The 70000-nt window shown below is 41.8% G+C and overlaps 7 protein-coding genes across 13 annotated transcripts in view; 5 read left to right on the plus strand and 2 right to left on the minus strand.

The window, feature by feature from the left end:
* The window catches only part of chkb (choline kinase beta), an 8885-nt gene extending 8730 nt beyond the window's left edge, over positions 1-155 (plus strand). Inside the window, exon 11 of the mRNA XM_076733850.1 lies at positions 1-155. This exon is cut by the window's left edge and continues 1197 nt beyond it. The gene's annotated coding sequence lies outside the window, so the exon portion shown is untranslated.
* An 849-nt stretch (positions 156-1004) lies between these two features.
* LOC143322707 (kelch repeat and BTB domain-containing protein 2) lies at positions 1005-3370 on the plus strand. Its single transcript, XM_076734077.1, is given in 8 exon segments — positions 1005-1040; positions 1117-1305; positions 1443-1627; positions 1726-2077; positions 2195-2340; positions 2499-2653; positions 2801-2958; positions 3188-3370. Coding segments are annotated over 8 exon segments (1404 nt in total).
* Positions 3371-4556: 1186 nt separating this feature from the next.
* cpt1b (carnitine palmitoyltransferase 1B (muscle)) lies at positions 4557-11867 on the plus strand. Its single transcript, XM_076732703.1, has 19 exons — positions 4557-4748; positions 5953-6105; positions 6225-6364; positions 6559-6730; positions 6880-6981; positions 7605-7742; positions 7907-7984; positions 8256-8363; positions 8550-8634; positions 9020-9215; positions 9310-9495; positions 9598-9703; positions 9789-9905; positions 10001-10165; positions 10300-10434; positions 10915-11067; positions 11199-11312; positions 11417-11509; positions 11620-11867. The coding sequence occupies exons 2-19, from the start codon at positions 5965-5967 to the stop codon at positions 11752-11754; spliced, it is 2364 nt and encodes a 787-aa protein (XP_076588818.1). The 5' UTR covers positions 4557-4748; positions 5953-5964; the 3' UTR covers positions 11755-11867.
* Positions 11868-12934: 1067 nt separating this feature from the next.
* On the minus strand, positions 12935-18662 carry sephs1 (selenophosphate synthetase 1). Of its 5 annotated transcripts, none has more exons than XM_076733526.1 (11): positions 18634-18662; positions 17308-17334; positions 16642-16764; positions 16408-16504; positions 16178-16281; positions 15933-16040; positions 15639-15793; positions 15435-15525; positions 15232-15331; positions 14764-14976; positions 12935-14057 (listed from the first exon to the last, which is right to left on the minus strand). In XM_076733526.1, the coding sequence occupies exons 3-11, from the start codon at positions 16735-16737 to the stop codon at positions 13843-13845; spliced, it is 1179 nt and encodes a 392-aa protein (XP_076589641.1). In that variant the 5' UTR covers positions 16738-16764; positions 17308-17334; positions 18634-18662; the 3' UTR covers positions 12935-13842. The 5 variants fall into 5 exon arrangements, with proteins under 5 accessions (XP_076589641.1, XP_076589644.1, XP_076589645.1 ...); XM_076733529.1 differs by having other exon boundaries at positions 17308-17349; positions 18634-18648; XM_076733530.1 differs by lacking the exon at positions 18634-18662 and adding an exon at positions 17874-17996.
* A 639-nt stretch (positions 18663-19301) lies between these two features.
* Positions 19302-24604, minus strand: bend7 (BEN domain containing 7). Of its 2 annotated transcripts, none has more exons than XM_076733462.1 (10): positions 24274-24604; positions 23616-23693; positions 23177-23530; positions 22750-22866; positions 22313-22665; positions 21492-21599; positions 21211-21328; positions 20992-21105; positions 20734-20775; positions 19302-20170 (listed from the first exon to the last, which is right to left on the minus strand). In XM_076733462.1, exons 1-10 carry the CDS (start codon positions 24335-24337, stop codon positions 20112-20114), a joined length of 1407 nt encoding a protein of 468 aa, XP_076589577.1. In that variant the 5' UTR covers positions 24338-24604; the 3' UTR covers positions 19302-20111. The 2 variants fall into 2 exon arrangements, with proteins under 2 accessions (XP_076589577.1, XP_076589576.1); XM_076733461.1 differs by having other exon boundaries at positions 19303-20170; positions 22750-22869; positions 24274-24469.
* A 1428-nt stretch (positions 24605-26032) lies between these two features.
* prpf18 (PRP18 pre-mRNA processing factor 18 homolog (yeast)) lies at positions 26033-32850 on the plus strand. 2 transcript variants are annotated; one of them, XM_076733062.1, is made up of 11 exons: positions 26033-26220; positions 27239-27316; positions 27595-27621; positions 29470-29571; positions 29665-29778; positions 30027-30173; positions 30436-30504; positions 30733-30873; positions 30965-31036; positions 31115-31270; positions 32132-32850. In XM_076733062.1, exons 1-11 carry the CDS (start codon positions 26155-26157, stop codon positions 32210-32212), a joined length of 1053 nt encoding a protein of 350 aa, XP_076589177.1. In that variant the 5' UTR covers positions 26033-26154; the 3' UTR covers positions 32213-32850. The 2 variants fall into 2 exon arrangements, with proteins under 2 accessions (XP_076589177.1, XP_076589178.1); XM_076733063.1 differs by lacking the exon at positions 27595-27621 and having other exon boundaries at positions 26043-26220.
* A 4213-nt stretch (positions 32851-37063) lies between these two features.
* Positions 37064-46756, plus strand: LOC143322383 (uncharacterized). The gene is made up of 5 exons (XM_076733548.1): positions 37064-37753; positions 40630-40806; positions 42422-42631; positions 44908-45121; positions 45630-46756. Exons 1-5 carry the CDS (start codon positions 37268-37270, stop codon positions 45806-45808), a joined length of 1266 nt encoding a protein of 421 aa, XP_076589663.1. The 5' UTR covers positions 37064-37267; the 3' UTR covers positions 45809-46756.
* Positions 46757-70000: the final 23244 nt, after the last annotated feature.

The following is a 70000-nucleotide window of genomic DNA, read 5'->3' on the forward strand; positions in this document are numbered from 1 at the left end:
AACTACCTACAGCTGTGTTTTTTTAATGCATCATTGTCCCAGCACAGTTTATTTATGTTAAAACTAAAACTCTGTATTATCTTCATCCTATTTGCACTAAATATGTAATTTACGATAATAAACATATGTGCTCGCAACACGTGTTAATGAACCTGATTTTCTTTGCATTAACTATCTGTCTTAAAGGACATTTTAACAATAAGTGACTCTGATATGACTGCTAAGTAACTTGAGTGCCCCATGATGACGTCTAGAGCGGGGCAGGGGGGGAGGAGACCCATGTTTCATCCCAGAGGGTTGACTGTTGTCCCACCTCCATGTGCCAAGAATAGACCCGCCAGAAACAAGTTCACTGCCAAGGATCGAGGGACACTTCTGAACTAAACTGGATCTTTTGCAGAACAAACAGGAATTCTGAAGTTGAGGATGCAGCCATGTGGTGCACTGTTTCCTTTAGCATGCCTCTTCTCCTGGTCTTAAATGTCTGTTTTCAGCTGTTTGGCTCTTTGTGCTGTCAAAGCGCACATGACTGAGAGCTGCTGCAGGGAAAAGGAGACGAGCCTGTGGTACGTGGAGTAAACTGACTGCTGTGTTCTCCATTGCAGTGGCTGCTTGGAATTCTTTAGGGGGCTTGTCTTCCCTAATTTGGAGGACTTACCGTGCAATTCTGAACTTGTGACTGGAGCAATGGTTGTGTGAGAGGTGCAGAGCATCTTTAGACCTTCAGAGTTTTAACAGTATGATAGACAGTTTTAATGTTATAATGTGCTCAACAAACAACTCTCACTGAGATGAATCCTCTCACGCAGTGTTTCATGACACTTGTCGAGTGGATAAGCTTCTGGCTGAAATGTGGTCTTACAAGACTTTGGGGAGCTCTTCCACTTGTCAACTGGACAGCATCCCCAGGTATCACAGATAGAAGATCATGCAAAGCAGACACACAGGAGTGGAAAACCAATGAGGCACTGCGCACATACGACCTTGGAGATGGAGATGAAACCATGGTGACAGTCCAAACCAGTACACATGCCTTCCATGTAAGTAAAAAACAAAACACAGTTCTTTGAAAACTAACTGGTGGCTGAAGTTGTGGTTTAATCATGAATTCTTCAGGTTGACCTCAGGAGACTCTCAGAGTGCAGTGAGTACTTTCGAGCCTTGTCCCAGTCCAGAATGAGAGAGACGTCAGAGAGCCTCATCCATCTGGACCACGTGTCCTCCTCCATCTTCTACAATCTCCTTGAGTTCTCCTTCCATAATAAGTTTAAAGTCCCTTGGGAGGAGTTGGACACACACATCCAGGTATGCAGACTTCACATAAACGTGTATTTATCTGTGTCCTCGTTGGACATCTTATGCTCTCCTTTGCAAATCCAACGCTGTGATTCACCCCCAAAACAACCTACTACCTCTTGCTTCATCCCTCTCTGATTCTGGAGGTCAGTAACTATCTCCTGACTGAGGCCTTCCTCTTGGAGTGCCTGTCAGTCCTGGCAGATAAACTCAGCCCAGGTAACTGTTTGTCCTACCTGAGTCTGGCTCGGGAGATCTGCTGTGTGGAGCTGAGGATGACAGTGTTCACCTACCTGAGTAGAAACCTACTGGAAATGTCTCACCTGATCAAGTATGTAGCACTTAATGGTATAATTACATGACATCCAGGGTTTGCTTGAAGGACTGAGTTTGCTACATGTTTTTATCTTGTCCCTAAAACTGACTCAGGTGTCTGAACGATGAAGAGAGGGATGAAGTTGTCCACCTGAGGATACAAGGAGACCGACAGCTCTGCAGCCTCAGGAAAGAGAACCTGACATCTTGGAACGACCCAGAAACAGAATGTGCCCGACATATCTTCACTCTGCAAGGGTCCGAAGACAGCGGAGATTGGTATCCAGTTACAGAGCTTCCTTTCATGGCTGATAAGTGGTGTTTCACTACAGTGGTCCTGTATAACTACCTGTACATTATAGGAGGCTACCGGCAGCGTGTGAAGAGAGGGTGGGAGTTCAAGATGGCTTCCTTTAGATATAATCCCTGTACTCATACTTGGGTCGCCACAGCTCCTCTGATTAAGGTGAGACTAGCTTGTGAATCAAGCTCATAACCAGCCTGTCAAATCTTCTGTTGCCTTGTCTCCCTCAGTCATTTATATGACACTAATGGAAACTATCACCATCTGTTGCATCCACAGCACAGAAGGCACTTCAGTGCAGTGGCCTGTGAAGGCTGCATATAAGCTGTGGGAGGCTGGTACTTGGACTCACTGGTGACTCCAGACTCCAGCACGGCTCTCTATACAGCTGTAGAACGCTATGACCCGTGGGACGACGCATGGAGGTTTGTGTCCTCTTTGTTACTGTCTTTCTACTGGTAGGTTTTTGGGATGATGCTGAGAAACTGTGCTGCTCTCATTTAGTTGATACTTTTCCCCTTCAGAAAATCATCCTTCAGTTATTTGTTGGTGTATTAGTGATTGAGTCTCGTCTCCGCTTTAGGTTTGTCTCCTCACTGCCGCTCACTGACTTCCAGTTCACCATGTCCTTGTCCCATGATGTGCCCCTTGTCACTAGCCTTGGACACTGTCTGTATGTGTTGGGGAGCATCCAGAGGACTGGAGAGAAACTGCTGCTGCAGTACAATACAAGACAAGGTAAGACAGAACAGCATAGACCTGACTGACAAAAGAATATGTTTCTTTTACAGTCCAGGAAGTTTGTACTTAAAGTTTAGACCCTTTCCTAACAGGCTAATCTGGACATACGAAAAATAGTGTTGGTGTTTTCTCTCTGTCTGTTAGACTCCTGGTCTGAGCTGCTTCCCACTCTTACCAGAGCAGATGCAGACCTCCCTGCTCTTTACTTCCTGGGTGCCACTGACAGACTGCTTGTGATTGGTGGAAACAACTCAGAGAATGTGGTGACATCATTCTGCTTGCAGTCCCAGAGATGGGGACAGGTATGAATCCACCAAGGGACTGAGGTTGACACAGAGGAATCATTCCTCGGATTGAGAAATAGCTGGATTATGTGTATCTGAACAACAGTTTCTCTGTGTTCACATCCTCACTGTAGGCTCACAGAAATGCATGATGCCAGCACTTTACTCTGTTGATCTGAAGCACAAAAGCATCTTTCATATTCAGGTCTAAAGAAAGTCAACATCTCTCATCCTTTTTTCTTTTAAGGTGCACAGGGCTGAGAAAGTGGCATTTGCAGGGCAGGGGACAGTTGTAGGTGACCAGGTCCTGATGCCAAGTATAGAGCACAACACTGTTGCAAGGATGGACCTGCAAACTCTCTCCCTCAGTGCTCTTCCTCCTCTACCCATCTCCACCCGCTATGAAGCTATCTTTTATCTTCACTTTTAATGTCGTACTCAGCTTCTTTGCCATACTGTACGTGTTTTGTGGTTATTTTCGTGGCTGAATGTCATATGGCTGAAGTCTTTCTCAAACATAAGGAGATAAACTTCCTAGGTGGATTAGCAATGGTGGATTATCACTGTCTCTGTTTACAATCCTTACTCCTTCACTTTAAAGTTTGTTTTGAAGGGCAGACTACAATTAGACTTCAACTTAAAACACTGAGTAACTCTTTGAGAAAAATGTTTGAGGAGTACAGAGAATTTGACTCTATTGTAAATTATTACTGCTTTTAAGCGTGGTTCTGTTTGACTTTGGTTCTTATTGAAGAATTGTGTACAGTTACTGCTGTTCAGGGATTTTTCTTGGTCATTTATGAATAAAGGTTATTTCCAAAACAGTTGGGATGATGTGTGAAATGTGAATGAAAACAGAATGCAATCATTTACAAATAAACTGTGTTTACTGATCATTTGCTTTACGAAGTGTTCCTGAGCCCATTTAGTAATATTCTTTATACAATCATGTGTTCACAAAGTGGTGAACCTCTCTCCATCCTCGCTTGTGAACGACTGAGCCTTTCCAGGATGCCCCTTTCATACCCAATCATGATACTATCACCTGTTGCCAATGAACCTGTTTACCTGTGGAATGTTCCAAACAGGTGTTTTTGGAGCATCCAACAACTTTCCCAGTCCAGCTTTTCTGGAATAGGGGTTGTGCATAGGATACGTAAGACCCAGACCCAAGACTGGAGTATGATGTCCCCCTTAGTTTGTTGTTGTTTTTGAAATATGTCATGCTATGTCCTAAACTCCCTGAGCCCCAAAACGACATACAATCAAGACAACGTATTTGTCTTCTTCTCTTGACAAACACCATTTAGGTCTCATTTTCTAACCCTGTACTGGGACAAAGTCATGACTCTTGATTCTGCTGATAATAATCTGAGAGCTGCATGCTGTTATTCTTATCACACACTCTTATGGTGGCAGTCAAATACTGCTTGCACTCTCAGTTGCTGAAAAGAAAATGCCACATTGCTCTCAGTTGCATCCTAACACAGCATTGCAGCAGATTCATTTACAGAGCGGAGCCCTCAAGGCTCACGAGGTTAGGCTCTGTCTATGTTTGGTGTCTTGTTACAAAACCAAGCATGTCATGGTGGAGAGAGGAAGGGGGGAGAGAGAGGGAGGGAGGGTTGGAAAGCACAGGGGAGGACAGCTCTGATCTCACTACCTGAGGAAAGCCACATCAAGGGCAAAGGAGTCACACAGAGCATACGAGCCTGACTACAGAGGAATTTCACTGCCGCACTGACACAAACCAAAGTCACAGCTTTGCTCTGCCTGAGTGGATTATCCTGATTCTGGTCTGACAAAAGGTAAAGAGTGGGTCTGCCTTTTATTTGTAATTCCTATTCACATCTGCATGCTGTTGTGTTGGCTGCAGAGGTTAATAGTTGTAGAGTATACTCCATGTTTTAATTACACAAGAGTATACAGTAACAGGTTGGGATGGAAATGCTAAATCAGTGAAATCTTTTAGTGTGCTGTTTTCACTGTGTTAAGCTGTGCATGTGCAAAATCAGGTTGAAATCCTGATGGGGAAGTTCAATGTCACAGTGGAGTGCTAAGTAATCTTTGTTCATTTGTTCAGTAAAAAATGACCATTCTAACCATCATCTTGTCTGCTGGATTCTTACAGTGTTCTTTAACACCAAAGGGTTTGGCTGCCATTTGTTGTACTCTGTGTTTATATTTTCATGCCCATCTGAGGTCTGTGCACATGCTCAGCCGGTGCACTGCTATATCTGGCCATTGAACTTTGTCCCACTTGGTGACTGTTCAGTCATATGACATGGAAAAAGAAATCCTAAACCAGTCACCCTGCCCATTACATGGAGTAGTTTAGTGGTTTGTAAACTCTGCATAATTTTGTTTAGATTCTCACAAATGCAAATTGCATTTAAAAGATAATGACTGAACCCTTCAGATTTACTATACCGTGTATATACATGAATGTTTTTTGATGCTGGCATCTGTAAATCCCATATCAGGGGTCTTCCCTATCACATTATGAGCAAACATTACATACAAACAGTGCAACTCTCCTTCAAATAATACCCCAACTGTGAGTCAGATCTGTGAAAATCTGCCTGTTTTTTGTTATTCTTTATGAAAATGTTGTAATTAGTAAATGTTGTAATTAGTAAAATTAAAAAAATTGATAAAGTGCCAAATGATTCTAAATCTGGGTATGACTCAGTGGACTTGATGGGAATAAGAGTGTGCTGCCTGATCTTTAACTACTACATGATATGGAATATGCACATCAAGAACTAGCATTCAAATCTGCCACAAAAGCGAGATTATTTTTACATTATGAAAAAAAGAATCTAAAATTTGGAAGTACTTCTTGATGATGCAAACTTTACATTGAAACATATGGATAAGGTAAACAGTCATTAACATTTCACAATATGCTTTGATCAGGACTCACATCTTCAGCTGAACTTTGTGTTCGTCATCATAACCATTAATTCCAGTCAGAAACCTGAAAAAGCTTCTCTTTGATTTCCATATTAGTGCTCTTCAGAGATGGCTGAGGCGCATCAGGCGGTGGGCTTCCAGTTCACCGTGCGCCCGGATGGTGTGGACCTTAAACTGAGTGAAGAGGTCATCAAAAACATCTACCTGTCAGGAGTGACAGCATGGAAGAAGCGAGCCATTCAATTCAAGGTACAGTGGCCAACACTTCAGATCTAACTTAGGTTATCATTCAAAGGTCACTCAATAAGATCACAGACAAGCTTTCTAATAGACATCTTCATCTGAATCTGCTTGCTTCTCATCCACAGAATGGCGTATTGGCTGGTGTCTATCCTGCCAGTCCGTCCAGCTGGCTGATAGTTGTGATTGCCATGATGAGTTCCTTGTATATCCGCATTGACCCCTCTCTAGGAATGATTGATGCAATCAAGGAAAACCTACCATGCAGGTGAGAAACCTTCTGCAGCCGGTGTAACCTCCTTCCTTGTGGTTCAGTTTTGGGTAGTCTACCAGACATTTAGGTTTGTTTAGACGAGCCTTGCAGTAAGTCAGCTATCTAAAAAATAAAGTCATTCTGCATTTTTTTCATGTCATATGTTACGCCATCATTGACAAAGGCAGTGTTGTGCCTTTTCTGAGCAGAGACTATATGTCAGTGCAGACCCGGGCTGTGCTGAGTGCCATCTTGTTCGCCACGGGACTATGGCTGTTCCTCATCTACCTCTTGAGATACACTCTCAAAGCTCTGCTCTCCTACCATGGATGGATTTTTGAATCTCATGGAAAAATGAGCACGTCAACCAAAGTGTGGCTGGTAGGATTGTCCTTCTATCTTTCATCTGGCTGCCATCACAACTGTCAGTTTAATCTTTGTGTGCCTCACTCAGTGTAGAGGGTGTGGTTTGTTATTAAGGGTTATGTCGTGTAACGTATAATGTTCTGGGTGTTGTTTGTTTGTTACAGAGCCTGGTGAAGATGTTCTCTGGCCGCAGACCACTGCTCTATAGTTTCCAGGCCTCCTTACCCCGGCTGCCTGTGCCCAGCGTGGATGATACAATTCACAGGGTGAGTTCAACGACCACAAACACACAATGCAAACTGATAGTTTCTTGAAATGAATGACATGGAAATACGTTAAAGACATCCTTTTTAACCATGTGTGTGATGGTGAGTATTTGAAAAAAATGTCTTTTGCATTTTGACAAGTTCATTTATTGTAATCAAATCCATCAAACATTTGAGGCTGTGGCTGGACTTTGACTAGCCAGACTGGTAGATGGTCTAAATATGTCTAAACACACTGCCAGAAACCAACTGTGACCATAAACCAAAACTACATTAAAATGTTAGTAAGTGTAACCTGATATCCAAACATCAACATTTGTCACATTATGTCTTGATCATTTCAAAGCAAAAACCAATTTTCTGAATTTTACACCTATATTTAAACCTATCCAGCACACAATCAAGGCTTGTGTACCCATTGAATGAATGTAGCTTGTTAGACCATTCAGAACTGTACCAACATCTACTGTTCTAGCTACTTTCCTACACCCTGTGAAGTTACAGCACTCATGTAATCATGTCCCGTAAGCTGCACATGTGCTCCATGTCTTCCAGGTTCTCTGTTTGTTCATCCTAGCTGCTCCGTTGTCCTGACGACATGCACCATGTTTGTTTTCCCACAGTACCTTGAGTCAGTCCGTCCTCTGCTGGACAGCAAACAGTACAACCAAATGGAGATTTTAGCCAGTGACTTTAAAGATTCCAAAGCAGCCCAGTTGCAAAGATACCTAATCCTAAAATCCTGGTGGGCAACAAATTATGTGAGTAGTGTTTACGAGTGACACAGCACTGGAGCTCAGTTGAAACATGACGTTATGCAATAATAATAATAATAATAATAATAATAATAATAATAATAATAATAATAATAATAATAATAATAATAATAATAATAATAATAATAATAATGTGTTATCTTCTTTAGGTAAGTGACTGGTGGGAGGAGTACATCTACCTCAGGGGCAGGAGTCCTATCATGGTGAACAGTAACTTCTATATAATGGTAAGCTAGACGGAGTGTAGTGGAGTGTATTAGAAATGTTCTTTTTTAAATTATAGCCATACAGAAATTTTACAGTAAAAGGTTGGAAAACATGAAATAGACATTTTAACAAATAAACAATCATTCCTTCATCTACCTAAATGCCAAAAACCAAAATAATATTTGGAATAATTGTCTCTGTTTGTGATTTGTATTTATGCTCTGCTTTCTGTATGTTTGTGCTGACTTCTCATGTCTGCTTTGCCTGCGTGGTGACTGTATGTATGTGAAGGACCTCTTGTACATGACCCCGACACATCGCCAGGCTGCACGGGCAGGGAATGTGGTCCATGCCATGCTGCAGTACAGACGCAAACTGGAACGTGGTGAACATGCTCCGGTAATGCCCTCTGTAAAACCACACATCCTTTATTCCCCTCTTCCTCTCCCTCATTCTTCTCATTTCCTACCTTCTGTCTTCTCTCTAGCCTGAATATACACATTCAACCTTCCTGCTTCTTTAAAACCATTCATTTTCTTTCCCAACTGCACGTTCTGATGATTTCTTTTTCTCTCTTCATCTCAGCTGAGGGCTTTGGGGACTGTTCCTATGTGTTCCACTCAGATGGAGAGGATGTTTAACACCACCCGCATCCCTGGGATTGACACAGGTAAGCAGCTGCATAGGTCAACACTCAAACACGTTGCGCAAACAGCACCTGCTGTCCTGGACTGAAACCTGATGTCACAGCACATCTTTTCCATCAGCTCTTAAATTCCTGCTTTGACATCACTAACTGAGATGTGCCAAATGCAACTAGCATGAAGGTTTTAGCACCCAGTCCACTATGTTCCAGTGCTGATTAGCCATCTAATAACTGTACTGCAGGCACTCAAGATTAGTTATGTGGGCTAAAAGGGAACGTTCATTGTACGAAAGAATTCTGCTGGTTCTTAATCGTAACAATATTCTACATTGTATCTTTGAAGTTAGCTGTCTGCACCTTTCCTCTTATCTCTAATGCCCTTCCTATTCTTGTCGGCCCTTCCCCGCAGATATTGTGCAGCATCTGACGGATCGTAAGCACCTGATTGTCTACCACAAGGGCCGTTTCTTCCAGTTGTGGCTGTACACTGGAGGGCGCCACCTCTTACCCAGTGAACTTGAGACACAGTTTCAAAGGATCCTCAGTGATACATCAGAACCTCAGCCAGGAGAACTCAAATTAGCTGCTCTTACTGCAGGAAATAGGTATAAGAACATACATATATGCACAGGACACGTCTGCACACACGCATGAAAAAGCAGATGGAAAATTGTCTCCTTCTGACACCCCCTTTTGTAGAGTTCCATGGGCTCGAGCTCGGATTAAATATTTCAGCCAGGGAGCAAACAAAGTATCCCTGGACGCTGTTGAGTCAGCTGCCTTCTTCCTGACACTGGATGATGAGGTGCAGGGTTATGACCCCGCGAAGACCGGCTCGATCGACAGTTATGCCAAATCCTTGCTTCATGGAAAATGTTATGACAGGTAGGCAGAGAAGTCAAGCAAAGGTCTCTGCTATTGGCTGCAGCACTGGTTGGACTTTTGTGGTTTGATACCATAAAAAAATTTGCCTTTCTTTTTTCACAGGTGGTTCGACAAGTCTTTCAGCTTGATCTCCTATCCAAATGGAAAAATGGGTATAAATGTTGAACATTCTTGGGCTGATGCACCAATTGTTGGACATATGTGGGAGGTATAAAATGTGTTCTACTGCTATACTTGAAAACAATGCTTCAGAGTTTGTGGATGTCTTCAGATGTCATGTTTTGCCTGTGTAGTATGTCCTTGCAACAGACTGCTTCCATCTCGGCTACACGGAGGAGGGGCACTGTAAAGGCGATGTGAACAAAGGCCTGCCTTATCCCACTCGACTACAGTGGCAGATTCCAAAGGAGGTGCAGTGGAGTCTTACATCACTTGCTGCAATTGATCTAATGGTATTTTAGCTGTGTTTCCATCACAAAATTAATTAATCATCTTTCTGTTTTAGTGCCAAGATGCCATTGAGACCTCATACCTATCAGCCAAGCAGATAGCTGATGACGTGGACTTCCATGGCTGTCTGTTCACTGAGTTTGGCAAAGGGCTGATCAAGAAGTGCAGGACCAGCCCCGATGCCTTTATTCAGCTGGCCCTGCAGCTGGCCCAGTTCAGGGTAGGCCATTCATCCACCATCCTGTCTCTGGAGTGACATTACTGGCATTATTGCTCACAGTTGTCTTTTGAATGTTTAATTGAACTTAATTGCATCTACCATCACTAAATGACTCCAATCCATCTGCTTTATAGGACCAGGGAGTGTTCTGTCTGACGTATGAATCATCGATGACTCGTATGTTCAGAGATGGTCGGACAGAGACGGTACGCTCCTGCACGTCTGAGGCCGTTGCATTCGTCAGAGCCATGGAGGATGCAGGTGCAACAGTAAGCAGAACACATAGACACACACAAACATTTCAAATAAATCAGGAAGTGATGAAGCCACAGAGGTCTGTTAAATTAAGCTCTGTGGGTTTGAACTATGGTTAACTGCCAACTATGCATTTGAAAATGATGGGGTTTTTTTCTTTTTTGCAGAATAATTAGACTTTGAACATATCTGGTGTCAAATTTGTGTGTTATCTGGCTCACAAATTCGCAATCAGTGGACATGGTGTGTAAGCACACACTTGCGTATAAAAGGTCACAGTTTGAGGTCGCAGTGTGCTGCTTAGGACTTGGTCACCAAGACCCAGAGGCAATGTGTCTCTGCATGCCACTGCCCTGGACTCTGAACCCCTGGATGCTTTGGCAGGGTTATATTGACATTCACATTAACAGAAATAATGTCATTTTGATACGATGTTGATGTCATATGTACAAGTCTGGAAGTTATTCTGCTTTGCTGTTTGCTTTTGTGATCAGAATTCCCAGAGACTTGGATTATTTCGGAAGGCAGCAGATAAGCATCAAAACATGTATCGTCTGGCCATGACTGGTTCTGGTATCGACCGTCACCTCTTCTGTCTCTACATTGTGTCCAAATACTTCGGTGTTGACTCACCATTTCTTAAGAAGGTTGGAACTATAATCATTCATTTTGTGTCTATTGTTTTATGGTTTCTGATCCACACATTTTGCACCTGTCACAAGCCATCTCCTTTCTTATCTGCTTCTTTCCATACAATATGCAATGTGTTTGCTTCTAGGTGCTTTCGGAGCCCTGGAAGTTGTCTACCAGCCAGACTCCACAGCAGCAGCTCAATTTAGTTGACATCAACAAGTTCCCTAAATATGTGGGCGCTGGTGGTGGATTTGGCCCAGTGAGTTCAATTTAATCATAGAGAGAAGTTCTAAAGTCAACCTGTTGTCCTGATCTGGGAGGGTTTTGTTCAGTTATATAGCACCATGTGATGTCTCCCAACAGGTTGCTGATGATGGTTATGGTGTGTCTTATATAATTGTTGGAGAAAACCTCATCACATTCCACATCTCCAGCAAGTTCTCAAGCCCTGACACGGTAAGAACAGAAAATGAGAGCTGTGCATATTAAGGATCCATCTGTGTTCATGAGTATCTCTCAAAAGTCAACACACTCTCTCTGGTATATCTTTTCTGTGTGACCTACAGGACTCATACCGGTTTGGCCAGCACATATGGAAGGCCATGCTTGACATCCAGGCACTTTTCAAGTCTGAAAATGATAAGAAGATGACAGAGCATGTGAAGCTTGCACAGCGGGAAAATGGGAAAAAGCACATATAAGAGACACTGTTGAATGACACGCTGCATTTGACTCACATACAAGCCCCTGTGAGTCTCTTTGTAAAAAAACAAAACAAAACAAAACAATGTTCTGGTGATCAGTTGCACTTTTGTGGTGGGTCACATCATAGGAATGGTCATTCCACTCTGTCAGACAAAAAATTAAACTTGTTACTCTAATTTATTTATATTTATATTTTTCAGAGCTGTCTTGTTTTGGTGCTGAGGGAAAGATGTAATCTTTAGTCATGGGAAAATTTGTTTTTGCAATGGTTATTTCTCTTTTCGTTGACTGTATATAAATGTAGTAAATCTAATCTTTATATGTGGTTTATGGTTTGTGCATATGAAACTTGTAAATATATCTGCTTAATTAATTCAGTGTTCTGTTTGAAAACATAAATCCTTTGTTACACACCATTGATTCTGAATGCGTTGTTCATTTTAAGGTCATCATTATAGGCCTATGATGTACAGCTGACCAGCAGCAGCTTTTACACAATTAATAAAATGCAGCCATACGAATAATTAGAAATTAATTAATCAAACTAGTACCTTTTTACAAATTTAAACAATTATACAAATAGATCAAAAACAAGCACAGAAAACAATCTATTATTAAGAGCAGTTTATTTTAAGAGGTGGGGTGGAGGTCTTGTTTCTGACATCTATATGCAAGGTTCCTAGTTTTTTTTGAAAGTAAAGTTAAAGCACTTTTAAGGTACCTAAACAAAACATTTCCAGACTCCCAAAGCTTGTATTATCACATATAAAGCACAGTAATCAGTGTACTGTCACTTTAATTTACAGCTGTCCATATTAACTTTGTGTGTTTTTAACATGATCATTCAATGATGGCTAATTTTAAAGGGAGATGACAAATACGACATTGGGATTTTTTCCTTTCAAATATTAAAATATTTTTGGTTTACATGAGCAATTGTGTAGCTGAAACACCACACTTTAAAAAAATCAAACATTTTCTTAATGTTTAACTCTTTTGCATATGAAGATTGAGAGGCCTTCCTGATTCATTCATTCTGATAAACAACAATGATCTGGACTTGGATCAGCTGTAAACTTCAGGCTGCTCTCAGCACATTTCCTGGCAACATTAGGAGAGCAAAAATAAATGTACCAGATCTTGAATAAATGCAACAAGCCCACTGATGAGTGCCTGCTGTTAAAAACCCAGACTGCTTTTTATTGTTGCACAATTCCAGGACCATACAGCGCAAACTCTATACACTGAATTACCCTAAACATGATGACATGTTGGGAAAGCAGATGATAGAAGGTTCATCTCCGGAGGGGTATGCAGATTTCTTTTCATCTGTGATTTAATGCACAAAGGAGTGGCATCGAGTGATACTGTAAATGTCAATCTGCAAGTAGATAAGATCACATTTGATTTAGTTCGTTCACATGTGTGCCGCTCCCAGACAGTGGGCAAAAACAATCCATCTTCTATTTGAATATTTATTAGTTTGGGTGGGGACAATACAAAAAGTCAAAGTAATAAAAAACAAACCTTTCTGGTCACACTCAGTTTCTTTCAAGGCATCAGTTACAGCAATGAACTAAAACTAGGCTTTATAACTGTACAAAGTGAACGGACAAACAAAAGCACCATCACGCGGTCCGCTTGCTTGATGAGAGCAACTTTAAAAGACCCAAAGAGGCAACAGAGACCAGACTTCCTAAGATTCAAAATGAATCATCAGTATCTGATTATTGTCATCATCATCACCATCATCATCCTCTTATCAGAAGCTGCTTGCCAATCATGCACATTTAACATAAAAGAATACAACAGACACGAAAGGCAAATGGATTTTAAGTATGCTCTATTTCTTTACCATTTTTATCATGGGGATACTGCAGGTTGAGTCCACTGGGTGATGACATGCCCCCTTGGGCCACTGTGTGGGGCTGTTTTTCATGTTGATACATGCCAACCCAGTCTTTTCTGTGTACATACTATTTTGTGTATATATTTCAACACTCTAGGATGATTTTGTAGTTTATGTGTCTAAAATCACTCAGCAGAGCTCTTGGGTTTCCGGTCTATGATGCAGCAAAGGAGGATTAAGAAGTTGCACCAGGGGTTGGGTTGACATTCTGCGTGGCCGCCTGTGGTGCCACCTCTATGATCCGCGGTTTGTCAATGATGCGAGCCGTACGGTTTCCTTTCTCTACAATCCCGATGATCCACGCTTGGTGGCCCTCGCCGTATTTTGGGGATTTGATCTCGGCACAGAAGCGGGCGGCCTGCTCCCGTGGCAGACAGATAAGCAGGCCTCCTGTGAAGAAAGGGAGATTTGGTCGGTCTCAAGGGTCTTAAAAGAGGACTTTAATGTTGCTGGTGAGTGCTCAGCTTTCCCACTGCTGATCTAACCAGCAGTGTTTGTTCTGATGCTGATCACAGTAGTTCAGTGTGAGATGGGGCTGCATGCAGTGGGTCTCGTCCTGTCTTTCTGACTGGATAAATCTATACAGGATTAAGGGGGTCTATTAAATTAAATATAATGTGCATATGCATGTTTTCATAAGTGCATAGTAATTAGAATGAGCTCTTTATATCTACTGAGGGAGCGGGCACTCTTCCGTGGAGACTGCCATGTTTCTACAGTAGCCCGGAACAGACAAACCACTGGCTCTAGAGAGGGCCTCTGGTCCTCTTCACAAGTTTCACAAACACTGTTGGTTCGCCTACATGCTTGGAAAGAGAGCGGTGAGGCGAGAGGCATTCATTTGGCTGCAATCTGCAACCTCACCACTAGATGCCACTAAACCCTGGCAAAAAGGACACTGGTCCTTTAATAACACCGGGCTTTATTGGTGTGGCCCCCAGACCATGGAAGAGCCTTACATTAATGTTTTGTTATGTTCTGCATTTGTGATGTTCATTCTAAAAAAAAAGTACCCTTTACTGTAAATAAACTTTACATACATTTGTTAGGGAAGACAGGAAGCAACAGAGGCACATATACACATACAAACACACACCTGATGTTTCAGGGCAGGTGCCATGCATGAGTCCAAACATGTTCCCGCAGGCCTTGGACACAGAGGCCATCTTGCCGAGCACTGGGAGGTTGTGGATGACAAATGACACTTCGCTTCGTTGTTGCCGCGCCAACGTCTGAGCGTGGCCGAGGATCCCGAACCCTGTGATGTCAGTGGCTGCGTGAGCGTTGAAGGTGTGCATGAGACCAGCCGCTACAAAGGAAGACGGAAAGAGACTTAGAAGCTAGTCAATTAAACGTTGCTGCCATGGATTATTATCAGAAGCTACTGAGCCATAGGAGGCGAAATACAGTGGAGCTGCTGCAGAGGCTGCTCCTATTCAGTGTTTCTCTGTCCAACAGCTGATGTAGTTATGCTCATCCTAACATGCCTCTTTATTTGAAAAATGTAGTATAAGCCAGTTCTGACTGTAAATCAATTATGTGGACACCTTCACCGTGGTTTTACCTGTTCTGTTGAGCCGAGCCATGTTCATCATGGCTTCATGGTATGCCAGCTCTACATCTTCCCGGGTTACCACCAACTTGATCTTGTTCCACTTTTCAGGCTGACAGATAAAAAACAAAACACATAACCCCAATGGCACAACCCATCCTTAAAAACAACAAGTGTCCACACAAAACGATTCATGAGTGAGTCCGTGGACTTACAATATCTAACCACTGGTGTACTGCAACGGCCACTTGTGTTCCGAGCGGCTTGGTCAAAACCAACACGTCTCCTGGCACTGCATTGTCTGGCCTGAGAAATGTCAAACATGGCATCAAGGATTTTTTGCATTAGAACAAAATGCATTTTTGAAGAAAGCGTGAGCAGCAGAAACACAGAAATGTGAAGTATCAAGTCATTCCCACATGATAAATTCGTTGGGCTGGCAGACTGTTGTAGCAACTCCTCCCATCACCACCCAGGGGTTGAGTACCGTCTGTCCTCCTGTTACAGATGTGCCTGCCTCCTCCGATGCATCCTTGAATCCCTGGATGATCAGTGGCATGACTTTGTCTCTCTCCTGTAAAGATCCAGGAAATTCAGAGCACAGACGGGGAGCACAGCATAATAACAATAATAATTAACACAACTGGTTCCTCGCAGTTACTTTTCCAGACACAGGATCTAAAAAGGAGCGAACTGACAGACATGACTCTTACCTTCTCTGACATTTTGTTGCTGACTCCCAGAAGCATCAACATGTTGTCACACTCTGTCACTCCCATGGCGTACAGGTCACTTAGAACATTGGCACAAGCAATTCTCCCCTACAAAATAGAAATACTGTAAAATAAGCAGAGAAAGGGCTGGTGTGTAAAGCGAGCCCACATCAAACAGTGACACCCCTCCATTTGTCACACGTCTGTACAGTTAATAGGACCATATTAAAAGAGGAGATCCATACCATCATGTAGGGGTCATCCACGATGGGGTAGATGTAATCTGTCGTCTGGACCAGAGAAAGACCTCCATGTCTGAGGGGGATCACACAGGTGTCCATGCCTATGCCTTCAAAAATAAAAGCATGTGATGTTTTGAAGAGGTTTATGTTCTGTTTGTGTACATGTGAGTGTACATGTGTTTTGGCCTTATTACCATTTCGTAATTTGTTATTTGATATGAAAACATAATTACCTAATCGAGGCATAACTGCCCCCAGGAACTGTTCATCTTCTTGATAGTGGTTCTCTTGTAGGGTTTCTAGCAGCTTCTGTAACACATCTTGGGGCACCTGTGACCCAAGACAACAGCCACCATTCTCCAGTTATTTTTATATCATATTTCTTATCTGCTGGAACACTTATGAATTTGTGTAGCTATACAAAGACAACAATACATTCAAGGTAGTTTTTGATCAGGAGAGCCAACCTTGCAGCCTGTGCCTTTGAGCTCAGCGAAGCGTGTGAGCCGGAAGTTCTTGTCCAGCTCATAGCTTTCAGGGTTAAAGGACTCCCTCACGGACATGTCTGAAGAAAGTCTGGGCCTTCACCACTACAACCACGTCAATGACCGGGACAGAGCAATGAAAGTGGTGATTAGAAACCCTGTTTGGGTGTCACAAAGGGCAAGAAGAAAATCTTTACATAATATAAGCATCTGTACAATCTGAAGCAAAAGCACTGCGATGAATCCTGCCATCATGCAGCTTATACTGTTAATTCTGTAAGACTGTGTCAGAGAGCTGCAACTAATAGTAATTTTAATAGGCAATTAATCTGCCAGTTCTACTCCTGATTAATCAATTCATTATTTAGTTTATGAAATATCAGAAAATGGTGCAAAATAGCAGTTACATTTGCAGAAAAAGCCCATGCTAATGCATTTAAACGTCTCTCGTTTTGTCTCAGCAACAATCCAAAACCTAAAAGACATTAGGCTCATTACTTAGTTTACAATTATATTACAAAAAAAAAAAAAAAAAAAAAAAAAAAACAGCAAATCATCACAACTGAGAAACAGGAAACTATTTAAACAATTAATAAAATAGTTGTGGATCAATTTACTATGGATAAAATAATCAATTAATTGACTAACCGTTTCAGCTCTTGTCATCTTTTGTCCCTGTGACAGAAATAACTACAGAGTTGAATCAACATTTATTAAGAGTAAGTATCAGTGATTTGTAAACAAAATATTACAGGTACATCTTACCAACGCAAGCTAACATCAAAAGTTAGCTTGCATTGGTACAAACATAGCCAGAATTACATCAGCACCCCTCTGACACCGCCTCAACATTAAATTAACAATTCACAGATGTAGTTGTATTGGACTGGACTGGACTGGACTGGATTAGATTATCCAGATGTATGTGTGTATAACCAGGGTAAAATTACACTGACATTGTAAAAATAAATGAAGAATAAAACAATAAATCCAGGTGTGCTTTCGTTTAAATGCATAATATTTAATACATTCTATCAATTTAGTAACAATTGCACCAATCAAAGGCTTCTCATTAACATCTGTTTGTGCCACTCACATCCCCCACTGGCAACTTCAGATTTCAAAATATGCTGGTGTGCACTGACCGTCTCATATTTCGAATTTCAACAAAACAAACAAATGAATGAGCCACGATAACGCGAACATCTGGCCACCTGTTAGAGAAGCCAGTCCAGTTATTGGCCGCTTATGACCCCAGTTTGTTGTTTGAACTACTGCAACTCGCTGAAGGGGCCTCGGTGAGCGCGCTGTGGGAGTGTTCAAGACACAAAACGCTGCTAAATTCATTCAACCCTCAGGCGCTGGCTAACAATATTAGTGCTAACTAAAGGTAAACGCGTCTTTTCGGCGTAATGTACACCCCGTTATAACAACTGGGCGCTCAACTCTTACACACGTGTGGTGACAGCGATAGCCACATCTTTCATGTTAATGTGTATTTTTCTGAAAATGCAGTTTTCGTTTCCGTGCTAACGTTAGCGCCTGCTTGCAAACGCTGATCCATGCATGAGCTGATGAGCATGAGCAGCTCTGTGCAACAAAGAGTGCCCCAGTTTGCAAGCTGTAATACATTCAGAAAGGCACACTGTGCAAGCCATAGCCTAAATGTGATGCACAGTTATTAAAGTTAGCGCCAGCTCGTTGCACATGTACGTTGAAAAGTTGCCGTAGAGCGCCGAACAAAAATGTCGGCGGCGGAAAAAATTAACCCTTTCCTGTCCCACGCCATGCGATGTGTGCAACATCAGACTTCGTATCAATAAAACAGCACAAAACATGCGACTTGTGAAAAGTTTGTGATGATATGGTGCAATAGAAGTGTTTACAATTGCCCTAGATGCGATTTTAGGACCAAAGCGGAGTTATATTCTTGCAACATTTCCCCTTTAATTGCTCTGACCAGTTTATCCTTACCAGCTTCACGTTAGCGGTGGATCCCGACAGAAGAGCGGGGACGGCACCAGAATGCAATGGGGCCAGAATTGGGCGTCCTCCGACAAAGCCTGACGAAAAGTAAGACATGTTTGTTTTCTAACTCGGGCTTAAAGACAACAAAAATCTCGTTACCGCGTATAATTAAATATATTTGAATGAGTATACGTATCCGACCACGCTTAATCTTAATGAAACAGTATACGGTTTACAATACAAAGAGGAAACTCACGAGATCTCAAAGGGTCCTCTGCCTGCACAGTGGCGGCTTTAACATCCCCTTTAATGAGCTGTGAAGTCTGGCAACAAAATCTCTACAATGGAGTGTACCTTTAATTTACTGTTTTCCCTCCAATTGCACCTACAACAACATAATATGGTTTGTTTTAAAGTGTAGGTATTTAAGAAAGGCTGAGGTTTATAAAGTTGCATTCGTGAACTTGTTTTTTTTTTTATATAATTGTATTAATGTTGCAACAAAGATTTTATTGCAGTTCTTTGTTACATTAGAACAGTGTTATGTATCCAATTGTTAAAGCCTTAAGAATGTTTCAGCAGTAAATTCAGCAACGTGAAGTGTGTTTCTCATTTCTCCTGTCGTTCATTTTACTGTCTGGCATATATGAAAAAAACAATACAAATGCAAAAATGTCAAGAAACCATATTTAATGGTGGAAACAACTACTGATTTCATATGCACAGTGAGCAGAAATGAAAGAAAAATGCTGTAATTCCATCACGACATTAACAACAATAGCACTGATATGCATAGCCTAGAGATACCAATAATGAAAAGAAACAACTATTCATAGAATACTGTATATTTTTTATATTTTCAGCCAATGGAGCCTATCAACCTATTTTTAATAAGCAAAATTGGCCAAAAATACATCAGTTATTTACTTTTGGATGTATCTGAGGTGGATGCTGCAGTGCACATTACACCCACTGAAATACTGGTCACTTAAAGGCACAATCCACAATGGGCAACTTCTGGTAAAAAGTAATGTGTGCAAAATATATGAACATTATACCGTTACAGTACTTTGTCTCATTTAAGATTTGGGACTCGTCCTAGTAATGACACGAGAACTAGGCAAGTATACTTTTAAAGCTGGAGCCTATAATGTAAACAGTATGTCACCGCTGAACATGAAAATGACCTGCCAGTATTTAACGACTGTATAGTTCAATGTCTGTTGGCACAAAATCCCAGATCCCAGTATGTGTTCAATGAAAAGTCTTTAGAACCACAAAAGGTTGAGTGTGTGTGTTTGTGTGTGAGAGAGAGAGAGCAAGTGAGACGGTATCATTAAGTAGGTTTCTCTTTCATTTGGTCCCATTGTTTTTTTTCCCTTTACATCCATAACACAGAGCTAAAGTGGCAAAATGCATCAAGTTAGAGAAGTAATGACGACAATCAACAAGTGTGCAGTAAGGCCATTGTGGCAGCCCTTGAATCAACCAGTCAGGTTCACCACTGCCCCCTTCACACTTGCAGGCTTGTTAAAGCCACAGCCTAAAAAAAGAAAGAAGAAATTAATGTTAAAATTCAAACTATCATGACCAAAAAAAGCCAAAAACACAACTGTGTTTACACATTTGGTGGCTTTTTTTTCCAGGCCTTGTAGCCTTCCTTGAACAACAAACATAAAGTGAGACTGCAGACAGAGAAATGATATTGAGACAGTGAGAGTGAAATAGGTGAAAGAGGGGGTATGATGCATGGTGTGAAGATAATTAGCTGACATTTTGGGAAGCTGCGTGAGAATGTCAAATGTCACAGTGATGGCGTGACAAAGACATATGAGCCAATCAGCAACACCAGTTTGTGTGTGTGTGTGTGTGTGTGTGTGTGTGTGTGTGTGTGTGTGTTGTGACAGTGAAGTAGTGAGAGGTAAAGGCAATGTGGGTTTGGGGGGGGGGGGGGTTGTCAGAAAGCTGTTGTGAGATGTAGTACTGATATAAAGGGAAGGGTGCAGACACAGAAAGATAAAAGAAGACAGCTGAATAAATGGGTAGGATGGTGTGTATGTGTGTGAGGTGCCTATACGTGTGAACATTTAAATATGAGGTCCATACTTGTGGAAGGTCCATTTGACGCTTCTTCTGCTTCTGCTGCATCTGAGGAGCCAAAGGAAGAACAGGGTTTACCATAGACCATCTCCTCTTTGACTGCTAAACTTTGTAACTGACTCGCACTAGTGAACTTAGTACTGAATAATGGATTATTTTGACCTTGCTCATGCAACCTTTTGCATAACAAAACAGAATTAAGTGGTCAAAAAGGAATATTAGATAAAACATAAGTATACAGTGTAAGTTAGTCTGTATCAGTACCTCTTTTCAGCCTCCTCCTGGCGAGTTTGATCTGATCTTGAAGGATCTGAACCCAATCACGTGGCCCCGGCAACTTATCTATTCTGTGTTCAGTGCAGTATTTCTCTGTAAACACTGGACAAAGTTCACACAGCTATGCTAATGTTTCCTCTGTATCATTATTGTTGTACCCTGGCACAAAGAAAGCCATTAAATATTTTGTATTTGTGTCTTCCATACCTTTAATGGCACCCACAATGTTCTGGTCCAGGCCTTTACGGTTATCATTGAGCCCTCTCTTCCTTTTACCATTTGGCAAGGAGTTAGCCAGGGTGGCATCGTCAAAGAAGGCACACACCTAAACATATGTTAAAGCATATGCTTAGCCTTTAGTGAATGTAGCTTATTATTGATGTAAATGATTACGTTTGTGTTTTTAATAAAGTGATGAGACATGAGTGTAACGTTAACCACAATCAGAGGACCGATGAACTGGCCCTTAAAAACATATAAATGCGCACCAGTTTCCTGAACAGCAGGCTGCCAGAGCGTGTATAGTTGACCAGAATGGAGTCTAGCTGAGCCTTTGAGATAAACACATCATAATCCTCTGCAAGACGCACCTCTGACTGAAAAAGTATCAAATAACACATTGTGTGAATTGGGAAGTATTACAGGAAAACGGCACATAAAACATAACAAGATAAATTCAGTTTTTCAGAGGACAAAGAGAGAACACTATGTCTACAGAAGGCATCGTCATGAGTTTAACCTTAACTCACAATTTTGTTGTAGATGTCATTATAAAATAAAGCATGAGGATGATTGTGCAGAACTTAACATCTCATACTTTCTCAAAATCATGACTCGAGATCCCAAGAGTTCAGGGGACATGAAGGTCTTGCTTAGCAACAAAGCGCATCACTTGGCAACAGCTTTTAATACATGCACATTGAACCATGGTGAAGAGGGGTGTTAAAGAGAGGACTTTTCCATTATGTCAATTGAAACAATTTTCTTAGCTCTGTATCTTCATAAAGAAATCTGGGAGAAAATGGAAAGCGGCACTATTTATTTGGATTAATTCAACAGATGTATTTCTACCTGCAAGTTCTAGGATTTATCAGATCCATATTAGGTAGAGTTGAAACAGAGAGCAGTGTTGGATGTCTTGTGTAAATGTGTAAATACACACATTTAAAATATTTTGAGAACTAATTAATCTGGAATATGAGATGAAATTCATTCATTCTGTGGGAGAGAATCATAAATTCATGTCAAATCAGAAATTACAGCTACGCATTAAGCAAAGAAAAAACAGACATGGGCACATGTACATTACCTCTAACAACTGAGGTTCCCTTAGCTGGCTCAGGAGAGGCTTGTGTGTGTTGTTCACAGTTACTGAATTGTTCTGAGGTGGCAGCACTGAAACCCCAGAGGAGACGGGATGGCTGTGCGGTGGAGACGAGTCTTGCTCTTTCTCACATTCTTCCCTCTTTCCAGATTCTGCGGGTGCAGGTATGAGTGGCGATGCCTTGAGAGGGGCAAGAGCAGCTCTTCTACTACTAGACACAGCAAGTGGTGCCACCCTATAGATTGGTCTCCTCTTGCGGGGCCGACAGCGAGGAGCTGGCCCTGGAACAAAACGAGGTTGGCATGGTGATGCTGCCTGTTCCTGTCTTTCCAAGGATGCTAGAAAAAGACAGTGGCACGTTATATTTTCTCTCTACTTCTCACTTTCTCTCAGTGTGAGAATGTTTGTGTTCATCCACTGACCTTTTTGTGTCTGCATCAGCCTCCTCATGGCACGCATTTCCTGCAAAATAGCCTGCAAGGTGCCCTTACAGTTACACATACAGCAGGGGGGTTCTGGCACAGCAGGAGGGACGGCATCTGCTGGAAAGTCAATGGTGCATTGGTTAGCGACTGTCTACCAAAACATGCATCCACAAAACGGATGCAATATGCTGTGTTGCCATGTCTGACAACCAAGTGCGTAACTGTATGTGTGCATGAGTGTTTGACTATCCTGTGTGGATAAACTTGCCAATCTCTGTCAGTGTTTGTCCCTCATCAACATAATGTTTGTCTGGTGTTCAGCACTGGACACTATCTCCTCTCTATTTTATCAGCATCACTCTTTAGGAAATTAAAATTGTGGGTGTTGCTTTTCTCCCCCTTCAAACATGCTTTGTTACCCTACCATTAGCTTCATTCATTTTGATCCGATCCTTGCTATTGTTGAGGATCCTCACAGCTTTAGAGCGGGTGCTGTACTGGCCACAGCCTGGGCCGTTGGGGACGCGGGCGGATATGGACGAAGGTGAGGGCCCTGGGTCCCCTGCAGAGTTCCAGCTGTTGCTGTCGTTCTCCTCTGATACAAGAGATAAAGGTGCAGGCTCCTGTACCCAGGTCAGATGCCCATCCTGGGGCTCCTTTGTAAAGCTGTCCTGCTCTGGTCCCACACGCTGATATACCCTACCAGTCTTATCACTCAGAAGCCTCATCATTCCTGTGATTTGCCTCTTGATCTCCATGCCCTCCTCCTCCACCCAAACTACATTAAGAGACAAGAGTGTTGGCGTAATTAGTGAAATCTGCATCGATATATCATAGAAATTAAGTCTTACTATGGCACATACCATCAGGCACAGCAGCATCCTTCGGCTCTCCGTTTGCATATTTGCAGCTGGAATTCATCATATATGAAGGGTTAGAATCTGCAGGAAGAGCAGAAAGGCTTCAGTATGCAATACTTACAATACAGCTGTAATGAAATTCAATTCAACTCACAATAAGACCTGTGTGACAGATAGTTGCAGAATGCTGCTGCGGCCTCATGCATTGTAACGATGGAGCTTGTGCAGACTGATTGGGACTGTGATGTCAACCGAAGCAGACCCCCCACCCCCTCCCATCCCATGCAGAAACCACCACCTGTAGGTGGTATGAAGTAGTGTAGTCAGCAGAGGTGGCCTAGAGCACATAGCTTCAGCAAAAAGTGAACAATTCAAGCTGCATGTTGCATGTTCAGAATGCGCCTCATGATTTCACATTTTGGACTACTGGTTTACTTAAGTCATTCTTGAATCTATGTTGAGACTGATGTCCGGGAGGGTTTTTTACACGTAGGACTTGACATCAGAGTTAGCTGCTGCTTAAAACCGAGGCGCAGACTGTGGGCATAGTGGTGGCCATCGCTTTTGTTTACAGAGTCGTCTCTGCTGGCACACAGCGCCAGACAAACACCCAGACACAGACGCGCGTCTTGCAAGGTCTTGCATTCATTCAGCAGCCTACCTTGATCCGTGACCAGTTTAAAGCTCTGTGACTTCCTTCTCCTCTTCCTTTCCCCAAACTCCATCTTCGGGGGGGAATGTAGTCTACAGTAAGTCGTGCAGTCGAAAATCGCTCCTCAGAAAGACGAAATCAGTGACTAGGATACACTCAGCGGAATCACTGTCCGCCTGCCTTATTAATCAGTTAAATTTCTCCTCAGGCTGCGCTACAGATCCTGTCATCGGTAGATTTTCACCGCCTTAATTGACTTGATTAATTCCATGCAGGCTATGGTCTGCTCTCGTTCCCAGCATGATGCCGTTCTTGCCTCCCGCCATGTAAATAAATTAATGACTTTAATATTAAAAATTCGTCACATATCCCTTTGCGCCACCTGATGGTAAGTTCTCATTTGAAAGGTCGAGCCAGACATTTGCCACTGTAGCGTCCAGACAATGGACTTGGATTTGAACAAAAGCAGTAAAGGAGAGCATACTGCAAACATCCTGCAACTTTTTTCACCTGGATTATTATGTCTGATTATTCATTCTATTATTATTATTATTATTATTTTTTTTTATTTAATTTTTTTTAGAGGGACTCAGAAAAAACTGACTTTGACTACTATCCTTCTGAAACTCTCAGCTATCGTTTTAATGTTGGATAGAACAAAATATGATCTCTCATGGCAGACAGGACTCAGATTGTATACTGTATTTTCTTGGATGTGTAGTGCATATCCATATCTACTGTATGCTGATGTCCCGTCATGACCTCGCTTCAGACAACTGTATGGATAGGTAGCACTGAGTCACTTGTAACACAAGCAGGTCATTTAAGTTGGTGCCACTTTTCCCATCATTTCCTTCATTTTCATGTAGAAGAGGCCGATCCTCACATTGTGAATAGTCATCTGCAAACCTAAAACCTGACAGCTCGTAAATGGCTTTGAAAGAAATGGAGCATCGTCTGTTTGGCATTTCATTTAATCATTTCTATTTTTATTTATTTATATATATATTTTTTGGAAATGCTGTGGAATAAAGCAACGTGAAAAAGGTCAGATCAGACAGAACACACTTAAAAATATTCTGAGTACACAGATGTTCAAATAGAGCTGTGGGGAAAACTGCATGGGCATGTGAATAAAGCCATATCTAGTCTGTTTGCTAGAAAATTATTTTATTTATGTCCGAATGTCAAAATGCGACACTGGCAGAGAAAAAGATGTATAAAACACATTATTATGTTAAATAATCACTTTTTAAAGCTCATTGTATGGTCGTAGTTTAACCCTGGACTCGTTTTTAAATAAATGGACCTACACTTTAGCCGTTTGCCTGGACCAACAGCCAACACAGAAATATATGACTGTGGGAAAACATTTTCACTTTTTCTACATATCCTTATGCAGCAGCAGTGACAGTTAATGAATGTTTAGTTTGCTTTTCAGTACGCTATATTTGTCATTACGCCTTTGTGCTTAAGTTGAAACCTGTTTCATGTAATATTTTCATTTACTGGAGCTTGAAATATCATACTATTACTGCAACTGCACGCCCATATCCAAAGAACAACACATAAAGCAATATCTTTGTTGTTTTATTTATGCCCAAAAGAGAGTTCTTGAAACTGCAAGCTTTGATGTTGGTATCGATGCTAAACTCTCTAATAAACTAAGTCTTAAATAGTAAGGTAATCAAATTTCCATTTTATTTAACATTTTTATTTTGAAACAGAATCATCCAAAAGTAAATCACTAAAGACTCTTATACTGAAAATCTGTAGTCGGTTGTTAAAGCTAACTTCCGGTTTGAGCGTCCAGCTGTGAAAATCGCCCAGTTACATGTGTGGTTATTTCTTGAAATAAACGACTAAACCAGCCATAATTACATTATCAGAATGGATACACTGAAAGCTGAGATCGCAAGGAAAAGGAAACTCCTCGAAGAAAAGCAGCTCGTCAACGTGAGTCGTCGATGACGCCGCTTGTTTTTGTTAGCACTGTAACTTAACGTTAGCCCTTTTGCTAAAACGTTGACTAGCGTCTACGGTCAACGTTGTCTTTCCAGAAATATCGATGATTCTACATGTACTGATCGATGTGTTAATACAGTATTGGACTCTACTCACAGTACAACATATAGCCAGCGTTAGTGTGCTGAGCAGTGTGAGGTTGACAGTAACAGTTCAGGTAGTAAATGTCGCATGTGAAAGTAAACAAAAATAGCTAGGTAGCTAGTAAACACGCAACATAGCCTTAGCATCACGTAGGCTGACATTCACCCTGATATACTGCTTAAACCGTACCAAAATTTGTTTCTTTTAAGCTAATCGTAAATCAGATGTGCATAAGCCAGTCAAACTCAAAACTGTAACTGTTACTTTATAACGCGATGTCTCACAAAAGAAAACCACGCAGTGAAACACTAATAGTTCGTTCACTATGATGGACAGATTGGAGTAAGTTGATGGATAGGTGAGCCATATACCGTAGTGTGTTTCAGTCTTTGCTCGACATATGTAAAAGTTCAGGAAACATCGTACAAACTCCTGTTTTCTGTGTACCATGTCACTCATTTCATGGCTTTCCTTAGACTGGGACCTGTAACTTACCATGGCACCCTGCAGACTGCCTTTAATATGACACTTCCAAATCATGCCCACATTCAGTAAAACTTGAACTTCAAAGCTGTGAATTTGGAGACATTGCTTTGCTGAAAACAACTGGCCTTACTAGACTTACTTACTAGATGCAGCACAATATTTTGTCACATTTAGTCCAGCACAGAGGAAAAAATAATAATTCTGTTTCATGAATTATTAGCTATTTTGTGATAAAGTTATACTCACTACATTCTCACGAAGAGATTGAAAAATTAGCACATGGCATCTTTGCTCCTCTTTGCTGAGATCATTACCATGTCACCCCAGTCTTCTCATTGCACTGCAAAGTGTAAAACAAGCCTGTTATCTCTCTTTCCAGGACTCCAAAAAATTCTTCAAAAGGGCTGATCTTGCACGCAAGGAACAAGAAGATTACTTCAGAAGATGTGGATATAAGGTTGATGTCAGGATCTCTCTCTCTCTCTCTCTCTCTCTCTCTCTCTCTCTCTCTCTCTCTCTCTCTCTGTGTCTGTCACCCAAAAACACATCTAAACCTCTGCCTTTCTTCAATTCGGTTGTAGCTCATGTTTAGTTTGACACTTTAATACTGTAATTAAACCATTTGCCAGGAAACACAGTAAGGGTAGGCTTTGATGCTCAGGTGTATGTTAGTACTTGTATCTGTGTTTACTGTGCTGTTTTTCCCCAACCTGCCTCTGCTGCCTGCATCTGTAGGTTCAGAGAGAGACTCCTGACAGCCAGGTATGGGACTGCACAGTGAAAGTAGCTGACAGGATGCATGATAAAAGGACAAAACACGCTGTGTCCCAAAGGCTTCCACTTCCTTGGCTCCCTTTCTGAAAGTTCACTCTCTAAAGCCAGTGAGGATAAAAGCAGAAATAACGTGGTGGAGATATCTTTACTTTCCAGTGTTGTTAGAAATAACACCATGAGGGCTGGGTGTTTTCATGCAAGAAAATGAGATAAATTCAACATTAGACAACTCAATTAATCAGTAAATGTACACTCATGGGATATCAGACCTGTAGAAATTGAATTTTTCACCCACTCTCCAGCTTATATTGCTTCATAAATTTAGTCTGTTCTATGTCATTTTGAAAAGAAATGGGTTTCTTACTACAAACAGTTGCTGTCTGAGCATCTAGGCAATTCCATAAAAGCATTTGAAAGTTAGGGCTGTGCTGAATGTCACCTTTTTACATTCAAGCCTCGATTGAGGTTTTTGAATGAAGCTTCAAATGTCTCCTTTCATATCTTGTGACTATGCAAGACTATTTTTTGCAAATCATTACATCCATCTTTTTTGTTTTTTTCTTTTTGCCAAATTTGGCTTTTATGAGTCAGAAACAATCCTACACAGCCTCCACTGGAATGTAATTCTACATGTTGTGTAATACTAATGATATTAGAGGAGCATGATCTTCTGCTATAACTGTGCAGAAATACTGGGTTTAAACAGGATGACTAGACAGACATGCAAAAAAAAAAACAAAAACAGAACAACAGAGGCAGCATTCGAATGTTGATTTAGAATTGAAATGTCAATGTTCTTATTGAAGCTTGGAACTATTCAGTACAGCCCTGTTGAAAATTCATTCAAATTCACCTCCATTATATGAATTTACTGCTATTTGTTACTATCTCGTGCTTCCAGTGCTCCACCATTGCTGATATTTATGCTTTTAACAATTCATTTATATGTGTGACAACTACGATGACAACTGGACTATATTGCAAACTCAGCAACAATCGCATGTCAGAGAGCAGAGAGCAAGGGAACAAGGAAAGGACTCTACAAAGCCAAAGTGGGACACAGACATGGTGTGGATTTCAGCATGGGATACTGAACTGAGATAAATAATAATAAAAATAATTCTGTTATCAAGCTGCACTTCTTATTTTGCACATAATCATCGACAGCAGCTTTAATATTTACACCATCTGTAAGTTTTCCCTGGTTTTGTGTCACTAGTTTGCATTTCCTTGTAATAGTTGCTGGAAAACTGCATTTATGTTCTACTTTGTGCAAGCCTTAACATGCAAATCTTATCAAGCTAAGCTCTGTGCATACATGCAGTACACTGTGTTTATTTGAGCAAGGGCTATTGTTTGTTTGAAAGCTTTGTGTAATCAGTTTATGTTTGTTCTTTTAGATTGTGCTCCTTAAACCACAATCTAAGAGTGCCGGGATGCATGTGATTATGAACGCATGGTCTGATAGCACACTTTAAGTTTCCTTGTTGCTAAGAATATGTTTTGCCTGTGATTAGGCTTTAAGTGGTGCAGCCAGCATTCAATTTCAACAAAATGGAAGTTATGACATTGATGTTATATTCAATATGCTTGCTTTATTTGATAAGTTATTAGATGACTTGTCTTAATCGAAGCGCTACAGGTAAGATAAGGATGTGAATGTGTGTAATGCAATTTATCATTGTGACACACACTCTTCAATCCCGAGGTCTCATCTCATGAAGAGATTGCAGATGCTTTGCACATATCCCAGCTGTGAATTCTGGACCTTCATAGTACCTCTACATCCCTCCAATAACCTCAGTGTATCTCCTTTCCCTCCACATCTCCTTGAAGATTGATAAGAAAGAAGAAGATGAGCCATCCACCTCGTCTAATCCTGTGTTAGAACTGGAACTAACAGAAGAGAAGCTGCCAATGACGCTGTCACGACAGGAAGTGAGTCAGTATACAATATCATACCTTCCCTCGGTAATTTTTCTGTCCATGTTACAAGTTAAATGTGTGTTTTGTATTGCTGTGTTTGTGAAGGTAATTCGACGACTGAGGGAACGCGGGGAACCGATCCGACTGTTTGGAGAGTCCGACTACGACGCCTTCCAGAGACTCCGAAAGATCGAGATTCTGACCCCAGAAGTGAACAAGGTGGGTCTTGGAGTGAGACACACCATCCAGTGAAGATATGCTGATTGAAATCTGTCCTATCTAGAGGGAGAAAAATCAATAGCAACCTCCACACTGAAAAAAGGTCACTACTGTCTTGATGCCTGGCCTTCAATACACTTGCAGTGTACCAGTTATTCACCTATTCTTGAGTGATTAAAGATGGATGTGGTTTTTTTTTTTGAGTGATTATGCTAATCGGCACTGTTTAATGCTGCCTACATGTCTAGGGCTTGAGGAATGACCTGAAAGCAGCCATGGACAAGATTGACCAGCAGTATCTGAACGAAATTGTTGGAGGAACAGAGTCGGGAGAAGTGGACACACAGCACGACCTGAAAGTGCACGAAGAAAACACCACTATAGAAGAACTGGAGGTACGTGGCACATTTACAGGGTTACACAGGAGTTTTTTTTTTTTTTTCAGCTACATCGAGTTATGAACAATCTATTGATAACCATTTAGTCACTTTGTACTCCTAGAATATTGTTTTAAGGTTCACAGGAATCATGAACTGCAACACTTCTATCATATCCTTCTATGTATATGTATAACATCTTCTTATACACATCCTTGTCATCTTTAGTAAGTTATGGCTGTGATTAAGTTTGTTTCTGACGACTAAAATGCTCTTTTAGGCTCTTGGCAAAACCCTCGGCACCGGGGACGATGATGGAGACCAGGATGTTATCCACAAGTTTTTAAGGGTAAGGCAAGACAATAATGCTCTGCCTTTGTTCTAGAGGGAGCTGTTGGATAATTGATGTTTACACCACCGCTGTGGCTGATGTTCATGTTGCTGTTCTTCATTCAGATGTTTTATGTGATGTAGCACTACCAGTCAAGAATGAATAGCCATGAGTCATCCAGTGTCTGTCACTATTTTATCTCTGTGTAATATTTTGTTAACAGCCATATTTCCTGTTGTGGTCTAGTTTCTTCTTGGTGTTTGGGCCAAAGATCTCAACAGCCGAGAGGACCACGTGAAGCGAGGTGTTCAGGGCAAGCTGGCCAGTGCAACCCACTCACAGACCGAGTCTTATCTCAAACCTCTGTTCAGGAAGCTCAGGAAGAAGGTACCGTGATAGAAAAACAAGCTGCAAAGACGTTGCTGATGCCAGTCTTTCATTTCTGATTGTTACAATGTATTTTTGTTGTCTCTTTCAGAATTTACCAGCTGATATCAAAGAGTCAATCACAGACATCATTAAATTCATGCTGGAGAGAGAGTATGTTAAGGTATGTTGTTCTGTATAACAGTGTTTTTGACCCTTTTATTAAGTTACAGGTTTATTAACTTTATTCAACTGTGTCCAGGCAAATGATGCTTATCTGCAGATGGCCATTGGTAATGCTCCCTGGCCTATCGGTGTGACAATGGTGGGCATCCATGCCCGTACAGGACGAGAGAAGATCTTCTCCAAGCACGTGGCGCACGTTCTCAACGATGAGACGCAGAGAAAGTACATCCAGGTGAGACTGAGATTATCCCCTGCAGATACTGTGAAATGCTCTTTTAGGTGGGGGTTTGCTTCTGGGACAGTGACCCTCGAGATCAAATACAGGCTGATAATGATTGCAGGGTCTGACAGAGAGGAATTTATCACGTTCATCTTTGCTGTATCCTCTATGTTGAACCCATGACAGGTTGGACAGCATGCGGCCACATTTCACAGTTAAATCTTGACCTTGTGCTCGGAGAAGTATTGGATTTACAAAATATTAAATGAATGCCCCACGCTCAGTAACAAAGCACCATGCATATGTTTTTTTTCACAACATGTGAAATGTTGTTTTCAGGCTATTTTCAATGCTGCACTTCAAATTCGACTGATTTTTATTCCCATTGTGACTTTGATTACTTGAGTAGAGATGCACTATTTATTACCTTGATAACATGTCTCTGTGGAAATGTTGTATTTCTAAAATCAGAAAGACACATATTGACATATTCCCACACTGAAGCCACACACACTAACATAACTGTATGCTGAAACCTGCATATAGTAGATATTTCGCAGGATTTGCAAATTTTGCTGCATTATTCTGTTCAATCCATAGTCACCACACCTGCCTAAATTGGCATGTAGAGGAGGTCAGAGTTACTGGCTGTAACATATCATATGCAGTAGTCATTAGAAGGCAGCAGATAATATTATACATCAATTGTGACGTATACAACGCATACGATACCAAGTTCTGAACACAAAGAGCTAAATGTATTGCTGGACAGTTTGAGAAAGGATTTCACCAGGTGTAACATAGTTGTCCCATTTTGAGAAATTTCATTGCCTCTTAAATCTTTTTTCTTTCTTTTTATTCTTCTTTCTACAGGGGCTGAAGAGGCTAATGACTATCTGCCAGAAGCACTTCACCACTGATCCATCGAAGTGTGTGGAGTACAACGCTCTTTAACTTGTAACTTTTGCTTCACCAATGTCAAGGCTGTCAGGTCAACTGTATCACAGTTCAAAATGGCATGACTGAAGTGTGACTGAGATAGAAATTTCACAAAATCTTGTGTTTCAATTGCCTTCAGTCTGTGTATTTTGCGGAGGATAACTGTCTGAGAAAATAATAACTTCAGCAGAATTTGGGTGTGTAAGAGCTGTTCTGTACAGTCAGGAGTGTGTACTGATTTAGCAGTAGAACACCCCAGAACCCTCTGAGTCTTATTACACTTGTCCTTGTGAACTGCTGTGAAAACCGATGTACCTGTCATGCCACTAATAGTCAGAAGTCTTCAGTCCCTCATGAGAACATGTTTGTTAATGGATGCAGTCCATATCACTGATGCAGGATGATGTTCTGTTAATATTGGCTTTGGATTTTTTTCAAAGATTTATTTTAATGATGAGGCAAACAAAGTGTCATTTGCCAAGGAAGATCCAGTAGTGTAAGTTTTATTACACTGAAATATTAAGAGATACTTCTTTACTCTTTATTGACATGCTAAAATCCATGCAGTTCAATGTGGATGTTCTCATGTTTAAACCAATCAACGTGTCCCTGTACTATTTTAGTAAGGAAATAAAGATTTTTTTTCCACACCAGCTGTTATGATTGTTAGTTTTTATGCAGGATGAGGTTATTTTCCCTTCTTCAAGATCCATTTTGCTCCCTAATTTTCACGATATTGCTCTTTTGTCTTCTGCAGCTGGACTGCTGAATGGGACTATTTTTAGCTACCATCGTCTCTATTTTGTCATTAGAAAATGTGTCTGCAGGAAGAAGCAGTTTCTAATAAAGGGCTCTCTGTGAATGTGTCATGACATGCTTCAGTAAAATTTTGTATTGCTCGCTGTGCGACTTTAGAGTTCATTAAGAAAGTACGAGTCAAATGAAAAAGTAGCCAATTAAGGAATCAGTGTGCTATTATCTGCTCCACTGAGCAGCAGTCCAAGAAACTAGATTTGCCACAACCGATTGCTGATGGAAACCTTCCAGTAGTTTGCTAAGATGGGAACGTCCAGCGTCACACGCTGACCTTATTACACGGAGTAACCATGGTGATCTGATCTGTTCCTTGTGGTCATAGTATGTTCTCGGCTGCCTGAACCCACGTCACCGCTGTTTGAGTCTGTCAGCTCTGACCACGTCACTACTTGACACCCAGCTGGACGGGTTGACAGTTGTTGGCTGTACAAATACTGTGCAGTGGTGCTGGGCTTTCACACTCTCAGCACCCACATCTGAAACCCTGTAAAGAAGACAGTTTTATTTACCAGGAACAGTGCAGAAACATTTGAACTCAGTAGTATAAAAGAACGTCAGCAGTGGTTTTACATTTGTTCACCCATGGAGCTGTTTATCTGCCTGTCCTTGAGATAAAGTATGCTAAATATTTTGGCTTTTGTCCAGTCTAATCTGTTGTGTTGCTGTCAGCTGCAACGTTTGCTTAACCAGAGCCTTGAATTGACTGTCCCTGCGTGTTTTTCTATCCGGGAGTCTGAGTTGTGTAATCTTCCACACCAGAGAGCAAATCTTTCATTTTAGGTGGCCATCGTAGACAATGAAAGGGAGCTAAATGAAATTTCTTAATAAAACTAAGAGATTCGCTTTGACAGCATAGTTCACCATTTTGAAAGAAAGATGGCATGTGTGAATGAAGCCGTCAGCACAACATGGCACAGTGTTAGGTGAGACAGGGCATGAAGAACCCATTGTGAGCTCAGGCAGATGTCAGACTCGTCAGTCCAGAACACATGCTGATACAGTAGGCAGTATGGACGTCATGTCTGGCTCAGAGCAAGCAGAGTGGGGGAGAAATGGTGCATGAAAGGCTGTTTAGCCTGAGCAAGGGAAAAAATGTCTCCCTCAGATGAATGCATGACTAAAAAGGCATTGCATTTTGGATACACTGCAGGTTTGGGGGTCAGAGCGAGTTTGCAGCTATGTGTACAGCTACATGTTGCACATCTTGCTCCTGACATTGATAAATTGTACATCAGCATAGCTGATGTGTTTCTGCGACGCTTGGTGCTCACTGTGAATTCCTCTGTGCACATTTGATGCCCTGATTCATGTGAAGTCATTGTCTCTGACCCTTGATTGTCCTCATTTAATTTGTCTGAACCATTCAAAGATTTTGTAAAGGCTACAAACTAATAGGTGGCCTCATCCCATTCTCTTGGCAGTGACCCTGTATATAATATGCTGTTTTAATACCGCCTGAGCTCTCTGACAACAATGAGGGTTTGTATTCATTATGTGGGGACCTAATAAGTTTTTTCTCTAATGACCTCAGATCTATGCATAGCCCCATTACTGGCCGTAAGATGTGGGCAAACTTACAAAAACCTGCTCTCTGTGCTCCTTTTGTTCATACACAGGCTTGTGTCAGAGCAGGATGTGTGAGGGATCCACTCAGTGTCATTAACACATTCAAATCCTCAGGCTTCGTGGAAGGATTATCTCCATCGGCCCTGTGTAACTGCATATATTAGCATGCCAATGTGGAAATCAAAGCAAAGGCGTTGCCTAATTGTTTTCGAGTGTATTCTTTCATGGTACATTATGTGAGGAAGTGAAGTTGGTAGGTGAGACACTACTCATCTAACCTCATTTTAAGTAAACAATCTATCCACAAACACTAGAAGCATTATTTCGCCAGGGTTTACATGTTTCATGCAGTTTGTCCTCAGAGACATGCTTTTAATTTGTCTGTGTCCAAGGCTGTCCTTTCAACTAATTCTGCATTAAGATTAAGAGAAGTTTAGGTCTATAAAGTGATCATCAGCACAGCACTATGGACTATTTCATCTCACCTCTATGTTTCCAGGTGACCACTCTCCTTTCATTTCCAGGGAATTGCCTTGTCCGTGGTTGCCTGCCAGCTTGCAGGTCTTAACTGTAATTAGAGCTTCATTTCTCTTTTCATCTGGACTGAATGGACAGTATGATTGTTGCCAGGCACCTGCAGAGGTGGAAACCAATTACCGGTGGAGGCATGGTGTATCACACCAATATGTCTTCTTCCCTCTGATTATGTGTGTGTGTGTGTGTGTGTGTGTGTGTGTGTGTGTGTGTGTGTGTGTGTGTGTTTGCCTGTATCCCCTCACTTTCTCTTTAGATCCCTGGTGATTTAGATGGATGTATGGATTTACTTACCTGTCTGTCATACTCATAGATGCTGAGACAAAATATTCCACATGAACCTCCCTGTCACTCTCTTGTGTCAGTCACTTGTGTAAACTGATGTCATCACCATCTTCACAGCGCTCATTTTATTAGCAGGGCTCAAATGGGGCTTAAAGGTCAGAGCGCTAGTTAAAATGCTAAACCTTGTGATGAATGTGATGCATTGGGGTCGTTCAAGTGTGACAAGAGAGAGGAGAAAAATCATTGGAAATTCAGATGACGGACTATGACAGTGCTGCTCATTGCTAACACAATATGCATTCGTTTAGTTAGCTTCTTTATTTGTGATTTCTTTGTTCCAATATACAAGGTTCAAAGATTTATTGTCATTCTCTCCATGTACTGTACAATGGGATACAGGGGAATGAAATGATGTTCCTTGGGTGCTACGGTGCACACAATAGAAGAACAGATCCAATAAAAAGCACAGACATGAGTATCAACATGTGCCTCATTTCATTACAAGCAGTAAAAGATTCCCGTGAATGTACGTTAAAAAAGCAAGACTACCCTGGATATGAGAGGTCTGGACTGATCACTTGTCCATCACAGTGCAGACATAAGTTGAATGAAAATGAAAATATGTGCATCATCATCTCTGTTCTGCCACTTTCAATGTGCCATTAATATCCATTTTCAGCAGCAGCAGCAGCAGCAGCAGCAGCAGCAGCACATAAATGCATCTTTTCATATAAATTGGCCTTGTACTCTGTGAAGCCATTACCATGGTGAAGTGTGTTCATAACCACCACTTCTTTTTGTTCAGAGAGGACAGGACGGGAAAAGAAAAGGAAAGGAAACAAAGTCACATTGGAGGTTGCATTACATTGGACAGAGACTGTGAGACACAGCCAAAAAAAAAGTGAATACATGGTTCACAGGGCCACCAGAGAGCTCAGAGAGGAAGGCAGGCTTCCTACATGCATATGATTTGTGGTAACGTTCACCAGCATATCTTCCAGCGACTTTTTTTTTTCTTTTTCTTAATCTTTCACAAGCAACTTCAGGCGGACTGCTGACTGTCATCATCCAATGACATTTGTCAGCTTGTGCTTTTTACAGCACTTGTTCTTCCTATTCCTAAGAGAACATTATTGTTGGAAAATAACACTAGATGTCTCTACACTTTGTAATCAGTCCTTTGGGATTATACAGTAGGCTTGCTTGTGTGTGTGTGTGTGTGTGTGTGTGTGTGTGTGTGTGTGTGTGTGAGAGAGAGAGAGAGAGAGAGAGAGAGAGAGAGAGAGAGAGAGAGAGAGGGAATCGACCTTTCTTGTTTTAGCAACAGTAAATCAATAGTTTCTCAGAGTAAAACCAAAGCACATTGTCCAGCCCTGCACTGTGCTGTTAAGCATTTATTGGATTTTAGAGCGTGGGGAGTCACGTGCCATAGCGCTATAGTTTACATGGACTTCATGAAGTCCCGGCACTTTCAGAAAAATGACAGATTTGAACCTTTACGTGTAAATTGCTGATGCATTGAATTGCTCACTTTATGCTGACGCTCTTTAGACACTTTGACCACTTCAGGGGCAGGAGAGCGAGAGAGAGAGAGAGAGAGAGAGAGAGAGAGAGAGAGAGAGAGAGAGAGAGAGAGAGAGAGAGACCAGGGTGCAGCAACAACTCAACTTGCAGCTGAGGGAGCGGAGAGGACGCATGAGGCAAGTCGCAGCTGGTTTGGCTTGTGTGCATGGATGCAAGAGCGTGCTCCTCTCTTTCTTTCAGCGAATGCATAGATGATGAGAGGACGCTGGGCTGATTTATAAAGGGGGTACAGCTGCTGGAAAACCACCGCCTGGCACACATTACGGTGCAGTTTCGGCTCGCGCTATGGACGGGGTGCAGGTAGAAAATGCTGGAGTTGGCGACATCGGGGAGAACGCGGAGGAGAGGTACCGCACTATCGCTTATGACACTGCCCTGAGCATTTTGGTGGCAGTGACCGTGTACTCGGTGTTGAAAGTGAGCCTGGACAGCATCAGGCAGTGGCGGGCCAGGATCTCGGTGCTCATCGTGGGTTCGGGACCCGTGGGGCTGACGGCCGCGCTGGTCGCTGTCCGCTCCGGTAAGGTGCTGAAGCTGACCGTGCTGGATGAGAGGTACCGGACCGCCCTGCTCTGCCGGCCCCAGCAGATCGCCCTGGATCCCCGCAGCGTGAAGTTTCTGCTGGGACTCGGAGTGGACTTTGATAACATGGAGGGCTGCTGGCACAACGAGCATTTCTTCACCAGGATAGGCGTGTTTCAGGAGTACCTGCTGAGCATCCTGGAGCAGAAGAAACAGAAGGTGGACGTCAAGGTGCAGCTTGGGACGAAGGTAAAGCCTCCTCACTGCTTTCCACTTACAGCTTGGCAATCACCTGATGGTCTGTATGGAACATATTACAACTAGGCTACAAATCCTCTTATACAACTTTAATTTAGTCTTTCAGACCCTCTCGTGCAAATCAATAATACATAGAGCACTGCTCGGGAAGTAATGTGTGATGACTTGGTAGAGAGGAGAGAGAGAGACTCACTCTACCTCATCTTGTAAGCACTATGCCTTTATAGTCTGTCAAAACCTGATCCCCCCCAAGTGGCAGTGGTCAAAGAGAAGAGGCTGGTGTGTGCCTCCACTTCAGCAGGGGTCTGATAGCTATCAGCGGTGATGGTGACAGAGATGTCTGTTCCTACACTCAGTCGCAAGCCCCAGTCTCAGGCTCTAAAGTGAACCCTTACAAGGCACCTTTCTGATACTGTAGCTCACTCCTTCCTTTTCTGACATTTAAAGAGCCTTTTTTGCTGCTCTCAACATGAGCCACATTGGCCTCCCTCAAACACACAGAGCACATTTTCTCACCAAACAGAATTTTATTCATCTGTCATTAGTATTAAATTCGTCCTGCAGCCACAATCATCCTTACATTTGACTTTCTGTGGGTTAATTTGCTCATTTACATCAGACATACTGCACATATACTATGCAACATATATTCAGTTTTTATGCAGTATATAGATGTATGTATATTCTATAATTCTCCCAAAGCTCTTCTCCTCACACAACATTGTATGTCAGCCTGAAAGGCTCATCAGTTGAAATAACCTGTTATGTAAGCTGACCTCAAACCTGAGGAGAATCCTCGCTGCAGTTTTTAGGCCAGTGGAAAGTAAAACAGAATTATAGTGAGCAAATTCCAATCCAAACATATTATGGCATCAGAATTAAATAGATTTTAAAATGTAATCTTATTAAATTCAAAAGGATTAATTACAGATTTCTACAAGGGATATTTTGAAAGCATCCCCAAAACATATGCATATTAAATAAAATCTTTCTGTCTGTTCTACATCAAATTCCCCACAAATTGTGATTGATGCATCATGATAAAATCACAGATCTGTTTTAGGAGAAAGTTATGTTTATTTGTAAAGCCCTCACTGTGGGCTTCATAACACCAGGAGAACAATAACATGAGGAAAACTCCCCCAGCCAGAGTTCAACTTAGAGACGAAGAAATAACCTACTGACACGAAAACCTCAGAAGGGTTTCTCAGAGAGAAGTGCTCAGTGTGGGCAAACAGTGATTAAATGTTCAGTGAATATTTGTGTCATGGCTGGAAGCCAGAGACAAGACTTTATTACTGCTCTATTCAGGTTGAGTTAGAGTGTCACTGTGGATGTTGTGACTTTGCTTTTATTACACTTGATTTTAGTTTTTTCCTTGTGCTCATCAGACAGTAGAAAACGTAGCAATCTCAGCTGTACACTTGTATGCTGCTCTTCCTCCCTGACTCTGGCCAGCAGCCTCTTTCCTCCTCAGCTCCAATGTCATTCCTGCTAGCTGCTGCTGTCCTTGCTGCTATCCAGTGACTCACCAACCTTTGGAAGACGGAAGACAAGGTCGAGCGGGTCTTTGATCACAACAAACTTCAGTTTTGTTTCGAGTCACTGCCAAGTTTGCCATTTCCTCTTGATTAGACAGGACATTGTGTTTGATGGATTATTTTTTCCCCTCCTTGCCTGTCAGTGCTTTAAAGGCCTGAGAATGCGGAAGGAGTGTTTTGAATTACCTGTTCATTGCAGTCTAAATGGATTAAACATAGATCTGAGGTTCTGAGCCATTATAGCTCCTGTAAGGCCTTTTATTCTCCTTTTCAGCCTCCTCTGCACAGGCAAGTGTTTTACTGAAGGGTGGTGATGCATACACAGGTATAATTATAAATCGCTGTGAGAGATGCTCTTTTGCCAACCTCTGGATCCCATTTTAATGGTCTGTATCGGTTTATTACAATGCAACTGTCAATGGGCTATGAAAATGTCATTATTAAAAATTAGTATTTTTTTGAAGTATGTAGAGGATGATGATTGGGAAGGGGAGCTGTAGTACACAGTCAAGGATTGGAGCTTGATCAGGGCAAAGCGGGGCTGAGGAGGTTCAGGTGCTGAGAGGTCCCCAGGGGAACTGGATGAATGTGGATCCAAGACAGGGTGGCAGGGATTGTGGCAGAGCAGCAGATTCTAACAGGTGAGGGAGTGGAGGCAGGAACAGGAGGACGATGAAGATATGGAGAACAAAGTTAGCCAAAGGGATGGAGAACAGTACAGAAGCAAGTCACAAAGAGCAGAATCCAAGGCTGGAGCACAGCAGCACTAACCGGTAGATGAGCCCGTGATCTGGCAGGGTGGACATGGTGGAGCTGAGTATATGTAGATGACTCCAGCACACCTGCAGACAATCACAGTGAATATCTTTGGCACCTTTTGCTTTCAGAAGTTGTGGCAGACAATTTTCTGTATTTTTTTGACATATTACAGACAAAATGTTTAATTGATTAGAGAACAGTCTGCAGATTAATAAATAAAGAAAATAATCATTTGTTGCTTAGTTTAAAAAGTCATTTAATCTCTATCTAGCCTACAAATACTGTATATTAGCATAAGAACATGACAATGCATAATAATGTATATTTTATAAGAATCTTGAATGTTTTGCAGGTCAGCCCTTATTTTACAAAATACTTAATAAACACAACCACAACTTTAGCGAAAAAGCCGTATTTCTGCTGCAGCACACTAAATGTGTTTTGCTGCTTCCTCCTCTTTTAACAGAGTGACCTTTTTTCAATATGAAGCCATGAAAATGTGAATGAAACTAAATGAAATTCCTGCCGTTTACATTGATCCTTGTGTTTCATCCCCTGTTGTTTCAGTTTACAGAGGAGTACCTGCGGCGGATCCCACACAATGACTCGCCACGTGTGATCGTGGTGGCCGACGGGTCGTGTGGCGACTCCTGCTCGGTGCTGGGCATCAGCTCTGACTACACTGTGGAGTCCTGCCATGCCTATGGAGCTAATGCAGCTATGGAGAGACTAGAACAGAGACAGGTCAGGACACACACACACACACACGATTTGCATGCGCATCCATGAACATACACATACACTAATGGATACATTCACTCATGTGCACACACTGAGGCAATAGCCAACAGGTTGCTGTTTGTGTAAAGACTGGAGGCTGCAGAAACAGGATATTGCAGGATATTACAGTGAGCACGACTTTATTTGGCCTCATAAAGCTGATTTGAGCAAACAGTGAAGTAGCCCTGCCAATTGCAGCTGAACACAATATCTTACTCTCATATAAACAGCCAGATTTCAGCAGACTGTTGGATCTCGGCAGCATCAACACCGGCCATGTTTTGATTTACTTATTGAATTTGATAAGAGCAGCTGTTGTTCAGATGGAGGCAGGTGATGGTGATGATAAAGCTTGTGATTCATCGTGGCCCCCCGGCCATACTCATAATCTGTCCCCTGCCAGGTGAATATGATTCAAGATATCAAAACATCAGCTGCAGTGTTTTTCATGTAGTGTGCCATTGGTCACTTCACATTATATAAGCAGACGGTTCCTTGAATGATGACTCAGTGATGTTTCCAAGAGGCCCACAAAAGACTGAATAGATAAATACAGAACATTTTCACAGAGTAATCACTTCTTAAAATGCACCCACAACTGATTTAATGAATTCTGTCTTTGACTGCGGAATATTGTCTAAGATGCAGATTAAGAAACGAAGACTTAAAACCGAAGAAATGTGTGCAGCACAGACAGCTGACCAGCCTTATTCAGGAAGAAGTATTATTCAGACAGACTTTACAAACAAACATCACATGCCTGCTGGTTCACCAAGGTGGAGAAAATGCAGACAAATGATATTTGCAGCAGCAGTCTGCTTCTCATCTTGCACTGATCACCAGACATTAGCCACTGCCGATAATTTCATTGTTCATAGAGATCGCCTCGTGTAGACAAAAGGCTGCTCTTATATACAGTGATAATCTGTGCAAAAAGAGTGGAATCATCTGGACAAACAAATAAACAGGTAGAGGAAAGCTTCCAGGCTAATACTGACTAATATCTGAGCACAAGCGTAGTGTCCCTTGCTATTTTATGCTGCCATAACCATTCATATCACGTTCTCCTTAGTGGCTGTGTGGCTGCCTTTTATTGGCCCCTTTTCTCCCTGGCTGTTTCCTGTAGTGATTGAATTTACTTCCCAGGGTATGACATGGTCAACCCTACCGTCCCCTCCATCCCCACCCAGTCGCCGCTCTGTTCCCGCGCTATCTCCCTTGGCTGCACTAACTGCTGTTTGATTCCACTCTGCTGGTTTATGTCATTGAAAAGAAAATTGATCAATTCTGGCTTGAGGGAAAATGGGGAGTCACTGCCAGAATGAACCACTGAATAAAAATAAAGCTCTTCTCAATCTCCACTCGTGTTGCAGCAGCCCCCCAGGCAGAGGTGGTGTGGTGTGTGTTTTTTCACCATCATAGAGTGCATGTATGTTAAGAATTAGACTTACCAAACAGATACATCATCAATGACCCAATGATGACATCAAATACGACAATAATATCATTGCTGCCGCTTGTTTGCTTTATTACATGTGAAATGATTTAACTCAGTGTCTTTTCTTTCTCTTCACCTCAGGTACCCACTCCTGAGATCCGCGCCCACAGCCTGTACTTCGACCTGTCGGCTTACGGAGTGGAGGCCCTCCGAGAACACCGAAATCCTTCCACCAAGCCCGGCTTCCACCTGAAGATCTATGGCACCTTCAGAAACCGCTACATGGCCCTCGTCTGCCCCGCCTCTGACACCAAGATGGTTCGCTTCCTCAGGCACACGGCCAACTCCTCTGTGAGCCTCTCGTCTCCTCTTGCTAAAAGCTTTTCCAGAGCTTTGTGTGCTGTTTGCTGTTGTCGAAATGGACCGTTGGTGTGAACAATCTAGACAGCTGTATTTCCTTGGTAATGCAAATGAAAGACAGATGATAATAACGCTGCCTACCTACCTACTTATTCCTCGCCTTTCATTCAACAAATGGCCTTTAACTGCACCATTGTGGGCGTCCATTAGTGTCTGTGTGTGAGTGTATATGTTTGCGAGAGTGCGTGTGTGGGTGTGTTTAAGTCTGTTGACATACTTGAGTATGAGTGTGTCTGAGGGGGAGGAGAGATCAGACTTCACGCACGTGTGTGTATGTGGGTCTGTGTAAATGTGGATGTATATTACCCACATTGTGGGGACAAAAATTGTAACATTACATTGTGGGGACTTGCCTTCATTATGGGGACAAACATCAAGTCCCAATAAAGTAAATCATTGAGTTTAGGGTGAAGACTTGGGTGTGTGGTTGTGTGTCTGTGTGTGTGTCTGTGTCTGTGTCCATGTATTACTTACATTGTGGGGACAAAAATCTGTTTACACAGTCACATGTGGGGACACACAGTCACATGTGGAGACAAAATACAGGTCCCCACAATTTAAATCATTACATTTTAGGGTAAAGACTGAGGATAGGGTTGTGGGTTATGTTTAGGTTAGGTTAGGTATAGGGTTAGGAATAGTCAGATAGTGGTTATGGATAGGGTTAGGGTAAGTCTCCAGGAAATGAATGAAAGTCTATGTAATGTCCCCACAAGTGATGATGAAAACATCACGTGTGTGTGTGTGTGTGTGTGTGTGTGTGTAGAGGCCATCTGTACCCTGCTGTTAAGTGAATAAATGGAGGGCAGGATTTTTTTTTCTTCCTGTGCTCAACAGCAGACCGTGGGTGCAGTTACAACTGCTGGGCAGTTGGTGTTTCATTTAAAATCTTTAGGCTTTCGTGTCAAGCACCTCTCTGATCATGCATAGCATGTAGCCACAGCACGTCGTGTAGTACACGCAGGTATGTGAGACCGTCCTTGGAGTGCTTGTTGCTATGTGGGTGGCCATTCAGATGCACTGTTACTTGGTAACAGATGACTGTGCGAGTATGGGTCGAAGAAGAGCAGAGTTGAGCAGAGACACGGAGTGACAGAGGCACAGAGAGCGATAACGAGGCTTGTCACTCAATACCTGCAATTACAGTGGCATCGACGAGCAGGCACACAGCAAGGAGCGGACACATTTTCTTCTGCATCAACATGAAGTGATGACGTTCTTTTATGAGTCACCTCACATGGTGAAAGGTATAGGTGCTTTGGTACACATAGAAGAAAGGGCGCAACACAAGCCGTTACTTTAGAAATCTGATTCTGTCTTAACAAAGTTTGAATTGGGACTATGATAATGATTATTTTCATTATTGATTAATCTGCTTATTATTTTCTTGATTTTTAAATCAAATGCTTCACCGATGAAAAAGGCTCATCACAGTTTCTCTTAGCCCATAATGACGTCTTTTGTCCAACCAGCAGTTCTAAGACAGAAGAAGTGTGATTTAATATCACATATGACAAAGAAAAGCAGGAGGTTTTCATGTTTGAGACCAGAGAATCGTTGGCATTTTGCTGGTGAAATAATTATTTTGATAGCTGCAGATTAATTTTCTGTCCATCAACAAATTGATTGATTGACTAATTGTTTCAGCTTTGGTTTGAATCAGTTGTGGAATCAGTCATGATGCATCTTCCCCCTGTCCCCTGTTTATTCCATTGTTAATGTAAAACATCATATATAAAGTGACCAATTACTCAATCTCACCAATGCTCAACATACAATACTTCCAGTGATGAGTTGTGAAAGAATTCTTGATCGATTTTGACATTGGTTTTTTTTTTTTTTTTTTACACCATTAAAGTATTAAAGTCAGTATGCTTTGCATTTTGTGGGAAGGCTTCTCCACCCAAGACGTTTACAAGAAAAACCCATTTCAGCTAATCATTCTTTCTTCTTTTACCATAAGAAAACTAAGGGGACACACAGTAGGCAGGAAAACTGTACTTCCTGTTGGGCTATGTGCTGTTGTAGCATGATCAACAGTAGGATATGCTGTACAATGGTTAGCCTTCATACACGTGTAAATGTAATGATGTTTATAAGCAAGTCAGTTAACAACAATATGAGGTTAAAAACTGGATGAAGTGGACCTTTGTTGATGTTATAAATCATGATAAATATCATATATTTTTCTCTGTTTTGCTTCTCAGATCATGAAGAACATTTTCCACCAGTCCTTTAACGCCTATAAGACGGACATAGAGCCACGTCTCAACGACTTGACGCTGCACCACATGCAGTTCAGCCGCCGTCTCTTTGAGATTCAGTTGTCACACAGACGCATCAGTGCAGCTTACATAGAGGGGGACAATGTGGCGGTCACTGTGGAGGGGGAGGCAGCACGCGTCCTCAACTTCGACACAGGTACACAAGTCTACAAAGCACCACATATGGCATTGTTGACCTTAGTAGAGGATATTCAACCTAACCCACAGTACAAGTTAATATGTGGCATCTTTTCTGCATGAATGTGAGACATAACATCAAAGATCCCCATTAGCAGAACAGAGAGCCCTTTGAATAAGTGAGACAGAGTGAGGAAGAGCGAGATGGAGAGAAAGAGAGATGCAAGGAGGGGATAAATAGTATTTTTCATGCACGTGTTGATGGGTGTGTGACTCATTACTGCACTCAGTGGCCTTTCAGCTGATGTTTATCTGGTTTGCTTGTTTATTAATGTGCCATTTGTTCTTTTTAATAACTACGACTTCAAGGCTACACTTTAGTATTTGTCTGTAAAATCATAAACACATGAATACGTGTTGCTTATTACTGAGATGGATTTTATTTGAATGATGATGACATACATGATGACTATGATCTATGCTTTCACTTTCCTCCCCCCCCCCCCCCCCCCACTTCCATCCTGCAGGTTGTGGGGTGAACCTAGGTATGCGGGGTCTGGAGTCAATGGGGACGTTCATTTACCGGACTGCCACCGCTGTGGACCAGAATGATATTCTAGAGGCGCTGTCAGCTAAGATGCAGCACTCCAGACAGGTGGCGGAGACCTTCAAGCAGACAGGCCTGGCTGAATCAATGTATGAATGAAACAGGAGGACGACCTGGTGAATGCATAATGCCACCTAGCGGAAAGTGGTGGTGGATTATTTGTGCTCACAGTGAATGTTTACAATGAATCATGAGTCTGATGCTGAAAAGGAACACTAATGGTTACACACTGAATGGAGCTGAATGAGAGTGAGCTGTGAGCAGATGGATAATGGATGCAAACATGCGATTTTAAGTCTTTGTGACGTACAGTGAGTGGATGGATAGAAGGAGAATAACCAAGGCCATATTCAATACAATGCACCTGAAGCTGTTCTGATTTCAGCATGAAAAACCTGTTAATGCTGCAAACTGTGGCAGAAAGAGATATATAATCAATTACAGTTGCAATGAAACAATATAATGCATTTTGGATTTCTCTGAAAAGTGTGAGAATGTATGGGAAAGACATCTATCCTAACGGGCCATAAGGTAGTTGGATTAAATGAAAGCTCAGTAATCTTCATCATCTCCTTTTTTTTAAGGAAAGATTTACTTGGTTTCCAAAAATTTGCGGATTGTATGCTCTGGACATCCCGTCAATGGTGCTAGAGGAAACAAGACTGTCATCAGCGAGAACTGAGAAATGTCTAAAACCGTCAGTGTCCATGAGGAGGCAGCTACTCCAAAGTGTTATTATCAAGCCTTTTGTCTTTGTTTGTTTGACAATGTGGTGATAATTGTGCTGATGATGTTCTGAAGTGTTTGAGTGGCCTATTTTTGTGCGCTGCCTTGTAAATTAAGACTTTTGGCATATTTCAGTAAATAATCTGTTTTGCTGATGTCACAGTTTCACTTTTCTTTTTATATTTTGCTCCAGGTAATCTGAGAGGAGCTAGCTCAAGTTATCGTCCCTGAAAGTACATTAATTCAGATGAAGGAGAGTGTGCTCATAATAATGCCGTGCTCCTGCTGAAGTGCCAATAAAGTTTGTGATTTGGAAACAGCGATATGGATCGTCTCTACATGAAACCCTCTCTTTTGTGTAATTAAAGATTAAATGCAATTTAATAAAGAGTGAAAGCAACCTTCATTCAGATGCAACATAAAAGGAGAAATCTATTTCAAATATTAAATCAATATAATATGCATCAAAGCTGCTTTGATAATGGAATTTTGCAACTAAGCCAAATTTATTAATTTAACTAATTATTGTATGAAGATGAAATAATGACAGCCTCAAAAACAGATGGATCTGTTCCATGAGTTTCTAGCTGCTCTGAAAGAATTACAATTTTTACTATTATAATTATTTTACAATATCTGTGAGATGCACTCAATGCAGACAGTACAGAACAGTGTTGTTTCCCTAATGGTCGCTATGAAGCAGTACTGCCCTCTAGTGGTGAAACAAGCCCTTTGCATCTGCTCAACCTCAAATTTACCTTAAAGTAGGATGACTCATTTGATATTGAACGTCTAATTTGTCTAGTCTAATCTGATACAGCCTGCCCCTGCATCTTTTAGAGAATGCTGTATAAAATGATAATCTTCCTGAAAGATCAATAATATGAGCTCACACTTACAGTACATGTGAAAACAAGCATTTATGAATCACTGGTTGATATGGCATCACTCCCATATCTGCACGCCATGGTGAAAAATGACCATGACATAGACAATATGATCCTGCTGCTCACGATCCTGCTGCTCACCCTCAAACAAAACAGCACCCTGACCAAGACCACCCAGAATGTGAGAAGATGCTCGATGTTATATGGCCCCAAGGTGGCATGATGGGCGAAAATCCCACCATTACTTATGGTTGCACAAAGGGTCACATTGCCACCACACTGACCAGGAACATGCAACAATGACATATTGGCCAATGACATTCCTGCTTTTCCTTCCTCTCTTCATCAGATTGAACCCAGCGTCACCCACGAAGTAAAAAAGTAGTTTTGTAAGCAATTGATTTGTTTTTGGAATAATTTTGTCATAAAATGTGATCTGATCTTCATCTGACAAATATGATGTGTCTAAAATAATAACAAGAACAACCAAAAAACCTTATAGTGCTTGTGGAAAAAGTATGTGAACCCTTGAGTTAATGACCTCAAAAAAGCTAATTGGAGTCAGGTTTTAGCACATCTGGAGTCTCATTAAGCTAATGAGTTTGGGGGTGTGGCCCACAGCAATTTGACTGATAAAAACCCCTCAAACTTCTGGAGCTTGCTCTGCACAACAACAACATACTTATGTGAGCCATGCCTCGCCAAAAAGAGCTTTCAGAGGATCTACGATTAAGAATTGTTGATTTACATAAAGCTGGCGAGAGTTACAAAGTTATTTCAAAGACTTTTGAAATTCACCAGTCTACAGTTAGGCAAACAATCTACAAATGGAGACACTTTGGGACTGTTACTACTCTACTAAGAAGTGGGGGCCTGGTCAAAATGACACCAAGAGCACAACGAAAACTCATCAATGAGGCACAGAAACAACCCCGAATGACAGCCAAGGATTTGAAGGCATCATTGGAACTGGCTAACGTCTCTGTTCGTAAATAAACAAAAACGGGAGGGGGAGGCAAGGGCTCCATAATAAACCTTCTGTGCCTACTGGGCATTAATAACATTGGGTTAACCAGATTAATGGGTGATAACAGCCTCCTGCACCTACTAGTAGGTAGAGTAGGGCCCTACTGGCTCATATCTGTGGGATGATGGTATCAGGATTCTGCCCATTCAATGGTATGACAACAATCCAATCGGGTGGTTCATGAGTCTACATTACGTAAAACATTGACCAAGAAGGGTATCTATGGCAGGACACCACGAAGGAAGCCACTGCCTACTAAAAAGAACATTGCTGCATGCCTCAAGTTTGCAAAAGGGCACACTGACACACCACAGCGGTATTGGCAAAATCTTTTATAGACTGATGCAACTGAGATTGAACTATTTGGAAAAAACACACAGCGCTACATCTGGTGTAGAAAGGACACGGCATATCATCATGAAAACATCTCCCCACCGTAAAGTATGGTGGAGGAGACTTCACGATTTGGGCCTGCTTTGCTGCATCAGGGCCTGGCAAGCTTGCAATCCTTGAGGGGAAGATGGATTCCCGAGTATATCAGACAATTCTTCAGGATAATGTGAGAATGTCTGCACGTCAGCTGAAACTGTGTAGAGGGTGGGTGATGCAACAGGACAACAACCCAAAACACCGGAGCAAGTCCACAACAGAATGGCTTCAGAAACACAAAATCCGGCTTTTGGAGTGTCCAAGTAAGAGCCCAGACCTCAACCCAAAAGAGATGCTATGGACTGACTTGGAGAAAGCCATACACATGAGATGTCCAAAGAAATTGACAGAGCTAAAGCAGTTCTGTCAGGAAGAATGAGCTAAAATTCCTCCTCAACATTGTACAGGCCTGATCAACAGCTACAGGAAGCGCCTGGTTGAGGTTATTGCTGCCAAAGGAGGGTCAAGCAGTTACTAATTCTTAGGGTTCACTTACTTCTTCCACTGCCATTTTGAATGTTGAATGAGTGTGTTCAATAAAGACATGAAAGATCAGATTTTTTGTGTGTGTTGTTATTTTAGACACATTATGTTTGTCAAACTCTTGACTTAGATGAAGATCAGATCACATTTTATGACAAATTTATTCAGAAAACAATGAAATTCCAAAAGGTTCACATACTTCTTCTGCCAGTCTGTGCATAGTTCTGCAAATTGTGTCCATGTGACAATTGTTTCAAAACAATGGGTAAACTTGTAGAGTAAGATGCTACAATACACAATAACTGGGAACATATGTGTCCCTGAACTTACATAATAGTACCGCATGTTTCAAATAATGTCTCCATCAAATTTAGCTGACCAAGAGCTTTTTTATTGCATGATGTCAAATTTGTAAGAATGCTAAACAGACCCGCAAATAAAAGAAACATTTCTAAAATCTGAAGCTAAAGGGGTTTTTTTACATGTTGAAAACAATACTGTGATCATTCATGTCGGACCTTTTGGTGAGGCCAGAGTGTCTGGAAATGTTTGTAAATGTTGTTTTGTGATCCTTCGTTTTTCAAGGATCTCATTCAGAAGTGAGAATGTCACTCAGTGCAGCATCACCTGCAGGAAAACACAAGAACCAGTCTCTTTATATTAGCCATTGAAATGCAGAGATATGAACATTCGTCTTGCCTCACACTAAAACCTCCATGAAAATTCAATAATATATCTACAATTGAAAGCCAGCTTTAAGTGCACTGCTAGCAAACATAATATTTTGCTTGTTTTCATTTATTTCTCAGGGAAAAGCAGATACCAGCTGTACAGTGGACTGGATGCTTTCTTCTAAGCAGTCTCTCTCTTACAAACAAATCACTGGATGAGTATCAAAATTTGAAAAGACTGACGTGAAGACGAATGTGATGCAGCGTGCTAAACAGCTATAAGTCTCGAGCAGCAGACAATATAGTTGAGAGACAGTGACCTGCTGAGATCTATTTAATAGCTCCGTGCGAACCTGTCCCACCCTCTGGCTCAACAGACAACTTAAGGCTCGCCCTCCCAAAGCCGTTTGCTCTGTCTAATTAAAAACATTCATCCTCAAGCTGTGCCCTCCAAGGTCAATAGTCTGGACCTCTGAACCGGCCCCTGCTGTAGCACAAGGCCTTTCATTAGATTAAACACAATAATGAGAAAATCTTTTATCTTTGCATATAATTAAAGCTGGGATGAAGGACAACTTAATCAATGATGTGGAATGACAAGTTCGTAAATGAATTAGACCTGCCAGTGGGGGCTCGGCTGCGATCAATGACAAATGTTAAGCAGAGAGTGGATGGGTCGTAGTCACAGCAACGGGCATCTATCAGCACAAAAAGGAATATTTGATGCTGCGGGCATAGACTGAGATTTAGCTGGATTACTGATCAACATCTGTGTTTGTGTGTGTGTGTGTGTGTGTGTGTGTGTGTGTGTGTGTGTGTGATAGGCACACAAACTAAACTCACTTTTCATTGTCTGTTAATTTAATGGCAGTTGTAAAGAATATTTGCATGTGTACCACTGGTCACCAGGTACATTTCACACCTTTTTTATAGATGATTTCAGTGATGCCAAATTGCAACATAGGCAATTTGAGAGTAAAGCCAGATGGGATGTCTTATTTTAACAGCATCATCCAGCCATACGAGGGCAGTGTTGTCCTTTGAAATAGCGTTCAGGGTCTCTATGAGTTCATCAGGCTGCGGAGCCAAAAAGCAAAGCTGGGAGAGGAACTTGAGCGATTGTACATGGGATGGCTGTGTTGCTGTTGTGTCCTGTCACACAGCCGTAAAATAGATGAATTTATTTTGATAAAAGCAGATATACTACAGAATTATGTGGTGGGATAATCTGCCACATTGAATGCAGCTAGTCCGATGTAAAAAAAAACAAACAAACCCACCCTCTGACATTCCTCTGATTTTCACATGGCATCAACTGAACAATTATGGTTTCTATGTGTAAAAATAGCAGTTGTCATAGTCTGAAGCTTTCCTTCCCACAGGAGGAGCTTGACATACTGTGCAGCAAAAAGAAGAAAGTGGTTCTCGCAGTTCTCTACTGGCCGTGGGAGTTTGTGTTTGAGGAGATGGGAAAGGATGTGAGCACGAGCTTGTATTGACAAGCCTTCAGTTGCTGTCTGACATACAGACAGGAAGTCACTGTCACATGACTGAGATATCGGCACCTTGTCCGATTGCACACAGGGCCTCTTATGCATGCTGCCAGCACAAACACAGGCCAAGTCTTTCATACACACACACACACACACACAAAGAGAGAGAGAGAGAGAGAGAAAGAGGGCGAGAGGATGACAACAAAGCCAGAACAACAGACTTTTTGGGGGGTGTTTTACTTAATGTCTTATTGGTGAATATGAAATCTTCTTCGCGTTTGTGTACATGAAACAGGCCGAGGTGAATCCTGCAGACGGATTTCTACCTGACTTTCACGTCTGTCGAACAATAATCAGTTCCTCGATCTGTTCGGCTCCTATCTGTCCCATCACACTCACGCCCAATTTCCCTAAACTGTCACAGCTAATAATTGGGCCTCTCTGTCAGGAAGGAAATCAGGCCCGCTGTTCTAACTAAAACACACATCCCTCACCCCCTCCCTTTATCCTTCCTGCTCCCCCCTTTTCCCTCTCCCTCTCATCTTCCCTTCTCCATCACCATGCTCCCCTAATACAGTGGAAATCAACTCTCCAGATACAACACAGCCACCTCCTCCTCCATCTCCTCCTCTTCCTCCCTCAAGTCGGTGTGTGTGTGTGAGAGTGTGTGTGTTCGGAGGGGTGTACGCTGTGTGACAGTGGTAGCCTCAGGGCCAGGTTGCTGTTGACAGGGACGAGGGTCTCTGATTTGAGGAGAGCAGTCACACCAGCGACTGCAGCTGCCTCCTCGAGTGACACCTCCCTGTTAGTGGGGGAGATGTGGACACGTGTATCAGTGTGTGTGTGTGTGTGTGTGTGTGTGTGTGTGTGTGTGTGTGTGTGTGTTGGCAGTGTTGATGGCGGGGTTGATGGACTGACTGGCTGCCTACAGTGCTCAGGACAAACAGGGAAACTTTCCCTGATGAGCTGACAGGCCCTCATGATGAACACCTAACTGGGCTCCGGGTTGGTGCTCGGACAAAGTGCAGAAGAGGCCAAAGCAAGAAAGAAGAAAATGAAGCCAAGCAGTTCAGGAAAATAAAAATAGGTGGAAAGAGGAAACTGAACAGCATCCGGTCCTAATGTGTGCAGCTTGCATACATGTCTGTGTGGCTTTGTGTGTCTGCGTGTGTCTCCAGAGTCCAGGCTGTGTAGATCACCATTCCACCTTATCTAATTTCATTAATGTGATCCCCTGTCCATCCCCTGACGGCTTAATAGCCATTATTTGTGGGTCCCTTCAAATAAAGGCTCAGCAGTAAATTGCAGTCTGTGGAAATCGAGATATAAACGCCACCCTGCATTACTGTATAATATCTTTGCCTTTAATTAACTGAAAGCCATGCTGACATTTATTGGATTGCAAGTTACTTGTTAATGGCAATAAATTGCGAAACAAAAAAAAAAGAATCATTGCTTATTTTACATCAATAATTTGTGGACCTTTTGCTAATGATTATTCATTACTCGCCTATGGGGACTGTCGTGTTTGGTGAGCTAAAGTGAATGAAGAATGTAAAGATTTAAGTGGGCAGCATCTACTTAGTGTTATGGCTTTGGTGGCGTGCATTAAATGCCTCGCTCTGTTGCTGTCCCTTTACGCTGTCTTCTGCATCTGGCTTTTGGTGAAGAATGTGTTCGGTGAAATTTATGTGAGTTCATTCCGTCGGACTGAGCTACTTCGACTCTTCTGTTAGCATTCCGCTTGCGTGAAGGTATTCTCATGTTAGCCACGATGATGAAGTAGAAATGTGAAAGCACTTGAGGTGCTGTTCAATAAGAATATTTGCTGTGTTTTCGTTTTTCAGTCGTCTTTATGAGGCTTTAGTGGTGGGTCACCTTTTGCAGCAGCAGCATGCCGTGCATTAGTCAAATCCATCATTCACCAGACGCGCAGGCCTGGAGTTTACTCCTCTTCATCACATGTAAAAAGTGTTTTATTACTGACAATGACTCAGAACAGTATTTTCTAAATCACTTTGAAATAATACACTGTTTAATCTAAACACCAGCATATTTGGACGCAACATATTATTTGTAACTGAAGCACAGCAATAAATTCAAGTGAAAAATGCAGCTGGGATTTGTCAAAAAGCACAAACAACTTAGCTGATTCTCATTTGAAGTGATTATATTTATTCATTATAGGGAAAATGTTAGAGGAAAAACATTCTTTAAAAATGAAGGCACAATTTGTTTTGATAGATTAAAATTGTCTGTGGGAAAAAATCCTATTCAGGTGAAGGAATCAGCTTTTAAAGAAGATTAAAAAAATGCTCAAAAAATTTGATCACAGACTGCAGATTTAAGAAGGTAATCTGTAATCTATTTTTTTTATAATTAACACCCCCAAACCACACTGTGCACACAAGTATTACATCCTCAAGGCCTGTGTACCTGCCGTCTTTGGTTTGCCACTACTTTCAGCAAAAAAGCATTCCTGTGCAGCGAGGGAACCAATTTCCCTCTGTAGTGCCACTCTGTGTGTGCGTCACTCAGTTGCTACCAGCTTGCTATTTGGAAGAACATATTCCCTGTCGTAGCGGGCACCCGTCAGAGGGGCGGGTGGCTCTCATCAGGCGCTGCCACTTGCTTGATGCTGGCATTGATCTGGCGTGGAGGGAACAGAGATCTGACAGCCCTGCCACAAAAATCAGAGCCTTCAGACGCCAGGAAAAGAGACTTACTCCCCCGCCTCTCTTTGCTCGCTAACGTACGCACACACAAACACAAACACAAAGTCAAAAAGAGCAGTCGGTCAGGGTGCACGCATGCAGCTATGGCCTGTCAGTGCAGATCTGGTTGACGAGGCTCTGCATGTAGGGGATGATTGGGAAGGAAGAGAATGGCAAGTGGTGGGAGGGGAGGTGGGGGCTGGGGAGCATCAGGCAGACAAAAACACAGTTTAAACGATGGGACATGAGCAGGAGAGCCAGCTCACACTCGACCCGCTGACCCCTCTGCCCCTGTGTGCTCTCCCTCTGTGGTAACCTCTCCACATTGCCATCCTGCCCCTGGGTGATCGCCCGGGTTATCCTTTCTTCTGCATCATCTGTTGTCTCCCAGTTGTGGATATGACCGGAGACAGGCTCTGAGAGAGACGTCCCTCTCCACCGATATCACGCTGTGTCTCTCACACACTTGTCTCAAATGCCTCCTACTCATCCCTTCTGATGCCTCCCATCAACCTGCGAATGAGCAACTGTGACAGGGGGAAGAGAGAGACAGAGGGAGACAGAAAGGCAAGAGGGGAGGGGGCGAAAGAAGGGGGCATTAGAGAGAGCTGTTTATTTTGCAAGGCTGACAGAAAACTCTCCAAAATGCTGAGTTGGAATCATGTTGAGTAACATGGACTGTGACTTTTTAGGGGAGAAACAACCTGCTTTGGTAAACTTGGGATGACTTTGGAATCCGGACGCTCCTCCTCCTCATATTGTGGAATGTCAGAAGAGAAATGCACTTCAGCAGTTCATAGCTGCTCTATGGAGCCATGCACGTCGCATCCGAAATGACAGGCCAATCACAAATTTTCTGTGGTTCAACATGTCATCTTCCTCTTCCTCTCCATCTCTGTATCACTGGATCAGTTTTCTACAACATTGTGTTTCCTGTATGTGGGTAGGCTTGTGCAACATTAGCCAGAAGCAGCCCTCAGATGGTTTATCAAGGACTGATTGTGGGGAACTGGAAGAAATGCAGAGACCAAGTGCTCAATTTCTTATGCAGTAAATCCAAGGAACCTTACTGTATGGTGCTCTCTTAGGCAGACCAAGGAGGAAAACTATGTAAAAAGTCTTTGTTTAGTTGGCATGTAAGGGGTTTAAAACACTTCATGTGATCTTTGTCAGGGTGGAGATCATGAACACACACACACACACATGATGTGTTTCTTTGTATCTGTCACCTCTAAAGTACACCAGTTGTAATAAACCCTTATTTATTGGCACCGGTCTGTCTTTTAAAGCATTAATATGTGTCAAATAAAGGAGATATATTCTTTGTTTTTGCTCTGGTCACACTAGCCAGTGGCACAGCAAAATTTAGAAATTCATCGTTGCGTTCTTTAGAAGATTGGTGTTGCAGGGACAACTGTACAACCATTAACATGTTGACCAGCTGGAAAAATGCAAACACCTGTTAACAGCTCCTCAAGCTTCCTTCTAGTTTCACTGAACTGTGCTGTCTGCTCCCCTTTTTCGCCATTTCACTCTCAGCAATATGCTTCAGTGTCATCAATTAAGTGTTGGTGAATGAGGAAAAAATCTCTATAAGCTAATGAGATGATGAGTTCATAGATAAGTTATTCAAAAGACATAATGCCACCGACTCCTTTCTCATACCAGTCTGCAAAGCATGCCTCTCTCTTAGAGCAGTTCAGGAAGGTTAAACAAAAGCAGATGGTGTGACACAGCTAATAAGATACAACAGCTTTGAAATCTCTGGCTCTCCTTTCCCTCCAAACTCAACACTGTCAGGACTGCTACTGATCCACAGTGCTACAAAAGAGTGTCACAAAGGTTGTACTTGATGCAAATAATAAATGAATAATTCCCAGATTTATTTTGTCCCTGCAGGAGAATCCACTGATTGCACAGAGACAATGGAAATAAATTGATTTCACCCCGATGCTGTTTTAAATGCTGGTGTAAACAGACCTTGAAGAGCTTCTTTTCAGTAACTAGTTGTTATGCATTTGACAATATTTCTCAGGTCACTGCTAATACCAAATCCTATACTAATAGTCAGAATTACAATACAAAGTTAAGAGAGGTTGCTTGTAATTAATGAGTAAAAAAAAACAGACTTAAATAAAACCATGATGGCTTTACGTGGAGTCACCGGCTTGTGGCAGATAGAGCCTTAAAACCATCTTTCTTCAACGCGGATCTTTAGTTAATCCAGAGTTATCCACACTTCTTAGCATAATATTAGCTCAACCTCCCCCAACACAAAGGGAATAAATCTTATCAGCCATCTGGACCGTGCATTTAGAAAATGATCAATTTCAATCAAAAGAAATTAGAGGAGAGCTTGATGTATTTGACAAATAGATCATTGGCCCGCTTTACCTCTGACCCCAGTGTGACGCCTTGTCGGACTATAATCTCTTTAGAATTATTGGAGCATTCAATTAGCCAGATTAAACGACACAGCCAAGAAACATGTTGCTAATTCAGAGCTGCACGGCCGCTGTCTCTGGCTTGCTGTCTCACTGCCAATAGTCTGCTTTCTTTACTTTTCCCTCAATCTTCTCCCCGACTCTCTGGTTTACTGCTCACCTTCCACCCTGTTTTGTAAACTGTCTATAAGATTTTCTGCTTTTGTGTGTGTGTGTGTGTGTGTGTTTGTGTGTGTGTGTGTGTGTGTGTGTGTGTAGGCTCGGGACAGTAGACAAGTGCCACTGAAAGCAAGATATTGCAGGAGGTAATGGAGAGCAAGCACAGCAGCAGCAAATTATGTCATTGACCCAATACAGCTAGAAACACACACACACACACACACACACACTTACTTACATACAATCTAAATATTTTCTTTGGTCACAGTTGAAATAAAAGTTCACAGCCCCTGGAGTGGTGAAGCCCTCAGTTGTCAGCCCCTTACAAGTCCTTAGTGTTGTCTGAGTAGTGTGCTGTCTGCAGTAGGACCATTATTCTGTGTGTGTCGTGTGTGTGTGTGTGTGTGTGTGTGTGTGTGTGTGTGTGTGTGTGTGTGCAACCTCAGCCAGCAACATCACAGAGCCTGTATAAGCTCAAATCCCAGGGGCTATGTTACTGTGTCACTGGACTGGCGCCTCTGTGCTTCCTCCTTCACCAAATATTCTGAGCACTATGGTCAGCGGCTCATAATCAAACCTCAGGGGCCCTCTCCCCATGTCCAGTGCACACGCACACGCACACACACACACACACACACATACACACACATACACACACACACACACACACACACACACACACGCACGCACAGAGAAACATCCATGTAACATCCACTTGCATGTATTTGTGTACATACTTGATACTGTATGTATGTGTGTGTTGCTGGTGGTTTCTGACAGAGTTTAACTGGCTGTGTTTGGACTATTGATTAAGCCACATTTACAACATATTTGGTTTAAAAACCTAAATGACACTTAAACCATGTGAAATAATGAAGGAAATTTTCTGTTATTTGATTAGACCTGTGATTCCCACGTCCGGCTGAAATTTCCTCTGACATACATTGAAGTGGTTCTTTCCATGGAGGAGACTGTAGCTGCCCGTTCTTGTGCTTTATTAATTGAGCTGTACTGTGCTTATTCTTGGTGAAATGTACTAACCTAAGCTGCATTTTTATGGCCTCTGTACATTAAATGAATTTGTAGGTTTTCACACATTTGAGTGAAAATGTGAAAATATTTTTTCTATGGTAGAACATGGCACAGCTTCACAGTTACAGCCATCCACTAACTCCAGTCAGTGGGTTTTATGTTTTTTAAGGAATTGCTGTGTTTAAATTTGAGCAGTGAGTCTGATCTTTGTTTGAAAGGTTTATTCAGTGAAACTAAATACTGCACTTTGACTTGGTTGGTGGATTTCTGCAACTATTTATTCCACTTCAATAAGCGTGATGTAGAGTGAGGTGATTTTTTTTAATTTTGTTTGCATTATTACATTTCATGTTTCTATTTTTTATGTGTATTTTATATCCTGTAAATCATTATACTATTGGATATTAATGTTTCAACACTTTCTCAAACTTAATCTGGTACATTTTGAGGGCGAGTCATCAGACAATGCAGGACCACACTACAAGGGTAAAAAAAACAAAAAACAAAATCAGAGGTTAACATTCAGACCCCTTGTTTATCTTAAAGTCACCCACTGGCCCTACACAGTTGATTTCTTACAAGATCTCCATTAACAATAGACCGAAACAGGTGCTAAACTTCCCACCTCCCATTAATTATTGGTCTTTAATTTCACAGGCCTAGATGTGGCCGTTACAAACACACACACACACACACACACACACACACACACACACACACACACACACACACACACACACACGCACACACACACACACGCTTTGAGCCATAAACCCCTTTCTGCCAGTGGCTGATGCACGGCACCCTGTTGACACACACTAACAGTGATATATACCGGTGGATGAATCTCTAATTAAGCTTTGGCAGGGACTCCACAGTTACTTAGTGCCACACTTCATTATCTGCACATACTCCTGCTCCGACGCCACGAACCCATCGTTGATTTAAAGGTAAGGCAGAAAATCTCCATGCTGGATTGCATCTGTCTCTCCTCTTGAAACATTTTTCTGTCTGAGGTTTATGTAACGTTTGGTTTCAGCGAGTTTAAATTTAAAGATACAATCTGGGATTTATTTGACCATCTAAACTTGTGGATATAGTCTCATATGTTACCAAAAACCATATGACACAACATCTGATGAAACGTAAAGTGGATTTTTTGTGGCTTTCAACAAGAGGAGGCATGCTGAAATTGTGGGCCAGAGCTCCAAAAACATGACTGTCAGACTTTAGCTTTTCCTCTTCAAGAAAAATACAGCAGGCAATTTGCAGCAACTGAAAAAGCCCTCACTGTCTGATACAATGGACAGCATTATGAAACAGCTTTTGCTCCTGGGCTCCAATCAGTGAGCTGCGTTAAGCCTGATCGCTACATGCACATGACAGGGAGAGGTCAAGAGTCCTGACCTGTGATGATGGCTGGGGTGACAGATGTCATGTCAACTTTGTAATGGCTTTGTTTTAATGACGGAGTGAGTCACCGCTCATGTATACGCAGGGTCACTGTTGAACACACACTGGATCACTGTCACACAATCTTCCTTCTTCTCTGACGCAATACGCTGTAACAACTTCTGATCTGTCCGTCACTCAACATAACAATGTCCTGTCGGCCCGCTGCCGAGCTAATTCGTGAAAACACGGTGAACGAAAAAACCAAAGTGTGTAACCACTGGACATTGTGATCATTAATGGAGAGTGAATGGAGAGAGATCTCCTGTCATACCCCGTTTTGAAAAAAAAAAAAAAGAGAAATCTACTGAGTGATGCAACCTTTCACTAATTAGCTATGTCAAAATTCTGCAGCCTATCTAATATATCTCAGTTTCTAACACAACCTATCATAATTTCATTTCCATTATCTGTATGTCCATGCCAGTGCGCTGAATTCTCCCTCTCTTTTTCTCTCTTGCTCCAGGCCCATTTCTCTCTCAACCGTGGCCTTTTTTTACATCATTGTTTGACCAGTGCGGAGGCCTACATGTGTCTACAGCGTATAACAAACGAAATGAGGACTACAAATGAATCACAGGGGGTGTGAAATTCTTTAAGAAGTGTTAAATGCTGAGTCGTGTTAAATTACAACCAAAGAAAGAGACTCTCTAAAGAATTAGCACTTAATTAGGTCTTAATTAGCATAATTATGCATGCTAACAGTGTCTCGACAGAATAGCAGTTGTCAGGAGGGTTGAACCATCTGTAACGGCGGAGGATTAATACATCATCTTTTATATCCAACAACGCTTTACCTCTTCTATCTCAAAGTGCTTTTCATTAATCAATTTTGCTTTTATTGGAGAGGAAATTTGTCATTTTTCATTATGTGCCATTATACCACTCCCATTGCAGCTATAACGGTTCTAATTAGGCCTCAAGTGTATCCTCAAACACAAACACTTGAACAGACAGACACAGAGAAGTGTTCACACACAGACACACACACGCACAATTACAGCAATTGGCAGCGTTGTGTTGTGTTAACCGCACTTAACATGGGTGTCATGGGCAGGTTCTGATGCTGGTAAATGGGGAATGGGTAAGAGACAAAGGTAAGGCTGGGGAGAGGCTGGAGGATTGACAATGAGGGGGAGAGGAGAGGCAGAGAGTGAGCAGAAAGAGGAGGGGGTCGGTAATCAATGAAAAGTCCTGAACTTAGGAAAACCTTTTCATGTTTGGTAATCAGCTAGGAGTACCTGTATCACCTCCCCGAGCTAGAGAGGACATGAGGACGGAAAGGAGAAAGGAGGAGAAAAAAGCGGAGCCTGCTCAAAGAGGATAAGAGACGAGATTGACATGAACGGATTTTAACAATCAGAGGTGTCGCTGTGCAAAATGTAACGGTTAAAACAATTTTCCATTAGCTGCCCCCAAAAACCTTCAGTCACCACTTTGTTAAGGTTATTTCAAAGTTCTTGCATCCGTAGTTGTAACAACCAAAATTATTTCCTGAAACTTTGATTATAGAACAACTTTTAAATAGACTAGATTGACAAAACAATCCCATTTCAAGGTCCCTTTACTCTCTTTTTCTAGAGTTTTCAACCACATCACACTGTCTTGATCAGCAGAAGGAGTTGTCATGGAGAGCTCAGTAGATTTAATTTTTTTTAGCTTATGATTTAATTTTTACTGTGCATCTGTGTCAGCTCAATAGTTGAGCACAAATGCTCATTCCTGACCTTTGAAATAGTAATACGACAAAACAACTCAAAGTCCACTTAGTAGCATTTTCCAGAGCTTTGAGCTGTATCACATGGTCTTCATCGGTAAGTGAATTCTAGTCAGTGGATTTGGGATTTTTTCCCCCCTCAAACTGCTATTTCCAAGGACCAGAATGAACTTCCATGTTTAATTGGAAGATAACTCTAAATCTTGGTGAGCAGTATGTTGAAGTATATTGAATTAAATATGACACAAACCTATGAGGGCTCACTTCATGATACAGATGTTCATTTGAATTACTGTCTGCTTCTCCTTTATACAAACGGGCCAACAAGTAATTCTGACATCTTTTCTTGATGCATTTCCTCCTCTTTCCCTTTTCCTATATTCCATCTGAGGAATCGATGTCTGATGGATAACAAGCATGGCACATCTCACCTTCCTCTTTAGGGAAGGCTGACAGAATCACTCCCAGTGCTGCCATTTCCAGCCCTACCGGCCCCGCAACGCACGCTGACACACTGAGGTGTGGCCAGGGCACATACACACCGTAGCTGCAATCTATAAGAGCCCTGAGCCTTTGGTGACCTTGAGACACTCCACTCACTCTGGCCTTGCCAATAGCATAAGTGTGCGTGTCTGTGTGCATGTATGCATATGTGTGTATGTGTCAAACAAGTCTCACCCCCCCACGTTCATTTTGCCTGAGCATGTTTGCAGAAACTCTCCTCCACTCATTGATATAAAACTCTTCTTGCTGTTGTACATGCTAATTCTCTCCATATGGTATTTAAAGTGGGAGTTGAGCACTTGAACAAGGTCTCCCCCTTTCCATTTCTCCCCCATCTCTCCCCCCTTCTCCTTCCTCTCCCAGGTCCACAGGGACATTAGCATTATCGATGAGCTCACCCCGTCACCTCAGACACAGGCTCTTAAAAGAGAATAATTTCATGCAAATGAGATATTGATGAGCTAATGATTAATTGGCTGCCTGACTGTGTTAATATGCAATAGCTGTCGTGTAATATGCATTTCTAATGACTCTGTCTCAGTGTGTTCAAACAAATGGGCGACTTTGATCATTGGGGTACTCAGAGGCTTTCCAGCATGTTAGCTCGGGGATAATGCTTTGCCTGAGGGGCTTGTGCAAACTGCTATGGGAATGCAACCACAGAGAAAGGGAACTTTTGCAATGTGTGTGTGTGTGTGTTTTGTATTTTTTTACTTAGTATAAAGTGCCAGGAGGATTTTTTTTAGCTTTTAGTATGTATAATATGAGAATAGTATTGCTGCACAGCTCTGACACACATGCAGAAGTCTGAAAAGATGTTCAGATCACAGAAACAATACTCCACCAAGTATGACAGCAGGTATATCCTGTACAAGTGCTAAAAGAAGCAACATGAAATGCCAAGTTCTAAATCATGCCGTTGCTACACAGTGATGACATAAGAAACAATTGTTGCTCGGGTGTTAAGGTCTACAAAATGAATGAATCTGTTTCTGGCATGTTGTTAATGCTGAACTGACATCAGGGACATTTATCTCTTAATTTTCAGGCTCACTTTTACATCTTTTCTGTGCACATTTTCATTCTAAGTAGATGAGATGTGATAAATACTTACCACAATCAGGCACGATCAGATAATCTCGGTGTGTGAATGCATCATTTTATTAACCATTTACCAAATAAATAAAAATACATATTAAGTAAGTAATTAAGTAATTAGTACATCTTGCTTACCTGCTGATGAACTCTGTAAAAACATATATTCAGTAGCATAATCCACCCTCGTCTCAGACTGTGATAGACCTTTGAACTCACTGACACATTCTGTAGTCTCATCCTTAAGCCGATCGGAACAATTATTTCAGCAGGAAGTAACCTTAACCTGAGCTAACTGTCAATCAATAAACATTCACCAGACCTATCACCAGGCATGAAGACTGCTACCTCATATAACTTCATATCATCCACCAAAGATCAACTGCACAGTGGAGCATTTAAAGACAAAAAGAGAGCACAGTTTGATGGCAGTAACAGCTCCCATTGAACTAATATCTGGTAATTTGAGACTGTGTGCGAGCCCACTGCATGTCTGAGGTGTGGATGTTTTAACTTTCCCATAGCAAGCCCAGCAAAATTATGCCAGGTCAATTTAGGCTGGATAATACATACAGTACGCTAACATATACACACACACACATACCATCATAGACCACAAGCTATGATCTTGATATAATGGTGCGTTAATGAGAAAAGCATCATTCTCTTCTACATATCTATACAATGTCTGGCTTCTCATTCTTCACTGACATTTTTAGAAAATAAAATAATGAGATAAAAGACACTAAATAATAGTTCTCACTTCAATTATCTGGATTCCTGTTGTCACTATAAACCTTTATTCACATTAGTTGCAACTTACTCTATAATAATATGTACAAAATGTGGCTTGCATTGAATGACATGCTGAACAGTTTGAATATGTAGAAAACAAAAAGATAAAATGCTAAAAAGTAAAATATATACTTACTACTATATATACTTTTTTCTTTTTTTTCTTTTCTTTTTTTTTTTTTTTGCCTTAATCATCATCTCAGTATAATTACATCTATACTGACAATTGAGAAATCTCACGTTGGAAAGTGTTTGTGGGGACTAAATGTGTGTGTGTGTGTGTGTGTGTGTGTGTGTGTGTGTGTGTGTGTGTGTGTAAGTGGCTGTATGGGGCTATGAGTGTGCCTAATCAGACTGACTGCAGCTGCCCTTTGGGGACTTGGATCTGTCCATGTGTCATTCAGCCTGTCCATCTGTCTGTCTGTCTGTCTGAGGCAAGAGGAGAAATGGTGTATGTACATGGCACCAACTGCAACACAGACAACCAGGACTCAGAATTTGGTGTGTGGCGTGTTTGATAGGACCTGAGGACAAGATGGATGGAGAGAAAGGACTGGAACAGCCAGACCTGTGGCCAGACCTGTCAAAAGAGATAGACCTGCTGACACCAGCGAGCGCGTGTGTGTGTGTGCGTGTGTGTGTATGTGCACACACCTGCAGAAATGGCAGTTGATGGCTGCCACTCAGACGACTAATCTGCCATCAGTTGAGTGACAGGGGAATGCGCTGTTGCCCTGACCTGCTCATTTAATCACAGAGTGTCCAATGAGGCTTCCCACATTGTTAGCTGTAAACATCTCCAGGTTTCCAGTCAGTGAGGGCCAACTGTGTGTGTGTGTGTGTGTGTGTGTGTGTGTGTGTGTGTCTGTGTCTGTGTCTGTGTCTGTGTGTCTGTGTGTCTGTGTCTGTGTAACTGCTCAAGAAAGTAGTGTCATAATGGCTCTGAGTTGAGGTTATGGTGTTCAAACTTCGAGTTTTATAGAGAGCTTAACCTTGGTGACGGTGGGTGTGTGTGTCAGTGTGTGACATGCTCATTTGTGTGCACGTACAAATATCTACAGTTGTCTTGTATTACATTCACACAACCCCACAGTACTACCTTACAATTCTGGTGGGCATAGTCAGAAAAATTTGATGCAAGACAAAACAGTTCATACTGAGCTGGCTGGTAGAAAAAAACAAGCAATAACAAACGTTCTGTATTAATTGCCCTGCTGTCTGTGAATTTCAGTTTCTGTAACCTGTTATTAAGCTTTGAAATAATTGAGCCACTTATGGTACTTCATATTATGGATTACAAAATTCAAATTGTCATGTGTCACATTGACACAGCAGTTGATTGATTGATTCAGCAGTGAAAGAAAAGTGCAGTGCAGGAAAGATAAGAGCAGCACGGTGTTTCCCACCTGTGATATATCCTCTGGTCAGGCAGTGCAGCTATTTCCCCTCTTTCATAAATGGACCGTTTTATTGAATTAAGCCACTGATAAATAAATGGACTGCCACAGACCCGTTTAAGCCTGCCCTGAGGACGATACTTGGCAGCAGTTTACACAATTGGCCTTCTTTCTCACTTTTTCCTCTCCCTTGTGTTAGTGATTTTGTGAGATCAAAGAAAGACAGAGGGATATTGAGAAATATGGAGAAAGGCAGTGAAGTGCAAAATCCTGGATGTATGTGAAAACAATCTTAGAAAGTATCAGCTTTTTGCAGCAGGAAAGGCTACAGAGATAAGTGGAGAGACAATTTTCAAAGGGACATCAGTAAGTACAGAAAATGAACTGATGGATGGAAATCTGAATCTGGACTCAAACTAAATTCATTTGTTAAAGCAAAACACACCAGTATACTCTATTAGAACTGCTTGTTGGGTGGTTGAACAGCTTCAGAAACGCACCCCTCCCTCCACACGTATCTGATTTCGGGATTACAATTTCTGTAACAATAAGCAAGGTTTGAACTTCTTCCTCCTTTTTCATCATTTACATTTAAACAATATTACAATCGCCTGGGCCTTCTGGTCAGGTTAAACAACAGGGCCAACAACCTATTTTTTATAGCATAACTTGACTATTACAACGAGTTAAAACAGCTGCTTATTCTCAGGCAAACAATCCTGGAATAGGACTTCTTTTCAGCATTCAATTCAAGCTGTTATTGTAGAAAAAGCACAGGTCTTACTAATAACATTAACGGTAGCTGCTAGAGTCCCAGTAAGCTGTGACAGAATGACAGTGAGCCAGCATGCACAAACCAGGATCCCGAAACTGAAGCAGCCAAATGGAATCATTCAGTGTGTTTTTTATACCTGTGCGTTTCCAACTGTGAGATGTCAAAAAAGACCTGTTTTCCGTATCTCTGCAGGTTTCTGATTTTAAGCCTGCTTCACTGTCAATGTGTCCGACGTCAGAGTGGAATTAAAAAAAAAAAAATGTCCACCATCCTGCTTCTCGCAATATGCTCACACGTATGTATTGTTACGATTTAGCCTTTTAGGTTGGTGGGCTAGGATGTGCACAGGAAGAGACTGGAGGGTCAGCAGTGACGGTGCCCATGGAGCTGGCATGGGCGCACCCAACTCATCACTACCCACTGATGCATCATCTCTGGATATCAAGATACCAACACAGTGACAAATCATCTCAGAAACCTGTTGATCATATAAAACCCTGACTTGCCTGAATATTCAACTATTTTATATATTTGTGTGTCCAGTCCAAGGGATGCTACACTTTGAAATTTATATATAATATTTTTTTATACCCACCAGAGAATCTCTGCCAGTCATTAGATGACCGTTATCCTGGTCTCACACTCACACACACCTGCATGGAGTTGGTTGCCTGAGGTGTTCATGAGACCTGAGGTCTTTTTCAATTTGCTCTACATAATTTTGATCAGTCCTCATTCTTTTCTGTTGAAGAACCACAACATGCCTTGAAAAAAGCATCAAAAAAGCAATAAAAAGACTGATGGAATGTCTATTTGGTTTATTTTAAGTTGCATTCATGAGGATTTTCGTCCTGGTTGATTTAAACACACTTGTAGTTACTGGTGGTGATAGTGAATAGTGAAGGTCAGAGAAATCTGTTAGCTCACTGAGAAGTTCGAGGTTTGCAGCCTGAAACTCTTCACCAAACAGCTCGCTGTGGCTCCTCCTCCTTGTTTCATTACTCCCTGCAATATTTCAAACTGATCCACTTTCAAAAATCTGACATTTTTGATCAAGGATAGCTGTAAGTGCAAAGCTCACTGACAAATTCCTGTGACTAGAGATGTGCTTCATAACAAAAGTCAAGTTCGTAATTATTACACATTGCAAATTGTGTGAAACCAAACTGAGCCTTACTTCATGGCGTGCCATGACGTGATCTGCTGCTGCTGTCTGTGATGAAGTAAGTGGTTGATACACAGCCAATGTTCATGTGCTGGTCAGGTCTGATCAAGGTAAAGATCCATTAAGTTAATATGCAAATGTATGCATATTAGGGTCATTGATTGGGGTGAGAAGGCCGTTTTTAAGGCCTGGTGATGCTGATGAAGAGGGAAGGGTTGGTGTGACCTATCTTGGTCTAACTCAATACAGTGTCACATTACAGCACAGCTCAATCACTTACAATCCTGAGTGGACCAGGTAATAATGTCGCATCCCATTGGACCAGAGAACATCACATGATGAATGTGACCTGTACAACCCTAAAGAGTGATAGCAATGTTGGATCCTACATGTGGTCCAGCAGTTTCACATCATAGGGGGACCAAAGGATCCGGGGAACTTTTACTTAATCTGATTTTCTGGACAGACTTCATTGGATCTGAGACCAGAATTTGTTATTCTGAGTCTGTACCAGGAAGCAGCTTGGAATCCAATATTATGGAAGCAGTGACAGAACACAGAAATACTGCTCCTTTCCAAGAGCTTGACATAAATCATAAAATAGAGAAACTATGTTCCATTTTGTGTATTGTGCAGAATCCATTAAACACAGGACACAGTACATTGTCACTGCTCGCAGTTTTCACAGTGACAGTTGAGCTTTTTCTGAGCATGAGATGAAGTTGCCATTTATAATTCCGAAGTAAAGAGTTACCAGTGTGTGTGTGTGTGTGTGTGTGTGTGTGTGTGTTTGAAGCTATACATCTGTTTGAGGTTGCAATATGTTTATATTTGACTATACCCATTGCAGTATCTGAACAATACATTAATTTATTAGCACTAATTTGATAATTGACTAAAGGAGAGTTCCACCTGTTTCACACATAAAGGTTATCCTGGTGATCACGGGGAGGACTGTGAACACAGTAGTGTCATGTCTTCTGTGGCTTTGGAGGAGCTTTGTCAAGGCTGATAAATATCTGCCTGAATTACAAACTGGGGAGTTTGAAAAATGTGGGCCTTTAGCAGGCAGGAAGATCTGACAAAATGGTTGCATTATGGGAAATATGATCCAGTGTTTTTGTAACCTGGCATCTCTACCATAGTAGAGCTGAGGAGTCTTATCTGTCCCTCAAATTTCTAGAAGTGTAAAATTAAATTGCTAACTACAATTTTCAGTCATTTAAGTTATTTACTACCAAACGTTCACTGCTTCAGCTTCTCAAATCTCACGATTTGCTGCTTTTCTCACTTTCATAGCTATCATTAGATTTTTGGTTTTTGATAATGATTTGTTTTTCACTTTTTTCTGACATGTAATAGAGAAAGCAATTAATCAATTAATAGAAGAAATATTAGATAGATAAATCTATAATGAGGTTGCAGGAAGATAATTGGAGGATGCACCATGCTGGGCCTTTACTTTTGCTGGACTGCAGTTACTGTCAGCCACAGTGAGCCAACACTAAATGAACGGGCTGACATAAAATCTCTGTTATGGTGTGAGTGAAGAGAGTGAGAAACGTCACTTTTGTCATTCACATTGATATATAATCTTACATCACATACAGACTCGAATCCTAGCCTCATTTTCTTACCTTATACTGTTAGCGAGACAAAAAACCAAGATCCCAAATCTGGGACAGTAACCAGGAGTTACTGATGAGGTAAAAACTCTCTGAGGACAGGAAACCATATAGGAGCCGTACTTACAGTATGTAAACTGTGTCAGAATCCATTGTGGGTGAAGGGTATGTGTGCACGTGTGTGTGTGTGTGTGTGTGTGTGTGTGTGTGTGTGTGTGTGTGTGTGTGAGAAGCTATACCATCTGCAATAACAGGACCTGACAGCTCCCACACCCCTCAGTGCAGTGTGTGTCTATGGGCTCATTCAGAGTGACAGTGTAGATTAGGGGTGTAATCCTTGCAGAGCTACAGGGGATCTATCAGTACCCTGGGCTCCAGAAACACACACACACACACACTCATTGCACTGGAAATTAATTGAAATGTTAATGGAGGCGAGGACTCCATTCTTAATTGCTTGGTGCTGGATTAAGACAAGATCGTTTATGAAGAGAAATTAAATCAGGATCCAGGGCGATCTTGGTTGTAAAAAGGTTCCAGGCGTGTGAGGGAAGGTCATAAATGAGCGCTGATTATCACAGCCAACAAACCACGGCTGACACCCTCTGTTTTTGTTAGCAGGTCATGTTAGCAAACTGAATGGGATAATTAGTTAACAATATGTACTCAAAGAAAGTTCACTGTATTTGTCTTTTTTTCCCAAAATGAAATATCTGAGGTGGCAGAAAAATAAAAGCAGTGTTTTGAGTTTTCCCGGATGTGTCGAGGAAAAACACTTAGAGGGAGGCTTTGATCTAGTTTTAATTAGCTCCTATTCCCCTCTAGTATTCCTCTTTTCTGTATTTGCAAGAAAGCGTATGAACAATGCTCACAACGAAGCCTCTTCTGCCGATATCAGCATTTTACTTAACTTTCCCTCTTAACTTGTGTTTTTTTCCTCTTTACTTCTCAAAGTGTACCCTCTCCCCTCCCAAAATGTCACCACGTAAAGGAGCAGCAAAGGAGAGCTCACGCATGCTGCTTCGCTCCACGTCTGCCTCATCTCACTCACTCTGTGGATGCCTTTAAGATGTATCCAACATACAAAACGCATGATATATTCATTATGTAGATGTTTTTGAATCAATATTAATTTCAGGCCTTTCATGATGGCAAATCAATAGTAGCAACATTAAGAGGCTCCTTTGCATGTAGAGCACCTTGTCTCTGCCAGTGAACGGAGATGTGATGAGAGGTGAGAGAGCATCCATGGCGGTGCCAGCGGGGAGGCCCAAACCCACTCATTATCTCCCCTCAATTAGACCCTCTCGCTTCGCCACCCTGGGCCTCCACAAAGTGTGTGTGTGTGTGTGTGTGTGTGTGTGTTTCTATTTGCTATTTTCACCCTGCTGAGTTCATCATACAGGCAACTGAGGAGTGTTTCCACTGAAAATCTCTCTCACTGATCACTTGGACATAATTGGACAGGCCATCTCTCTCTCTTTTTGTCCTCTCTCTGTGTGTGTGTGTGTGTGTGTGTGTGCTTAATGAATAGTGATATGCGGCTCTCTATAGGGTTTGTTTGACAAATACACAGAGGACAGAGCTGAGGTTGCACAGGGCAGCGGTGCACACAAGTTGGATTTAAAGGGCAATTCCAGTCACAACTCGGGTCTTACTTTTGCAGTTTTGTCCATCATTCCTATCAATAATAAAAAAAAA

The sequence above is a fragment of the Chaetodon auriga genome, chromosome 6 (assembly GCF_051107435.1).
Source record: "Chaetodon auriga isolate fChaAug3 chromosome 6, fChaAug3.hap1, whole genome shotgun sequence".
NCBI classification, from domain to species: domain Eukaryota; kingdom Metazoa; phylum Chordata; class Actinopteri; order Chaetodontiformes; family Chaetodontidae; genus Chaetodon; species Chaetodon auriga.

Bases quoted from the DNA above. Each gene is read 5' to 3' on its own strand.
- prpf18 (XM_076733062.1), top strand. From the start codon at position 26,155: ATGGATACACTGAAAGCTGAGATCGCAAGGAAAAGGAAACTCCTCGAA. The intron at 30,174-30,435 runs GTACGTGGCACA...ATGCTCTTTTAG, and splicing joins CCACTATAGAAGAACTGGAG to GCTCTTGGCAAAACCCTCGG. The intron at 30,505-30,732 runs GTAAGGCAAGAC...GTTGTGGTCTAG, and splicing joins TTATCCACAAGTTTTTAAGG to TTTCTTCTTGGTGTTTGGGC.
- LOC143322383 (XM_076733548.1), top strand. From the start codon at position 37,268: ATGGACGGGGTGCAGGTAGAAAATGCTGGAGTTGGCGACATCGGGGAG. The intron at 37,754-40,629 runs GTAAAGCCTCCT...CTGTTGTTTCAG, and splicing joins AGGTGCAGCTTGGGACGAAG to TTTACAGAGGAGTACCTGCG. The intron at 42,632-44,907 runs GTGAGCCTCTCG...TTTGCTTCTCAG, and splicing joins GGCACACGGCCAACTCCTCT to ATCATGAAGAACATTTTCCA.
- sephs1 (XM_076733526.1), bottom strand. From the start codon at position 16,737: ATGTCCGTGAGGGAGTCCTTTAACCCTGAAAGCTATGAGCTGGACAAG. The intron at 16,505-16,641 runs GTTGGCTCTCCT...CTTGGGTCACAG, and splicing joins TCAAAGGCACAGGCTGCAAG to GTGCCCCAAGATGTGTTACA. The intron at 15,794-15,932 runs GTAAGAGTCATG...GGATCTTTACAG, and splicing joins GCAACAAAATGTCAGAGAAG to GAGAGAGACAAAGTCATGCC.
- bend7 (XM_076733461.1), bottom strand. From the start codon at position 24,337: ATGGAGTTTGGGGAAAGGAAGAGGAGAAGGAAGTCACAGAGCTTTAAA. The intron at 23,531-23,615 runs GTATGTGCCATA...CTCTTAATGTAG, and splicing joins GGATGCTGCTGTGCCTGATG to TTTGGGTGGAGGAGGAGGGC. The intron at 21,600-22,312 runs GTAATGTACATG...ATACTTTTTCAG, and splicing joins GGGAACCTCAGTTGTTAGAG to TCAGAGGTGCGTCTTGCAGA.
- cpt1b (XM_076732703.1), top strand. From the start codon at position 5,965: ATGGCTGAGGCGCATCAGGCGGTGGGCTTCCAGTTCACCGTGCGCCCG. The intron at 8,364-8,549 runs GTAATGCCCTCT...TCTTCATCTCAG, and splicing joins AACGTGGTGAACATGCTCCG to CTGAGGGCTTTGGGGACTGT. The intron at 8,635-9,019 runs GTAAGCAGCTGC...CCTTCCCCGCAG, and splicing joins CATCCCTGGGATTGACACAG to ATATTGTGCAGCATCTGACG.